General features: G+C 45.0%; 2 protein-coding genes and 1 long non-coding RNA gene across 3 annotated transcripts; 1 reads left to right on the plus strand and 2 right to left on the minus strand.

Moving 5' to 3' along the window:
• Window positions 1-10888: 10888 nt before the first annotated feature.
• On the plus strand, window positions 10889-13063 carry LOC125508918 (putative FBD-associated F-box protein At5g56390). Its single transcript, XM_048673727.1, has 3 exons — window positions 10889-12157; window positions 12261-12395; window positions 12509-13063. The coding sequence occupies exons 1-3, from the start codon at window positions 11036-11038 to the stop codon at window positions 12860-12862; spliced, it is 1611 nt and encodes a 536-aa protein (XP_048529684.1). The 5' UTR covers window positions 10889-11035; the 3' UTR covers window positions 12863-13063.
• Window positions 13064-32473: 19410 nt separating this feature from the next.
• Window positions 32474-37211, minus strand: LOC125555979. The gene is made up of 6 exons (XR_007304966.1): window positions 36894-37211; window positions 36610-36823; window positions 35327-35466; window positions 34544-34750; window positions 33198-34178; window positions 32474-33054 (listed from the first exon to the last, which is right to left on the minus strand). It is a non-coding gene; the product is annotated as an uncharacterized LOC125555979 (long non-coding RNA).
• A 20813-nt stretch (window positions 37212-58024) lies between these two features.
• On the minus strand, window positions 58025-63976 carry LOC125508920 (phosphatidylinositol/phosphatidylcholine transfer protein SFH9-like). The gene is made up of 11 exons (XM_048673728.1): window positions 63689-63976; window positions 63532-63560; window positions 61834-61917; window positions 61662-61715; window positions 61461-61538; window positions 61148-61201; window positions 60832-60891; window positions 60649-60744; window positions 59315-59416; window positions 59141-59221; window positions 58025-58866 (listed from the first exon to the last, which is right to left on the minus strand). Exons 1-11 carry the CDS (start codon window positions 63741-63743, stop codon window positions 58552-58554), a joined length of 1008 nt encoding a protein of 335 aa, XP_048529685.1. The 5' UTR covers window positions 63744-63976; the 3' UTR covers window positions 58025-58551.
• Between the last annotated feature and the right edge of the window lie 8113 nt (window positions 63977-72089).

Genomic DNA, 72089 nt, shown 5'->3' on the forward strand with positions numbered 1-72089 from the left:
TGGCGTTCGGGCGTCGGCGGTGGCGGCGCTCCGGTGAGTTTCGGGCTTGGATGAGGGCACGGGGAGATGCGGACGAGCGAGGGGAGTGTAGAGATGGTCTCGGGAGGCGGCAAGGGGGTCGAAGTAGCTCGGTGGGGCGGCAATGGCGCGGCGGGGGCGCTCGGCTCCGGCAAGCAATTGAGAAGGAGGCGGGGGGGTTCTCGGAAGGGGCTTTGGGGCGGAATCGGTCGAGGGAGAGGGGTATTTATAGAGGAAGGGGTGCTTGAAGGAGGGGCGGATCGAGGAGAGGATCCCGAGGAATCCGGGATTCGGCGGCGGCGGCGTGGTTCTGGCGTGGGGAGGAAGAAGATCGCTCGCGAGAGCGATCGGGCAGTGGGGGCCTGCGGTCATCGGCACAGGGGCGAGCGAGAGGGGAGCGGGCGACCGAGGTGAAGGGGCTCCGGGCGTCTGGCGCGGAGCTGGGCTGGCCGGCTCGGGCGTGCTGGTGGGCTGCGGCATTGCTGGGCCTGTTGGCCTAGCCGCACGCTGGGGCTTTTTTCCCCCTTTTTTGAATTAAAGCAGAGAGGAAAAAACTAAATATAGAAAAACCTATAGTATTTTTATATAGAACATATATATATATATCAATAAAATCAGAAAAATAAACCCTACAACGTGAACATTTTTCCAGAGGAAAAATCCAAACTAAAAGAAAACATTTTTTAAATTCAAAATAAACTCCAATTTGAATTCAAAAACTTTTGGCATTAATTTCTCCTGACTTTTTGGAGTGTCATGTTAGCTCCTCTCATACTTTTAAACAAGTATTTGTCAGGGGTATATGAAATAAATTTCGAATGCCAAGTTGAATCCAAAATAAAATTCAAATGAAATTCAAATGCCACTCAATTTCACACAATCATTCACACAAAAATCAAACAAACATTCATAAATATTTATTTAATATAACATTCCAAAATTTAGAATTTTGGGATGTTACACATCCCTAAGATTAGGCTCTTGGTTGTCCTTAAATATTATATTGGGGTGCCTTGGGCATCCCCAAGCTTAGGCTCTTACCACTCCTTGTTCCATAGTCCATCGAATCCTTACCCAAAACTTGAAAACTTCACAACACAAAACTTAACAGAAAACTCGTAAGCTCCGTTAGTATAAGAAAATAAATCACCACTTCAAGGTACTGTAATGAACTCATTCTTTATTTATATTGGTGTTAAACCTACTGTATTCCAACTTCTCTATGATTTATAAACTATTTTACTAGCCATAGATTCATCAAAATAAGCAAACAACACACGAAAAACAGAATCTGTCAAAAACAGAACAGTCTGTAGTAATCTGAATCAAACGTATACTTCTGGAACTCATAAAATTCTCAAATAAATTTTTGGACCTGAGGAATTTATCTATCAATCATCTTCAAAAATAATTGACTAAATAGCACTCTCCAAATAAAAATGGCAGCAATTCTCGTGAGCGCTAAAGTTTCTGTTTTTTACAGCATGATCAACAAGACTTTCCCCAAGTCTTCCCAAAGGTTCTACTTGGCACAAAAACAATAAAACCACATCTAAACAGAGGCTAGATGAATTATTTATTACTAAACAGGAGTAAAAATCAAGTAACAAAAGTAAAGTTGGGTTGCCTCCCAACAAGCGCTATCGTTTAACGCCCCTAGCTAGGCATGATGATTTCAACGATGCTCACATAAAAGATAAGAATTGAAACATAAAGAGAGCATCATGAAGAATATGACTAGCACATTTAAGTCTAACCCACTTCCTATGCATAGGGATTTTGTGAGCAAACAACTTATGGGAACAAGAATCAACTTGCATAGGAAGGTAATGCAAGCAAAACTTCAAAACTTTAAGCACATAGAGAGGAAACTTGATATTATTGCAATTCCTACAAGCATATGTTCCTCCCTCATAATAATTTTCAGTAGCATCATGAATGAATTCAACAATATAACCAGCACCTAAAGCATTCTTTTCATGATCTACAAGCATAGAAAATTTACTACTCTCCACATAAGCAAATTTTTTCTCATGAATAATAGTGGGAGCAAACTCAACAAAATAACTATCATGTGATTGAAAATTAAGATCAAGATGACAAGTTTCATGGTTATCATTATTATTTAAAGCATATGTGTCATCACAATAATCATCATAGATAGGAGGCATGCTTTCATCATAGTAAATTTGCTCATCAAAGCTTGGGGGACAAAAATATCATCTTCATCAAACATGGCTTCCCCAAGCTTGTGGCTTTGCATATCATTAGCATCATGGATATTCAAGGAATTCGTACTAACAACATTGCAATCATGCTCATCATTCACATATTTTACGCCAAGCATTCTATGTAATTCTTCTTCTAGTATTTGAGCACAATTTTCCTTTCCATCATACTCACGAAAGATATTAAAAAGATGAAGCGTATGAGGTAAACTCAATTCCATTTTTTGTAGTTTTCTTTTATAAACTAGACTAGTGCTAAAACAAGAAACAAAAAGATTCGATTGCAAGATCTAAAAATATACCTTCAAGAACTAACCTCCCCGGCAACGGCCCCAGAAAAGAGCTTGATGTCTACTACACAACCTTCTTCTTGTAGACGTTGTTGGGCCTCCAAGTGCAGAGGTTTGTAGGACAGTAGCAAATTTCCCTCAAGTGGATGACCTAAGGTTTATCAATCCGTAGGAGGCGCAGGATGAAGATGATCTCTCTCAAGCAACCCTGCAACCAAATAACAAAGAGTCTCTTGTGTCCCCAACACACCCAATACAATGGTAAATTGTATAGGTGCACTAGTTCGGTGAAGACATGGTGATACAAGTGGTATATGGATAGTAGATAAAGGTATTTGTAATCTGAAACTATAAAAACAGCAAGGTAACTATTGATAAAAGTGAGCGTAAACGGTATTGCAATGTGTTGAAACAAGGCCTAGGGTTCATACTTTCGCTAGTGTAAGTTCCCTCAGCAATACTAACATAATTGGATCACATAACTATCCCTCAACATGCAACAAAGAGTCACTCCAAGTCACTAATAGCGGAGAAACGATCGAAGAGATTATGGTTGGGTACGAACCACCTCAAAGTTATTATTTCCAATCAATCCGTTGGGCTATATAGGTGTCACAAACAGCCTAGAGTTCGTCTAGAATAACACTTAAGACAAATCAACCAACCCTAATGTCACCTAGATACTCCAATGTCACCTCAAGTATCCGTGGGGTATGATTATACGATATGCATCACCACAGATCTCAGATTTCATCTATTCAACCAACACAAAGGACCTCAAAGAGTGCCCCAAAGTTCTACCAGAGAATCACGACGAAAACGTGTGCCAACCCCTATGCATAGGTTCATGGGCGGAACCCGCAAGTTGATCACCAAAACATACATCAAGTGAATCACGTGATATCTCCATTGTCACTACCGATACGCATGGCAAGACATACATCAAGTGTTCTCAAATCTTTAAAGACTCAATCCGATAAGATTACTTCAAGGGGAAAACTCAATTCATTACAAGAGAGTAGAGGGGGGAAGAAACATCATAGGATCCAAATATAATAGCAAAGCTCGCGATACATCAAGATCGTATCATCCCAAGAACACGAGAGAGAGAGAGAGATCAAACACATAGCTACTGGTACATACCCTCAGCCCCGAGGGAGAACTACTCCCTCCTCATCATGGAGAGCACCGGGATGATGAAGATGGCCACCGGAGAAGGATTGCCCCCTCCGGCAGGGTGCCGGAACGGGTCTAGATTGGTTTTCGATGGCTACGGAGGCTTTTGGCGGCGGAACTCCCGATCTATTGTGCCCACGGATGTTTTTAGGGTATATGGAGATATATAGGCGAAAGAAGTATGTCAGGGGGGCACGAGGGGCTCATGAGGGTGGAGGGCGCGCCTAGGAGGGGGCGCCCCCCTGCCTCGTGACCTCCTCGCAGATCCCCCGACGTGCACTCCAAGTCTTCTGGGCTTCTTTTCCTTCCAAAAATGAGTTCCATGAAGTTTCAGGTCAATTGGACTCCGTTTGGTTTTCTTTTTCTTCGAAACCCTAAAACAGGGTAAAAACAGAAACTGGCACTGGGCTCTGGGTTAATAGGTTAGTCCCAAAAATGATATAAAAGTGTATAATAAAGCCCATAAACATTCAAAACAGTAAATAATATAGCATGGAGCAATCAAAAATTATAGATACGTTGGAGACGTATCATGGTAACGGTAGCAAAAGTAACGGTAGCAAAAGTAAATAAGCGAAGAACAATATATGGAAAGCTCGTAGGCAATGGATCGGTGATGGAGAATTATGCCGGATGCGATCGATCATGTAATAGTCGTAACCTAGGTTGACACAAAACTAGCTCCAGTTCGTCAATGTAATGTAGGCATGTATTCCGAATATAGTCATATGTGCCTATGGAAAAGAACTTGCATGACATCTTTTGTCCTACCCTCCCGTGGCAGCGGGGTCCTATTGGAAACTAAGGGATATTAAGGCCTCCTTTTAATAGAGTACCAAACCAAAGCATTAACACATAGTGAAAACATGAACTCCTCAAACTACGGTCATCACCGGTAGTGGTCCCGATTATTGTCACTTTGGGGTTAACGAATCATAACACATAATAGGTGACTATAGACTTGCAAGATAGGATCAAGAACTCTCATATATAATAGGTTCATATCTGAAATCATGGCACTCGGGCCCTAGTGACAAGCATTAAGCATAGCAAAGTCATAGCAACATCAATCTCAGAACATAGTGGAAACTAGGGATCAAACCCTAACAAAACTAACTCAATTACATGATAAATCTCATCCAACCCATCACCGTCCAGCAAGCCTACAATGGGATTACTCACACACGGCAGTGAGCATCATGAAATTGGTGATGGAGGAAGGTTGATGATGACGATGGCGATGGATTCCCCTCTCCGGAGCCCCGAACAGACTCCAGATCAGCCCTCCTGAGAGAGTTTAGGGCTTGGCGGCGGCTCCATATCGTAAAACGCGATGAATCCTTCTCTCTGATTTTGCTCTCCCCGAAAGTGAATATATGGAGTCAAGGTTGAGGTCGGTGGAGCGTCAGGGGGCCCATGAGGCAGGGGGCGCGCCCAGGGGGTAGGGCGCCCCCCCACCCTCGTGGACAGGGTGTGGGCCCCCTGACGTGGATCTTTCTTCCAGTATTTTTTATATATTCCAAAATAATTCTCTGTTGGTTTTCAGGTCATTCCGAGAACTTTTATTTCTGCACAAAAATAACACCATGGCAATTCTGCTGAAAACAGCGGTAGTTCGGGTTAGTTCCATTCAAATCATGCAAGTTAGAGTCCAAAATAAGGGCAAAAGTGTTTGGAAAAGTAGATACGACGGAGACGTATCACGACCAAGGGGAGGCTTGCCCCCCAAGCCAGGTGGGGGCGCCCCCTCTAGGGTTTCCCCCAACCCTAGGCGCATGGGCCCTGGGGGAGTTGGCGCCCAGCCCACCTAGGGGCTGGTTCCCCTCTATATTCAGTCCATAGGGCCCCCCAGGGCAGGTGGACCCTCCCGGTGGACCCCCGGAACCCCTTCGGTGGTCCTGGTACAATACCGGTAACCCCCCGAACACTTCCGGCGACCAAATAAGGACTTCCCATATATAAATCTTCATCTCCGGACCATTCTGAAACTCCTCATGACGTCCGGGATCTCATTCGGGACTCCGAACAACCTTCCGTAACCACATACTATTTCCCATAACAACTCTAGCGTCACTGAACCTTAAGTGTGTAGACCCTACGGGTTCAGAACCATGCATACATGACCGAGACATCTCTCCGGCCAATAACTAACAGCGGGATCTGGATACCCATGTTGGCTCCCACATGTTCCACGATGATCTCATCGGATGAACCACGATGTCGGGGATTCAATCAATCCCGTATACAATTCCCTTTGTCCATCGGTATTTTACTTGCCCGATATTCAATCGTCGGTATCTCTATACCTCGTTCAATCTCGTTACCAACAAGTCTCTTTACTCGTTCCGTAACGCATGATCCCGTGGCTAACTCCTTAGTCACATTGAGCTCGTTATGATGATGCATTACCGAGTGGGCCCAGAGATACCTCTCCGTCATATGGAGTGACAAATCCCAGTCTCGATTCATGCCAACCCAACAGATACTTTTGGAGATACCTGTAGCGCACCTTTATGGCCACCCAGTTACGTTGTGACGTTTGGTACACCCAAAGCATTCCTATGTTATCCGGGAGTTGCACAATCTCATGGTCTAAGGAAATGATACTTGACATTAGAAAAGCTTTAGCAAACGAACTACATGATCTTGTGCTACGCTTAGGATTGGGTCTTGTCCATTACATCATTCTCCTAATGATGTGATCCCATTATCAATGACATCCAATGTCCATGGTCAGGAAACCATGACCATCTATTGATCAACGAGCTAGTCAACTAGAGGCTTACTAGGGACATATTACGATCTATGTATTCACACATGTATTACAGTTTCCGGTTAATACAATTATAGCATGAACAATAGACAATTATAGCATGAACACGGAAATATAATAATAACCACTTTATTATTGCCTCCAGGGCATATTTCCAATAAAAGCTTACAATAATCATTATATGTTGAGTGTTAGTAGGACGATAGTATCGAGGATTTATTTGTGAAATTGTTTCATTAATATTCAGAATAGTTCAAGAGGCACCATAAGCGTTTCGGGGTCACCGAAAGGGTTCCAGTGTTTATCGAGCAATACCAGGTATTCTCGATAAATAGTATATAGGTGGAAAATATTTCTGGTGATGTTAAATTAATAGTAAAAGGCTCTAGTAATTGTTAGGAAGCTTTTATATTTAATTTAATACCAACCGGCCTTAAAAGGCCAAGTGGTGGAAGGGGAATTGGGCCATCATGGCCCATGTAGGGAAGGTGCCCCCTATTCCCATGTGGGGAGGCCGAATTGGAGTGGGAGGAGGACTCCCCCCTAGGGTGGATCACCAAGGACTCAAAAAAGGAGCAGCCTTCCCTACTTGTGTGGCGCCCCCTCCTCCCCTCCCAACCTATATATATATATACTAGAGGTTCTTGGCACTTTTGTACACACAAGTTTTGGAGCCTCCTCTACTTCTACAGTTCTAATTCTAGTTGATCGTAGTTGATCAATTAGATTTTGACCTAGATCCTCTAATCCTCATAATTAGAAGCCCAATGTGGTTCTAATCTCCTCCCTCTAATTCTCTGGTGACGATTAGCTCCGGACGGCGAAGCGCTGCCAGATCGTGAAGACCATACGCTTGCAACCAAGTAGAGAGGTCATGCTTTCGATCTTCCATTCGAGGGATCATTTGTGGGCGGTTTACGAGATCGTTCATCTATGGTTCGAGGGACTCCAAGTATGATCTACACCAACTCGTCTACTTCCGCTGCTACTCGGAGTCGGTAACGATCATGATCCAAATCGTTTATGTATCTTTATATTGTTCGTAAGTGATCGTAGGATGGTTTTTTTGTTTTCTACTACGTTTCCCAACAGGGACGACTGCTAACGCCTTGCTGTCGAGTTGGCCCAGTGTCTGAGTGTGAGGACTTAGCATGATCCCAGGCCACCCTCTTTATCTTCCATGGGATGAAGACGAAGCCCCTTGGCCCATGGTCTTCTGGGTCGTATCTTGTACGGGTCATGGTCTTCTGGTGGGCCATATGTATACTTGGGCCTACCTCGTATTTATAACCCCAACAATGGGGGTGGCTATTTATAGCTGGAGAAATACCGAGGGTGAAATGACCAACCGGGGCCCGAGGCCTAGCCAATGGCCAACCGAGACATTTTCATCACCGACGAAGTTCTTTGGAGAATCAAAATTGTAGCACGGTCTTATTTTCTTCTTTCGAAACTTGTTTCTATAAGAGCTTGCGCTAAACTTCTTCGCAAAGAGAGACATTTCATCATGGGAGGGACACTCATCTAAGTCAACTTCCTCTCCATCTTCAACATCTTCGTCATCACTTGATTCCTCAACTTGGACATGCTTGGCCTTTATAGCAAGGTTGGTCTTGGGACTTCGTCCTTGCATGGGAAGTTGTTTCTTCCCTCTGAGCACGTACTCATCATGTTGCAACATAGTGGCAACCACATCATTTGGAGTCATGGTTGGAAACCCATGCTCATCTCTTATGGACCAAACCATGTTTTCGTAGTGACGTGCAAGAGCGGCGAGCAAATTGTCCATAAGGAATTTGTTGGTTATGGAGAATCCATCGTTAGCCTTCTCACACTCAAAGCTCTCAATTTGGGACAAGAGTCCTCAGATGTTCATGTATCTCATAAGTTGACTGGCGGTGCAATACACCGGGGATGACCTCTCGAGGAGGAGCCCGATAGCCTGCCACGGGGCCCATATGACCCAGATGGAGCCCGACAACAGGAGGGAGCCCGGAAACCCAAATAGAGCTCGGGACCATCTTGGCGAGCAAGCCAAGATGATGAGAAGACCAATTTAGATGATTCCCTATGTAAACCTACCCCTTGTCATGTATATAAGGTGGGGGCTAGGTGTAGCCATTCCCATATACATTCGTAGTCCATACTCTCGGTAGCTTATACATCACCTTCATTGTAATCTCCTGGCACGAGAAACTCCCCCATGAATATAGATCAAAAGCAAGATGTACTGTGTTGCCTCTCCTAGAGGACCCGAACCCGGGTAACCCCCTTGTGTGAACTCCCTTATGGCACTTCCAGGCCGCGTTCGCCACTCTACCAAGAGTACCGACAGTTTTATGTACCATCAGTTGGCACCTCGGGAAGGGGCTGCGCCAGCCATAGACCGAATCCAGATCGGATCTCCCATCATTTTTGGCGGCCTCCCTCAGGGAGAGATCCTACATTGAAGCGACGCACCGGCTGAGAGCGCCGCCCGTGCTCGCTTTCCAGTCTCCATGCTTGTTTAATGACAGATAGATGTGACTCGACGGGACATGGCAACTTCACCAGCATCCAAAATGGTCACCCATCCATTTGCATGCCCGCATTAAACATGTGCTGCGGCAGAGAAACCAACTCAGACGGCCGCATTGACACACCCCGCCGCTTGGCCTGGCCGACGCCAATATTTATACATGGTCACGCCTGGCACCACCCGCACATCACCACGTCTGCTTCCTTTCCTCCTTTGTGCACCACCTTCACCATGACCTTGAGCTCTAGAGCAAGTGGGAGAGCCTCTCGATGGAGAAGAAGCATGAGCTAGCTGGCCTTGCGGCCGGCTGGCAGGTCTGTCTTGCGTGATGGATACAAGTCGGCTTTCTAGCGAACTCACCGGAGGTGAGCGATGATGACCCCATGATGGAGGAGGCGTCCGACAATGAGCCGACGCCCCCACCCACGCCGGTCCATGCCGGCTTCACCATGGCGTAAGAGCAGTCAGCGCCGCCAGTGTCGATGTTTTGGCAGGCGCAGGAGGACCAACACTACAACCTCCAGCTCTTCGACTCGCACCAGCTCGCAGAAGGACAAATTGTCGGTGAGCAGGCAAGCGACTATGCCATCACGGCCATGGTCCCGGAGGATCTGGGCTTCCTGGATGAGCAGCGGGAGATGTACCAGTCCATGCACAGTGCCCACGACATCCGCCGCGAGCGATGGCGGCTACACGTCTTGCATGCGGAGAGTGACGCCCTATTCGTGGAGATTGACACATAGGCATACAAAGAGGAGGTGTAGGCGACGAAAGACGTCGCTAGCTCGGTGTTGGCCGCGCTACCCCCACGGTTCCCGTAGCCCGCAACGATCAGAGGCCGACCCATCCACGCCCAGCACCATCTACATGACAGACTCTGACGCGAAAGAGTAGGGCATGGGATATGGGCATGCCTGGTGTCCCATGTGGCCTATGTCCCATGTCCTACTCTTATCCTCCCGTAGCGTCACTTCCTGGGGCTCACGACCGTTGAGCTTGTCGGACATGAGGAAGACACGCCACAACCGGCGAAGCTTTAGACTATGTTAAAAAAAGTGTCGTCCGCTTTTGTTTAGTTGAAATATGGTGAAAATGTAATGAATTTGGTTTGGTTTAAATGAAATCGCCGAATTTGCATGAAATTTTCCCGGTTTGTTCATATTCATTTTGAAATGTATATGGACGTTTGACGTGCAGGGTTGAATGTCCGACTCCCCTAACACTGTCCGCGGCTCCGTTTTAGGGATGTGTGTTGGAGATGCCCTAATATGTGACAAATAATCAAAGACAAAGGGGCTGTTTGGTTCTCAGTCTAAGGTTGCCACGCCTAACCTTAGTCATGCCATAACATCTTAGGCATGTGTTTGGTTCATTGCCACACTTGTGGCTTGCCACACTTTTCTAGTTATATGGCCCACAAGTCATAGACTCAATTTTTTGCCAAATCTTGCCACACTTATGGTGGCCATTTTGTTAGCCACACTTTGCCTAAGATTAGTTGTGGCAAAGTTAGTCATAAACCAAACAGGTCCAAAGTAACGTGAAGCAACGCCAATAATCAAATGCCAGAGTAATACTCCCTCTGTTTTTTATACTAACGATAATCCAACTTTATACTAATAATGACCCAACTTTAAGTTAGTATAAAAGTTGAGTCATCTATAACTTTGAGTTAGTATAAAGTTGAGTCATCTGTTTTAAAACGAAGGGAGTACTAAACAAATGCCCCTCATGCCCAGCTTGTTTACCATGTTGCACCAGCCAGCGATGCTACAGCTACGGACAGGAGTGTTGTCACCTGGTTGGGTGGAGAGGGGCCCCACCCCTGGATTTCAGGGTGTAGGAGTGAATTAGGAGATGCCAGATACGTTTGTAAGATTGTTTCCGTAAGCCCTGTCTGTAAGTCTATCATTTTCGAAAAAAAACCCTCCTCCGCTCAGCTCCGGCGAGTCCTGTCCTCTCTCCTGCTGCCCCTCCGCACCGCCCTGCCCCTTCCGCTTCCCGAGAAACCAAACCGCAGCCTCCTTCGACCATGCGAGATGGTCTCCGGCCGCGGCGCCAGTCGCCTCCGCCGGGCAAGGAGACGAGGGTGGCCGGTTTCGGTCCTAATACTTCCAAGAAGAGGAAGCTAGCGGGACACCAGCGCCGTGAAGAGGTGCCGCCGGCGGCAGTGGGCCTGGATATCCACGAAGAAGTGATAGCGCCGACGCCGGGGGCGCCAGATCCGAAATCGACGGGCAAACTGCCCGCCGGAGGGGAGGTAGACGGAGGAGCCGTGGACCGCATCAGCAACCTCCACGACGATAACCTCCGCCACATCGTCTCCCTCCTCCCCGTCAAGGACGGCGCCCGCACCCAGATCCTCGCGTCCCGGTGGCGCCACCTCTGGCGCTCCGCCCCTCTCAATCTCGACTACCGTGAGTTCCCCTCCGGCTGCTTGCCCCCTTACATCGATTCCCGCATTGCCGTCATCTCGCACATCCTTTCCTCCCACCCGGGGCCCGGCCGCCGCTTCTGCATCGAACCGTGCTACCTCCACGCCCCGGAGGCTACCGTCGACGCCTGGCTCCGGTCCGCCGCTCTGGACAAATTGCAGGAGCTTGAGACCGGCTCTACTATATGCATTGACCCGCCGCCAGCGTCCACATTCCGCTTCTCGGCCACCCTCTGTGTTGCCACCTTGGGAAAATGCAGCCTCCCTGACGACATCGTCCAAGGGCTTCACTTTCCCCTCCTTAAGCAGCTCGGGCTCGATAGTGTCCGCATCACAGAGTTCTCGCTGGACAGCTTGATTGCCGGATGCACACCTGCTCTGGAGTGCTTGCTGATCGACCGATGCTCTGGCTTCCGTAGCGTCCGGATCAACTCCCTTAGCCTTATAAGCATTGGTGTGCGTCCTGAATGCTATTGTGCCATCCCATTTCGGGAACTCATCATCGAGAATACGCCTTCTCTTGAGAGGTTGCTCCATCTTGATTTTTCCATTGGTATCCATGTATCAATAGTCTCCGCGCCGAAGTTGCAGACCCTAGGCTGCCTTTCTGATGTCACCTTGCCTACATTTGCGGAGAGCTTAAACGGCATTTCTGGTGGGTTTCGTAACTCAGATCAGGATCGTCTTCCCATGTTCGTGTTTGGCTCCACAGTTATTAAGGTACCTTCCTGAAGCTTCTCAATTGCAGTGCTGTGTGTACAAAAATTGCATATCACCTGAGTTGTCCATGCATGAGTAATTGTTTCTTTCATTCTTGATAAAGGGACCACGTGTTGATAAGCTGACAACGGCAGTGCGGACAGTAAAGACTTTAGCTGTACAGATGGGAACTCTTAGTCTGGATACAGTTATTGAGTTGATGAGATGCTTTCCATCCTTGGAGAAGATGTACATTCAGGTGAAGATTCTTCGTCGGTAACTCTTAGTTGTGTTCTCAACTGCTCTTTTGATCTACTTAGTACTTACTGATCTGAAGTGGTTGGTTTTTAATTTGTCGATGTTCTTTTTCAGCCACGTTCAGAAGGGGAAAACAATGTGTGGCGTCGTAAGCACCGCAATTTCATCAGAAGTTTTGATATCCCTATAAAGACAATAGCATTGGAATGTTATGAGGGCTCCAAGTCTGAAGTTGACTTTGTCACATTCTTTGTACTGAACGCGAGACTGTTGGAGTTGATGACATTTCACATTCAGTCCCATGTTAACACGGAGGTGTTCTTTGCAGAGCAGCGCAGGGAGCTTCAGCTGGAGAAAAAGGCTTCCAAAGGTGCCCAGTTTCATTTTACAGTCGGTAGATGTGTCCGCAGTGTTTGGACTATGCGTCATGTACGTGATTTGGGTTTAATTGATCCATTCGCATGTTGACACTGAAACCAGTTTTGGCCCATTTTGGAGCTATTCTTGCTTATCAGCCTTTCTGAAAAAAAATGAGAACGAATCAATAATGGTTGCTGCAGCCAAAGAAGAAAACTTATGTAGGTGCTCATTTTGATTCCAGTAGAACATCACTAAGACTGACAGATTGATAATATGATCTGTTGTAGTTTATCATGGTCATTTTGGCTACTTTTGCTTCAAAAAAGTAGCATTGGCTAGTTTTCTGATGGATATTTGCATGCATGGATGTGAAATTTAGAACATTGTATGGCAGCATATATGGATGTCCTATGTTGTTTCGTTGGGAATACTTGTCCATCATCGGTACTAGTATGATATACTCCCCCAAAATAAGTGACTCAACTTTGTACTAGCTTTAGTACAAAGTTAGTACAAACTTGAGTCACTTATTTTGGGACGGAGGGAGTATACTTGAGGAGAAGAGGCGTTTTAGATTGTAAAATCTTATTCCTGAGATTTGGATATTTGCATTGACTGCTTTGTTTGAGCATCATAACAGAAGAAACAAAATCTCACATGTAGCCTTTTTGTTTGTCCAAGAGTGTATCATATCCATGGCTGTGTTTTCATGTTGTGTTGTTTCTGGGAGGATGTTTGGCTGCATGATGTATTTAGCATCAAGTTCCACAGCTTGGATAACATCACACCCGTAATTTCCTGCATCAGTGGCCTTGCTGAACATGTTGGTAAACTGATCATCAAGCTGGTCGTTGGCCGTGGTCGAGAACCGCTGAGGCTTCCCATAGCAGTGGCCCTCGGTGTCCTCGTTTGCCATGGCAAGAATCTGCGGCAAAGAATCCAAGATCCAGTGAACAGCTTGACCAAGAAGGAATTCCCCTTGTGCAGGTTCAGGTCATGTTTCCGTAGTCTCTGGGATATCTCTTGTGGTACCGAAGTTTCTCTGTGTGCAGATTCTTTTTTTTTTTTACCCGAAACTGTGAGAATTTCTTCTCACGGTATATTGTTATAAAATTTCAAATAAAGTGATATGTACGGCCGAAGGTAAAAAGAATGAAAGAATAAAAGAATACAAAGAGCCAAGTTAACATCTACTCCCTCCGTTCCTAAATATTTGTCTTTCTAGAGATTTCAAATGGTTACCACATACGGATGTATATAGACATATTTTAGGGTGTAGATTCACTCATTTTGCTCTGTGTGTAGTCACTTGTTGAAACCCATAGAAAGACAAATATTTAGGAACGGAGGGATTAGTCAATCTGAATTATCTGAAGGACTGGACCGATTCAGAAAGTGAGGCATGTGATTTCTTCTTGGCCCTGTAGACAAGCCATTGCATTTCCTGTTTGAATTTCCTCCTGCACTCATATAGATTTGGAGTAATCCCTCTGAAGATTAAGTAATTCCTAGTTGTCCAAATGGCCCAGGAGTTAAGGATAATGATATTAATGAAACATGGCAGTTGTAGAGTGTCTTTGAGAGAACCAAGCTGTTCCTGAATGTTTGCAGTAACAGGAGACCAATTGTGGCACAGTTATCTACAGCAAAACTTAGCAAAGTCACAATGGAAGAAGAGATGGTATATGGTTTCCAAAACATACTGATCACACATGACACAAGTGTAATCCTCTATGAAGAAGCTCTTTCTCAGAAGCAACTCTCTAGTGTTTGGTCTGTCATTTATTTGAAGCCAAAAGGAAATCTTATGCTTCAATTGAGAGCAAGCTTTCCATAACCAAGAAATGGCAGGGATAATCTGAAATTCTCCTGAAGAATTCTGCAAGTATTTGCCACAGAATATGATCTAGCACCAGCAGGGTATTGCCATGTGTCAGGATGGTCTTGAACAGAGTAGTTTTGCAGCAAGCTAACATCTCCTAATATTGGTGAAAAGCTTCCACTGAAAGAGGAAGTTGGAATATGGAGGATGGGTCATCAGCTGTGAGAATTTCGTGTAAAGACATGTGAGGATTCAAGACAAAGGAAGCTAACCAAAATGGAGCGCATAGTGCCAATTGAGTCCACCTCCTAGCCGCCGGTGGCCACTCGGGCCCCGGCGTCCACACACGACCGCTCCTCCTGCTCCGATCCCAAGCTTTTCGATCCACTGTCTCACGCCATGGCCCTAGCGGATCTCAACTTCGACATTGGTCAAGATTTTGCCGCGGAAGTCTGGAAAAAATGGGGAATGCCAATCAACTACTACGAGGAAGGCAAATACATGGAAGAGTTACTCCTGGTTGCGGAGTTCACCCGGTCACAAATTTGACTCACAGAAGAATCAGTAAGCACTATTCTCTTATCTTGTTTTGGAGGTAGAGCATCACTTTTTAAGGTCCAACTTCTTCAGAATTGGTCGTTTAAATTCTCTGTCTCCTCCAAAGTAGTGGGGTTTTCGATCATCAAGGGAGGCAACATCTCTCTTCCGCTGCTGAACATCAGCTTCCTACTTTGGGGTAATGGTGGTCCTAATTCTAGTTGGGAATTGGATCAATACCTCAAAGAAAAGGAGGATGCATGGACGCACATCTTTCATCGTCACCCTAGGAAATCCTATATCCAAGCTTTGCAATCTCTAAGGATCTATCTAGATTCAATTTCCACTGATCATAGATCATCAAACACATATCCGATCACCCATAATCAGGCTAGATCATCGGGGCAAAATCACAACGCTAGAGTTAATGATATTACTCGGGCAGTTACTACCAACAGGGCGGGAGCATCGCAATTTTAAAACTCAGGCCCTTTGTTCTGTGTCTGTTGCCTTCTCACAGGCCACATTCGGCCCAGTTGCACTAATAGAATTAAGTGCAGGGCTTGCAAGCGATGGGGCCACGTAACACGTGACTGCTATTCTCATTCCAGGCCCAACCCAATCCCCGGGCAAAGCCCACCACCTAGCCAGACGCTTGCGGTTCCGAGGCAACCTGCCACTGTTCCCGCGATTGTGACTAATCGAGCGGTCATTTAACCCACCAACCAGGGAGCACCAGCTAATTCTCTCTGGCAGACGTCCCGGGGCGATTCCCATAATCTCAGCTCTTCCCAAAACTCCGTCTCCCTTCGTCTCCAATCCACCACAATCCAACCAAATCCATCCTCTTCTTTGCTGCCGGTGGCGACCGACCCTGCTTCGACCCCTTCAACAATGGCGGCTTTCCCATTTGACCCCACCCCTTTCTTGCCACCAAACCACCAAAGCATCCAGGTGGCCGGCGGACCGGCTCAGATTCGAGTCATCACCGGTAGCAACTCATGAAGAATGGGCGATTGCCACGATCGTTCCAATGCCGAATCTCCCAGTGGCTTTCAACACCGTCAGAGAGGTACTATCTGATTTCTTGGCTGATCATCAACTGGGATTCTCTGAGATTGAGCCGTGTCCGTTCGGCTAGGCATACGTTAAGTTCAGTAGTGTTTTTGATAGAGATGATATGGTCACCCGCAGCCCACATCTGTTCACAGATGTCCATGTCATATTTCAAAAACATGACAAAGGACTGAACTGGAGGAGCTTGGTACTCAACAGAGATGCTTGGATCTTGCTATACGATTACTCATTCGACAGAAGAAATATCCAAGAAGTAAGCAATGCAGTCAGTAAGTTTGGCAAATTTCTAATGTGGGACAGAGTGTGTAGTACCAGATCCAATCTAATGGTGAAGGTTAGAGTGGAGGAGCTCAGGACATTCCTAATAGCATTGTCATTGGAGAGGGATATGATTTTTAGACAGGCTCACTGACTTTGCCAGTGGTAATACTCCAGCATCAGATTCTGGGAGCTGAAGCAGCTGATGAAGATCCAGTGGAGCATCATGGCAACCCACTCCCCCAACAAGCAAACTTCCATCCTAATCAGCACAATCATTTTATTGGTCCACTTCAACAGCATGAAGTTGATGAACACTTTGCACCTGCTCCACCACAAAATCCTCAACTTAACCTGCAACTTGCTCTTAATGCTGCTGACCATGAACATGAGGACCCAGTAGATATGGAGATGGAAGAGGAACATGACCCCATGCCAGGTTGGGGGCATTGGGCTATGCCTCAAGGAGCCGATCATGAGCTACATGCAGGAGAATTTTTTGGCTCTGAATGACATTATGGAGCCAATGGAGGAGATCAATAATCCTGCTATGGAAGCAAACAGTAGTATTACACTCTCTAGTATCAACTCTGCTGCATCTACTAATGGCCCTATTGCTCCTAATATGCAGCAGCATGAGCTATCTGATTTGAATTTGGAGGCCATACCAAATGGTCCAGCCCAGGAACAGGCCCAACAACCCCCACCTGTTGCTCACAGAGATAATGTGATACTTCCTCATCTGCAGGCCCAACTTGGACCCGAGCCCAGCATGGTAGCAACGCCTCAACAGATTGCTCATCTTCAGAGAGATACTAAGGAAGACCCAATGTTCTTTGAACTCATGTCACATTCTACTCCCTGCATCAAGAAATCAGTACAAGACACTGATAAAGAAGTACATGAGGAGGGTATGAATATTACCGTGGAACAACTGAATGCTGTGACCCTATCTGTTGAGGCAGTTCCTAAAAGCTATGATCACACTGTTGCTGACACCTCTCAGGTTCAGGGAGACATAGCAACCATACTAGCCACATGTGAGACAGAGAATTATGATATGATAGCACCACTAGGCTTTCCCGAACCTTTATTTGCTAATCAGGCTCATAATACAAATGCAGACTTAACCTCAGGACTGGTATCTGCCAAACCAGTTCTAGAGGAGATCACAGTGGATAACATGTGCAATGAGGAGCAGCATATGGGTGCAGAAGGAGTTAAGATTTGGAAGAAGAACTTTGCTCCAACTGCAGATAGCAAGGATGCAATTCAGGTACCAGTGGATTGTGCCAATTTCCTATCTGTTGTTCTATTAACTCCTAGCAAATTTGACTGGGCTAAAAGATTCATTTCCTCTTCTGTGTGGAAAATTATTTGTCAAGGAGCTGCAACAAATACTATTCCTTTTGTTATCCCAAAAAACTGCCCAGTTGATAACTCCCTGGAGTGTTCCATGACACAGGACACTAAGGAGCTGAACAACTCACCATCTGCAGAAAACAGTACTACTGAAGTTATGTCTGCCTCATCTACTTCTGCTCTGCATAGAAACAACAAGAGGAAAGAAAATGTGCCACTGGTTGAAACAGAGGTAAGAAGAAGTTGTAGGCTCCAGAAAATTAATAAAGGGTTTAGGAAAGCTGTTTGTAAAGATAAAGACTGCCTGGCCTGTCATACTGCACCACCATTGATCCCTCCCAAAGTTGTTAAAAGTTTAAACACCTCTTTTTGCAAGGTCTCTGACAAGGATACAACTGAAGAACTCCTTAACAAGAAAGACAAGAAGACCAAGAGTGGCAGCACCACCATGGAAGGAGTCAAGAATGGAAGGGAGCATAACAAGAAGTGGATCTATCTTATCTCTTCACTAGATCTTTAGCATTTGAATAGTGATCATGACATATGTTATTTATGCTCCTGTTTCTGTAAGATATGAGACTATGATGTACCTAAGTTATGTTGTTAGTATGGCTGCTAAACTACTTAATGAGTTGATGTGCTACTTAAATCAGAAGTTGGCCGGGAAGTATTCTATGATTGCTGGGTCTGATACGGTTTTGAGCTCAGTTTGTTTGCAGTTCACTATCCAATTATGAATAGAGATTGGAACATTTTGAACTTTAATATTAGAGGCATCGATGATCCTAAGAAATGGACTGCTTTGGCTAATAAAATAGAAGAATCACAATGCTCCATTATTTGTATACAGGAAACTAAGAAATAATCTTTTGATAGTTCCTATCTAAAAACCTTCTGTTCCAAGAGGTTTGGAAAATTTGCATTCCTCCCATCTATAGGTGCTTCTGGAGGTCTTCTAATTGCTTGGAATGAACAAGTGTTCTCTGGTCAAATCCATCACTGAGGGAGTCTTGGACTAAGGGGTCCTCGGGCGTCCGGGCTGTTAGCCATGGGCCGGACTGATGGGCTGTGAAGATACGAAGACCGAAGACTGCACCCGTGTCCGGAGGGGACTCTCCTTGGCATGGAAGGCAAGCTTGGCGATCAAATAAGTAGATACCTTTCTTTGTAACCAACCTTGTGTAACCCTAGATCCTTCCGGTGTCTATATAAACCGGAGGACTTAGTCCGGAGAAAAAGACAATCATTACCATACTCATACAGGGTAGGCTTTTAGGGTTTAGCCATCTAGATCTCGTGGTAGATCAACTCTTGTAATACGCATATTCATCAAGATCAATCAAGCAGGAAGTAGGGTATAACCTCCATAGAGAGGGCCCGAACCTCGGTAAACATCGTGTCCCCTATCTCCTGTTACCATCGACCTTAGACGCACAGTTCGGGACCCCCTATCCGAGATTCGCCGGTTTTGACACCGACATTAGTACTTTCATTGAGAGTTCCACTGTGCCGTCCTCAAAAGGTTTGATGGCTCCTTCAATCATACACAACGACACTGTCCAAGGGGAGGTCTTCCTTCCCGGACAGATCTTCATGTTCGGCGGCTTCGCACCACGGGCCAACTCGCTTGGCCATCTGGAGCAGATCGACAGCTACGCTCCTGGCCGTCAGGTCAGATTCGGGAGTTTGAACTACGTCGCAGATATCCGCGGAGACTTGATCTTTGACGGATTCGATATCACGGCAATCGCTCCCCGTCACCTCGATGAACATGACTTAGATCTGTCATCGGGCCATACCCAGGAAATTACATCTGTAACCGCTCTGGCCTTAGATCCGGAGCAGGTCGCGCCATCCGAGGACACGAAGCTTAACCCCGCCATGGAAGCCACAGACTCCACGGCGTTGGAGCCGCACATAGACCTAACCTCTGGTAATGCCTGTGTCACCGGAACCTCAGTCTCGTTTCCTGTTAAAAGTTCCAAACTATGTGCGTCCGCGCATGTTGAGCATGATCGGTTATCGATCGCCGAATTCAGCGCCGCGGACATCTTCCGGCACTCACCCTTGGGCGATGTGTTGAATTCATTAAAAAATCTATCCTTAGCGGGGGATTCACAGTCGAACTATATCCGGTTCGAACTAGAAGCTGATGATAGGGAATTTTGCTTCCCACCCGCCACCCACTTCATAGCAACGGTCAAGGATTTAACCGACACGCTCGATTACGGCTTCGAAGACATCGACGGTATGAACGACAATGCTGATGAGGAGCAAAACCAAAATCCACCATTTACTGGACGCTGGACGACCACTTCTTCGTATGATGTGTACATGGTGGACACACCCAAAACAACCAACGACGATGACAAAGAAAATCCAGTCGAGAATAAACCTCCTGAGACACAGCAAAAGCGCCAGCGTCCTCGGCGCCGCTCTAAGTCACGTCGTTCAAAAAACAGCAATGCTGGCATCGGAGAAAATAATACCCCAGACGACGCCGAAAACAATGAAGACCTTGCTGAGGTAACATCCGAACAGGAGGAGCAAGAAAACGGGCAAGCCAGCCCCGACGAACAGGCCAAGCCCAATGACTCGGAGGGCGGTAGTTATCGTCCGCTCTCCGAGGATGAGGAAAGCCTCGGCAACAAAGATTTCATCGTGCCTGAGGAACCTCTCGAGCAGGAGCGCTTCAAGCGCTAGCTAATAGCCACCGCAAGGAGCCTGACAAAGAAGCAGCAGCAGCTTCAACCTGACCAAGATCTGCTCGTCGACAGGTGGACTGATATTCTGGCAGCCGAAGAATACGGCCTCAGACGCCCAACCAAGAGTTACCCGAAGCGAAGGTTGCTACCTTAGTTCAATGAAGAGGCGCAGGAGCCCATACCTCCCTCGCGTAATGCGGCCGACCGACCACTACGCGGCCGGGACAGTGCGGCGGACCGACCACCATGTGGTCGGGATAGAGCGGCAACTCAGGCCGAACAGCAGCCTGCCCCACCACCACGTAAAGATAGAGACAAAACAGTTCGGGGTCATACATACGACCTCCGGCAGACCCTGAATAGTAGAGCAGGATATACCCGATCGATTTACGGATCGCGAGGACGTTCCTCGAACGTGATGATGGCTACCTATTCGGACGTGACAAACCTAGTCACGCCCGAACCGACAACCGCAGACGGACTCCATCGGAGCTACGTCGCGATGCGGCCAGGTATAGAGGCGCCGCACACCCTCTTTGCTTCACTGATAAAGTAATGGATCATGAATTCCCTGAAGGGTTCAAACCCGTGAATATTGAATCATACGACGGGACAACTGATCCCGCGGTATGGATCGAGGACTTTATCCTCCACATCCACATCGCCCGCGGAGATGACCTCCATGCTATCAAATACCTCCCACTAAAGCTTAAAGGACCAGCTCGGCATTGGTTAAACAGCCTGCCTGAAAATTCTATCGGCAGCTGGGAGGACTTGGAAGAAGCCTTCCTCGATAACTTCCAAGGTACATATGTCTGGCCACCAGACGCCAATGACTTAAGCCACATAGTTCAACAACCTAGAGAGCCAGCCAGGAAATTCTGGACTAGGTTCCTAACAAACAAGAACCAGATCGTCGACTGTCCAGATGTCGAAGCCCTAGCGTCCTTTAAACACAGCATCCGCGACGAATGGCTCGCCCGCCACCTCGGCCAAGAAAAGCCAAAATCTATGGTAGCCCTTACGACACTCATGACCCGCTTTTGCGCGGGTGAGGATAGTTGGCTGGCTCGTAGCAAAAACACAGCCAGTGAGGCACCCCCCCGAGGTCAAAAACAGCAATGGCAAGCTCCGACGTAACAGACACAAACGCCGAAGCAATGGTGATAATACCGATGACCCTATAGTCAACGCCGGATTCAACGGCTCCAAGTCCAGCCAGCGAAAGAAACCATACAAAAGAAACAATCAGGGACCATCTAGCCTGGACCGCATACTCGATCGCCCGTGCCAGATACATGGCACCCCAGACAAACCAGCCAATCATACCAACAGAGATTGTTGGGTTTTTAAATAGGCCGACAAATTAAACACCGAGAACAGGGGAAAGGGATCACAAAGCGAGGACGATGACGAGGAACCCCGGCAACCGAACACAGGGGGACAAAAGAAGTTTTCCCCTCAAGTCAAAATAGTGAACATGATATATGCCACACACATCCCCAAAAGGGAGCGCAAGCGCGCACTAAGGGGCGTCTACGCGATAGAGCCAGTCGCCCCAAAATTCAACCCATGGTCGTCATTCCCGATCACCTTTAATCATCAGGATCATCCGACTAGTATCCGTCATGGCGGCTCAGCCGCACTAGTCCTCGACCCTATCATTGACGGATTTCACCTGACGCGCGTCCTTATGGACGGGGGTAGCAGCCTCAATCTGCTCTATCAGGACACAGTGCACAAAATGGGCATTAATCCATCACGGATCAAACCCACAAAGACTATCTTCAAAGGAGTCATACCAGGTGTAGAGGCCCGCTGTACGGGCTCAATCACGCTCGAGGTTGTCTTCGGATCTCCGGACAATTTCTGAAGCGAGAAGTTAATCTTCGACATAGTCCCCTTTCGCAGCGGCTATCACGCACTACTCAAACGGACCGCATTCGCCCGATTCAACGCAGTGCCACACTATGCTTATCTCAAGCTCAAGATGCCCGGTCCACGTGGCGTCATAACAGTCAATGGAAATACGGAACACTCCCTCCGTACAGAAGAGCACACAGCTGCCTTAGCAGCATAGGTACAGAGCGGCCTTCTCAAGCAGAACCTTCATTCGGCCGCCGAGCCCACGGACACTGTCAAGAGGGTCCGAACTACCCTGCAGCAGGACAGCTCAGCTCATGACGAGCTAGACTAGCAATTCGGCCTCCGTCTTAGTCCTGGTCAAGTAGTGGCATTCGCACCACGCGTACATAACTACGCACTCAAAATTCCATGGGCATCGACGGAGGCATAGCTAGTTTGTGATCCACAGTACGGCTCAACCGACACTGGATACACACATACTTTCACTTTTATTCGTTTCCTTTTCAGGTTTCAATCCCGCAAGCCCCATCTGATGGCCTGATCACTAGTCCTCTTGAAGGATAAACACACCAAGACGGCGAGAAACGCAGACGTATGGGGGATTTTCAAGGTGGTTTCGTTAACAATCACTCTACCTGTTTTCCAAGACCCACATGCAGCTCTCCTTTGGTTTTTGGCATGTTAAATAGCCGGTTGCTTATCGCACTACTTGTATCAATGCGCCTCGACGTATTAATCAAATGACAATGAAAACAGTTCGCGGCTGGAGCTTTAGGGCCCCAGCTTATCACCTTTGCACCCTTTTTGTTTTCTTTCTTTTTCTTTTCTCTTCTTCTCCCCTATGGGTAACCCTATCCGGTAGCACCCGTACACTTTGGTACGTTTGATGTTTGCTAGGGGCTTCATAGCACCCCACACTATGGCAACAAAAGTCCGAACACTTTTTATAGTATAGTTCGGCACCCTGAATTTAGCACTATATGCATTGGCTCCGAATCATGTCTTTGGTCAATAGTTGGGTTGCCCGGCTCCTGTGCTTGCTACCTTACGTTCCGCTATATCGGCTAAGGTAGTAAAGGGAGAACTACTGCGATTGTGCCTTGGTTTATCCAAAAGAGCACCTCAGTAGAGAAAGCCGAAAACTGACTGTCATGATGCGGCGAGAGCCGGTCAGCTCTTCGGAGGTTGCAAATCGTTGGAGATTTTTTCCGCATTACGCGAAGGATCGGTACTTCCTGATCAGACGCTTATAGCACTCTGGTTCGGATACTAGGGGTTGCACCCATGTTTTTATTGTCAAACTCCTATGGCTAAGTGAGGGCGTTAAAGCCGCATAGTCTGATTGCCTGGTTCATTGCGCTAAACAACTCCTTCAAGGACCATATAATTGGATCAACATTGTTTAGATTCCATCCCGAACACCTCCGTACTACCTACGTGGGGGCAGAAGCCGACTACTGACCAACCCTCAGATTTCATACAACACGGCCGCACAGGAGGTAAAATTTAAAACATAACAATCATTATATTACAAACCCACTTTGTTTTATCATACAAGGTAGAAGGAACTTGAATACATTCAGTCAAAGATAATGTACTGCGAACACTGTGTCGCTACAATACGAGACCCCTCCAGGACGTCACCACAATACCGCTCGGGTATACGGTGCTCCTTGCCCTCGGGCGCCCCCTCGGTCTCAAGCTTGACGGCGTCCATCTTCGCCCACCAGACCTTGACGCGGGCAAAGGCCATACACGCGCCCTCAATGCAGACGGACCGCGTCCAGCCTAGGACAGGCATCCACCAGCCGCTTCACGAGGCTGAAGTAACTGCCGGGTATAGCTTCGGCTGGCCACAGACGGATTATTAAATCCTTCATGGCTAGTTCGGCCACCCTGTGCAGCTCGACCAGCTGTTTTAGCTGATCGCTGATGGGAACCGGATGTTCTAGCGCAAGATATTGCGACAAGAACAGTTTCTCCGTGGAGCGCCCTTCTTCGGCTCGGAAGAACTCCGCGGCGTCGGACACACTACGTGGCAGATCAGCAAAAGCCCCTGGAGAACTCCGAATCCGGCATAGTAAAAGATACTTCCTCTTCACATACTTTCTTTGCATACTATATGCCTTACCCGCCGCGATCGTCCTGGCCTCCTGGATCTCCCGGAGGGCGCCCTAGGCCTCACTCCGGGCCGTCTCCGCACTCTGACGAGCCTTGGCGAGTTCGGTCTCTTGAGCCGACGCATCGCACTCCAAGGTCTCACACTTCGTCACCGCGTCTTGGAGCTCTTGTTGGACCTCGTTGACCCGGGCCTTGAGCTTCTCACGGGCGGCCTGCTCCTTGACGGCCTTCCCCTCGGCTTCGACCAGGGCCTTTCTCAGGGCCCCGACCTCGGTCGTCGCTTCTATACATATCATGACACTTCGGTCAATGCATATCATTTTACTTTTTTCGAATACATAATGGGTTATTACATACCTTGTTTTTCTTGGAGCTGCCTCCTCACCTGGCCGTTCCTCCTCGGCCTGCTCCAGTCTCCGCTTCAGTCCGGAGACCTCGGCGGTATGCGAGGTTACGGCCAACAGCGACGCCTGCGTATCCATTTCAGACAAATGTAGTTAGTTTTCTGCAATAAAGGATTGATCCTCTGTCCGGCTTTTTTCTTTCCGAACACCAGACAGTGTCTCAGGGGCTACTGTCTATATTGGGATTTTCTCTTTTTTGCGTTGCTTACCTCAAAACCTGTCAGCAGGCTGCTGCAGGCTTCGGTTAGTCCGCTCTTGGCGGACCGAACCCTTTCAATTACCGTTCCCATAAGAACACGGTGCTCATCCACAATGGAAGCGCCTCGCATCACTTCCAGCAGACTATCCGATGCCCCTAGTTGGACAGGGGTCACCGGCGGAATAGGCATACCCCCTTCTTTCGAAGGAGGTTGCGCACCGGATTCCGGAGCCGTATCGGTCTCCGGAATCGAATCCGGCTGAGGGCCGAACTGAATACGGCCCTCACCACCAGTCTCCATGGGGATTGGCTCCCCCTGGTGTCCGACGACGGAGGCCTTGCCTTCTGGCGCCTCCTGAGCCTCCCCCGGGCCTGGGAAAGTCCTTCGAGTCAGCACCTCTGCGTCGCCCTTGGCTTTGGGGGAGTAAGCGGTCGGCGGTGACTCGCTGGCCATTGCCCTTGAATCCAACGAACCTCGTGACGAGGATCGCTGGGAGCTGTCGTGGGCCGGACTGCAATGACATAATTAAACCATGTAAAATACCATAAGGTGGAAGGGCCGGATAATTGGATGTGTACGGGTTCTTAGCACTCACGATCTGGCCAGGGGCTTGTTCCGGGGGCGTCGCTCCGGACTGCTGTCGACGTCCCATGCGGAGCTGCCCACGAGTGGGCCTTTCCCCTTCTTGGGCGCCTCCGCCTCTAGAATTGTGGAGGCCGCCCTCTTTTTCCTCCCCCCATCAGAGGGAGAATCGCTTTCCTCCTCCTCCTCATCGTCGTCGTCTTCGGCGGTGGAGGAGCAGGTCTTGTCTTCGGACGTCGCGTCCGAAGCGCCCCTGCGGCGCGGGCCACTCCGAACCCCCTTGGCCTTCCCCTTGGCCTTCTTCTCCGGCGCCTTATAGGGCACCGACACCAGCATCTTCGCTAAACGTGGGATGACTGGTTCTTCACACAGCGGAGCCGGACACTGGATCCGCTTCGCCCTCTCCATACAGTCCTAAAGAAGCAATGATAATAAAAGCTTAGATATCATCCTTGAAACAAGCAAGTAGGGGATGCGTTAAAAATAACATACCTCATTGGCGAGGTGGTTAATGTCGTGCCCGCGGTCCAAATCTGTGGCCGGCGGTGGCTCGTTGCCTTTGAAGAGCAACTTCCAGGCGTCTTCATGAGTGGTTTCAAAGAGCCTCTTCAGGGTATGGTGCTTCTTCGGATTGAACTCCCATAGAGGGCGGCTTCGGCTTTTGCACAGGAGAATCCGGCGAACTAGCATCACCTGGATTACATCGACAAGTTTGACATCTTTGTCCACCATGCTTTGAATGCGCGTCTGCAGCGCTATCAGCTCATCTGGCGAACACCAGTTCGTGCTCTTCTCGACCCAGGAGGTGAGTCGCATGGGAGCGCCAGAGTTGAATTCGGCAACTGCGGCCCAGGTGGCGCCGCAGGGTTCTGTGATGTAGAACCACTGTTTCTGCCATTCCTTTACAGTCTCCACGAAAGTTCCTTTTGGCCAGGAGACATTGGTCAGCTTGCTCACCATGGCGCCTCCGCACTCCGCGTGCTGGCCATCCACCACCTTCGGCTTCATGTTGAAGACCTTGAGCCACAACCCGAAGTGGGGTTGGATGCGGAGGAAGGCCTCACACACGACGATGAACGCCGAGATGTTGAGGAAGGAGTTTGGGGATAGATCATGGAAGTCTAGCCCGTAAAAGAACATCAGCCCGCGGACGAAGGGGTGGAGTGGAAACCTTAGCCCGCGGAGGAAATGGGGGATGAATACCACCCTCTCACTGGGCTTCAGTGTTGGGACGACTTGCCCCTGGGCTGGAAGATGGTGGGCGATTTCCTTCGCCAGGTACCCGGCCGCCCGAAGCTCGACAATGTCCTTCTCCTTGACGGAGGAGGCCATCCACTTGCCTTGACCTCCGGATCCGGACATGGTTGAGTGCTTGCTCGAGTGGGAAAAATATGGGAACTTGGGCGCTGGAGCTCAAGAGTGGAAGGGCAGAGGAAGAGAGAAGGCGTGGGTGAAGAAAGGGGATTCTTATCTCCTTATAAAGGCAGTGAATATTGAACGCCTCCCCACTCACCTTAAAACTTGCCTATTCCCAAGGGTTGTGTGAACGGCACGGTTGGGTTACCCACACCCGTATTGATGAGAATCCCGCAATAAGGGGACACGATCTCTGCTTTGACAAGACATGCCAATGGCAACCACGTCTCGAAACGTGGAGCGACAGACAAAAAACGGTTCGAAATTATGACCGGGCGGACGTGATGTCATGTTGCCAAAAGTTGTCAGCGGATTGGACTCGTGGATTATTATATTCTCTGCGGTTGTGTGTGGTGTGTGTGTTACAGGTCCGGACACGACCATTACGTCTGAAGACCGTCTTAGAGTTCGGAAGGAGGAACCTGCCTTGCAATGTCGAAGACAGATCTACGCGTCGGATACCTTGTCATTGAAGCCAGGTTCAGGGGCTACAGAGAGAGTCCTGGACTAAGGGGTCCTCGGGCGTCCGGGCTGTTAGCCATGGGCCGGACTGATGGGTTGTGAAGATACGAAGACCGAAGACTGCACCCGTGTCCGGAGGGGACTCTCCTTGGCGTGGAAGGCAAGCTTGGCGATCAAATAAGTAGATTCCTTTCTTTGTAACCGACCTTGTGTAACCCTAGATCCTCCCGCTGTCTATATAAACCGGAGGACTTAGTCCGGAGAAAAAGACAATCATTACCATAGTCATACAGGCTAGGCTTTTAGGGTTTAGCCATCTCGATCTCATGGTAGATCAACTCTTGTAATACTCATATTCATCAAGATCAATCAAGCAGGAAGTAGGGTATTACCTCCATAGAGAGGGCCGAACCTGGGTAAACATCGTGTCCCCTGTCTCTTGTTACCATCGACCTTAGACGCACAGTTCGGGACCCCCTACCCGAGATTCGCCGGTTTTGACACCGACAATCACAACAATGAATTTTCCATACCAGTCATTTTCACATCCAATCATAATGGCGAACAATGGATTTTAACCAATGTGTATGGGCCATGCCAACCAGATGACAAGATTCTGTTTTTGAACTGGTTACAAAACTTCATTACACCAGACGACACACCCTGGTTACTGATGGGAGACTTTAATTTTATCAGATACCCTCATAATAGAAGCAGGGCTGGGGGTAGTATCAATGATATGCTAGCTTCCAATACATCAATCCACAGACGGGCTCTCATTGAAATCCCACTAAAAGGCAGGAAATATACTTGGAGTAACATGCAAGAGGCCCCTCTTTTGGAAAAACTTGACTGGTGTTTCACTTCAGAAGACTGGACCAACAAATACCTAGGTACTTTTGCCATCCCTCTAGCTAAAACTACCTCAGATCATGTACCTATTAAAATCCAGATAGGGTCATCTATCCCTAGAGCCAATATCTTCATATTTGAGAATTTCTGGGCAGAACATCATCAATTTAAAGTAGCAAGTTCCATATGGACACAAGAGGTGGATGCTAGTGACAGTGCCAAAATCATAGCAACTAAATTCAATAGACTGAGAAAAGGACTAAAGAATTGGGCAAAAATTTTGTCTAGTCTGAAAAAGATCATTGCATATACCAACTTCATGATCCTTTGCTATGATATCATTGAGGAGTTTAGGCATTTATCATTGGAGGAACACAATGCCAGGAACATTCTAAAAGTACACCTTGAAATCATTCTAGATAATCAAACGCAATACTGGAAACAAAGAGCCACTATAAGAAAGATCAAAGTGGGTGAAGCTAATACTAAGTACTTTCAGGCCAAAGCAACAATTAAGTTCAGGAATAACTCCATCTCCATGCTGAGAGACGAACAAGGACATGGACATCATGATCACCAGGCCAAAGCTGCTATTTTATACAGAGCATTTAAAGAGAGAATGGGTACATTTGCACCTACCACAAACCCACTGAACTTACATCAGTTGCTTCAACCAATGGATGATCTATCTGAACTTGAAGCACCATTCACCAAGGAGGAGATTGATAATGTAATCAAGAATATGCGTGCAGATAAATCACCAGGGCCAGATGGTTTCAATGAAGCATTTCTCAAGAACTGTTGGGATATCATAGCTCCTGACTTCTATAAGGTTATATAAGATTTCCATTCAGGACAAGTGAATATTCGGAGTATTAATTACTCCTATATCACACTCATTCCAAAGAAAGATTCTGCAGCCTCACCATCAGAATTCAGGCCCATTTCTCTGTTGAACTGTAGACTCAAGATTATTACAAAACTGCTTGCAAACAGACTGCAGAGGTATATCCTGAATATGATGCCCAAGAACCAATATGGATTTCTGAACAACAGATGTATCCAGGACTGCCTTGCATGGTCCTATGAGTATATCCACCAATGTCATCAAAGCAGAAGAGAAATTGTCTTGTTGAAACTAGACTTCAAAAAAGCTTTTGACATGCTTAACCATGACTATCATTGAGGTACTGCAGGCTAAGGGATTTGGAAGCAAATGGATACAGTGGATAAGAATGATCTATGGCACTGGTTTCTCTTCTATTCTGCTTAATGGGGTGCCATGAAAACAATTCCTCTGCAAAAAAGGGGTCAGATAGGGTGATCCCCTTTCACCATTGATATTTGTGATTGCTGCAGATCTTCTCCAATCTATCCTCAATGAAGCATACCATAATGCTCTGATTGAATCACCACTCATTCATGCCTCATGCCCAGACTACCCAATTATTCAATATGCCGATGATATAATCTTAGTGGCCAAGGCAGATGCTACACAATTGATGCACATCAAGAATCTCCTCTTGCACTATGCTGAATACACTGGTTTGAAAGTCAATTACTCAAAGTCAATCATGATCTCTATCAACACTCCTGCTCATAAAATGGCTGAACTATCCACTCTCATTGGATATAAGATTGGCCCTCTGCCACATACTTACCTTAGGCTACCACTCCACTTGAACAAACCAAGGATTGAGGACTACATCCCTATGTTGAAAAGAATTGAGAGTGGGCTATTGAGCTGCTCCACTATGTTATCTACTGGGGAAAAATTAACTCTGTTAAAATCAGTGTTCACCAGCCTACCCACATTTGTCATGTGCACCTTGGAGACACCAAAGACAGTGATCAAACAAATCAACACCTACCTCATGGATTGCTTCTGGAGAAAATATGGATCACAGGAAAGAGGAATGGTTCATATATCATGTGATGTAGTATGCAAGGCCAAAGAACAAGGAGGATTGGGAGTACTAGACTTAAAGATCCACAATCAAGCTCTGCTCATTAAAATTCTTACATAATTTTTTCAAGAGAGCTGATATCCCCTGGGTGAACATAATCTGGGAAACCGATTACCAGGACAAGTTGCCAAGTGATAACAAGATTGGCTCCTTCTGGTGGAGGGCAGTACTTAAACATCTTGATACTTTCAAGCATCATGCAGTGTGTAAAGCAGGTCAAGGAAACACAGTGTTATTCTGGACTGACAATTTTCAAGATCTTCCCCTTCAGTTGAAATATCCAGAGCTGCACTCTTATGCTATCAGGCAGAATATTTCATTGCAGTCAGTTCTGGAGACCACTGATATTGGCCTCTTATTCCATAGACCAATGTCACAAGAAGCATTTGTGCAATTTAATGCAATTTAAGACCTACTTAGCAACAGAGAGGTTTCAACAGGAAATGACATCTGGTCTTACACTTGGTCAACACCCAAATACTCTTTCATCAAGATGTACAAGGCCATTCGGGGAAACGACCAAGCTCATAACACATTCAAGCTATTGTGGAAAACTTCTTGTCGTCTAAGGCATAAGATCTTCTGGCTTCTTTTACATGACAAGGTCAGCACCAGGAATTTGCTACAAAGGAAAAGTATGTACTTAGAAGACTATAACCACGCCCTATGCCATGAACACACAGAAGAGACAAGCACGCTTCTCTTCTGGGACTGTCCATTTGCGCTCATGTGTTGGCACTCCATTGCTCCCAACAAGCATAGAGGCATGTCAACATATGATGAGATTCATCTATGCCTAACTGCACTTCCCCAAATTTTGCTATGGATATGATTGTCATGGGATGCTGGAGTCTATGGATGAGCAGAAATGATAAGATCTTTAGAAGAGCCACACCAACAATTGATACATGGAAATTCTATTTGAAGGAAGGCCTGAGAGGAGTCGAGCTAAGAGCTAAAGCAGACAAAGCAGTCAAGATTGACACCTGGATTCAGAATAACCTTTAAGTTTTCCTGATGTTTCACAAAACAGGCATTAGTTAATCTTCTTTTGATTTGGCTTTTTATGCCTTTTGTATTGTACATATTTAATTAATGAAAATATACTGTAGAACAATTGGCTTAAAAAAGACAAAGGAAGCTAACTGGGCCGTTGAGATTCCAGGGAAATTCAGGATGAGTGCAATTTGTAGGTATCCGGGAGTTTCAGGAAATCTCTCCACCAAAATGAGCAGTGGACACTCTGACCAGGAGGCAGACTAGTTTGGTAAGTTTCTAATTTATATGATAGTTTGTGGCTCAATGATATAAGTGCTAAAGATGCAAATGGCGAAGCTATTATATATAAATGGAAATATACCATAGAACAATTGTTCCATGGTTCAGGGTTCACAAAAAAAACAATCTATACTTTTTGACATGTGTAAACATCTTATTTGTGTCGATGGAGAGGGCGTACTGCACCCGCTCCATTGGCAGCCTCTTCTTCACGAACCTTTTGTCGTCTTCCACCATGCGCTGCGGCTCCTCCGTTTTCATCTCTCTGAGAACCCTCCCCCCCCCCAACCCCCCCCCCCCCCCCCCCACACACACACACACTCTTTTTTCGCAAAAAAAGAGAACCCCCCTTTTTTTCTATTAATGACTTGTCTGAGAACTTGTGTCCTCCTGGTCCCCCGTCCCTATTTATGGCCGCTACTGGGCTTGGTCTCGGAACCAGTCATAGAAACGCATAGCCCAAGCTCGTATCCGATGGTCCACATAGCCACGGCCCAGATGGTCATGTAGGCCTTTTATTTTTTAATTTTAAACCTATTTTTTTAAAATAGTTGTAAAGTAGGTAAATGATTCTTTTGTTTTTCACTTTTCCAAATTTGAGCTAGCTGGTTTCTATTTTGTCTCTGGTCAGTATCCGATAGCACAAACACAATACACATCGCGACAAACACGTGTGGTTGCCAATCCTGGAATTAGGTTTTTGACAAAGCTACTCAACAATAAAGGACAAAGTACCGATGATCAACCACAAATGGATGGCACTAGGGGTTGGGGCGCGCCCATGGCGCGCCTCCTGAGACGTGCTGCTGCGGTGCCAGATAGACAGCCGCCCTTTCCATTGTCTTTTTCTCTAATTGATTGATAGCACATATGCATGTACAACTGAGACATACTTGGATGAATGGCAGTAATGTAGACCAAATCCGTTGGAGTGGAAGTATATTAAACTTGGGGAGTAGCAGCAGGTTATATTTCCGGTTTGGTTTGAATATGCATTACATACGATGACTTGTCCACATGCTCCTATCCATCAAGTCGTTGTATTTCAGCCCTAAGACTTGCTGCTGCAGTTCATCTACGCATAGAACTTTGCGATGAATTCGTCCGCCTTCACGTCCACACTGGCATCCTCATCACCCTCCACCGCACCCACCGAGCCAACACTCGCCTTCATCATCGCCTGCTCGAGCAGTTGCTCATCTGTGCCATCATCGACCCACACGTGGGCGTCGCAGAAAAGTAGATGTCAACACCATAGAAGCCGGGGATGTCCAGGACAGAAGGCGCGATGTAGGGGATAAACTGGAGTTGAGGGGTTCGAAACCAGAACGTTGGCGTCTCATCAATTGTTCCCACTCGACATGGTACATTCTGGTTCATTGTACATTTTCCTAGAAATTTAAATAAGAGTATTAGAACAATTCAGGAAAAAAAGTTTATATTCTGCAAGATTATTTCATCCATTCTACAAGCATGTGCAACATAGTTTGCAGACATAAAATAAATTAAGTCTACAGAGATGATGAGTACAAACCTTCTTCTGGCTCGATCTGATGACCACGTCCATATTCTTTTCCATTCCCTAGTTGTGAAAATACTGCTCTGCTAAGGGAAGATATAGGTAAACAGTGAGATACAATTCATTTGTCTTATATTAACTCCACAGGAACACACTCTAGTGGTATTTTTATATAAAGGCATTTATGTTCCGAGGTTTAGCTTGGCTGCTACTCTGTATTTCGTTTTGCAGTACTTCTAAACACAATTTGTGTGATGCCTTCAACAAGCACCATCTTTTTCTTAAGATTTCTAACAAAAATTATGTATAAATATGAGAAGAAATCTCCAAGCCTAACACTGGCATGATAAGTGACAAATGCATCATATCTATCTATTCTGTATTTTTCCTCTCTTTTCTCTTTGGGGTATCAAGACAAGTAGAATCAAGGCGGCGGCCACATTGTCAGATGTTCGCAGGGAGATGGCCAAGGTGCTGCCTTTGGATCTTGTGTGAGCGTCACCAACAGACACAGCAGCGGTGCCGATTCTGGCGTCCGAGTCTCCAATGGTGAGCCCGACGAAGTGGAAGGGTCCAAAGAGGACTTACCTGGAGATATGCATACTCCGGCCCATCATCTAGATATGCATTACTTACAAGGAGAGTGTGATAAATGTTGACACCTGATGTTTAAGTTACAACTTCGTTCAAGCTCAAAAAGATTAATGTGCAGTAAAAAGAAAGGGAAAGTTTCAGAACTTTAGAGTCTCTATCCTTGGGATAATAGGTAGCTGGAGTGCGAGGTGATCACCACTGTCCAACTGGCTTGGTGACTGAATTCCTGATGAAACAAAGAGTTACAACAATAATGCATGAATTAACCATACCTAGAAATGCGATTTGCAAATGTTTGTCATTCAAAGTTGCTTTGGTGCCATTCGCATATGGCCCTTCCATCGTTTTAATTGCCCAATGGGGAATGCCATTTAAGATATGTCCTAATCAAACCCAATATACCTGCAGTTTTAGTCTTTTAGAGAAGAATGAAGCAGCCAAATATAAATGACCAAAAATCTCAAATTATCCATATGTCTGTTCTTGAAACACATAACCTGAACGAGAAATTTAAGTCCACCTCAAGCGGAGTAACATGCAGTGGAGTAACCATTATATATTCAGATGTATTGGACAACAACAAGCAAACTATTTTAAAATTAATCGAAAAGGTATTATCGGTAGATACATATACAATCTCCCAAGCATCATTTTTCCACATTAATCTCACCAAGCATCATTTTTTCACATTAATCTCACCAAGCGAAAGAGCAAATTGAAAGCATGAGTGGGGAGGCAAGGTAATAGAGAGACGAAGAGAGTAATACCTGTGTACAGGTAGCAGCACCATCATCACCAATATGTACGTTGTAGAGGAGGGCATGGCCTTAAACTGATTTTAGAAGAAAAAATCCTGCCTTGATGACATTCTCTGGAAATATACCCAGCCCCTGCAGCATGATCCTGGTCGCCCTGCTTGCTTGCATGGTACCTCCTGCACCTACCATATGTATGAAGATAATTCAACTATAAACCTGTCAAAACCCGATGTGGTTAGATATATGTAGATAAGACTGTTGGGTTGAAGTAAGAGTTGGCTACATAGCAAACTGGCCTGGTTAATTTGGCAAGGGATTCTCACTTATTATTATGAAATAAAAAAAATATTAGGAAATTAAGATCAACCTTCTGAACAGGAAGTCGCAATGTCGGCTGTTGGCTTAGGAGCTGGTGGTAAATATGGTACAATATAATTCAGAGAAGCTGTAGGCACATATTTCTTCTAGAAAATTTGACGATAAAGAAAAATTCTGAACATAAAACCTACAACTACCTACCCTAAATGCAAACTATCTGAAAGACATTAAATCCTTATTTCTGTCGCTCTGAAATTCCAGCTCCTTTGTGTTGGCTAGCCGATAGCTTTTGTTACATAAATTTCCAAAGGAATAAGCTAAGATTTCTCATCTATTTGCATTTGGTGTTTTCTCCTCCATAGGTCACAATATACAATGTTCAGTTTATACCCATGCATTAATGAAATATTTAAGGAAATGGTACATACTTCATCCCAGAATTTTCCTCGAGTAATATAGATGAAGTATATATACCTTTTATTACTATGTCGACTCCTATACGAATCAGAAACAACCACATTATTTCCTAATCTCTGTTGTACATGTCGCTTTCTTCCTGATATTGGCACTTCATCATCATTGCCTATATCAGGAATAGTTTGCCTTTTGACAACCTGCAATCCAAGAAAATAAAGTTGTATAATTGGTGCAGCATTCTAAAGCCTTAAAAGAAATTTAAAAAAAAACAAGCAATCAAGATATTAGTATCCATGCCAACATTCATAGCACAGAATGACCTGAAAAAAGGGGTCTGTTACCAACTTCAAAATAGTTACTGCTTCTAAAAAACTCCCCAAAACATAACCAGCCATGGAATGGTAAGCCAAAAATTGTAAAAGTGCAAACATGCATGAACAAGATGGAATTAACACGCATTCTTCTATCACCTTCAAATTAACATAATACAACCTTTGAACTTTGGACTTGCAATAATGATAATAGTCAATACAGCCAGCAGAGATCAACCAATCATAATTGGACAACAGGGCATGCCTTGAAGGCCTGGATGATAATTACAAGAAAACATCCCCTATACAGTGGTTTCCCCAATACACTTCCGCTTCCAATAATGAACGACACCCAAAGACTTCTCTTGGTACACCCATGAGGATTAAAAATAGACCATTACTTAAACAGATTCAAGATGATTCAGTGCCGAGAAAGAAGCGTATATACAACTTAATTAGCTAACTAATGGCAATACTGAATGGAAGCTCAAGTGTAAGCTTCCTTTGCTAAGTATAGAAATAATCAAATATGGTAGGGAAACAATCAGAACATCAATGGGCGACTCTCGCCGACCAACATAGGCAAAAGCTAGGCAGAAATCGTATCACATAATTGTTGGTAAAAGGAATGCCGGTAGAGTGTCAGGAGATGCTGCTCCAAGCATATGATATCCCATCACATGGATATCCTTTGCTATCGAGTATAGTGCAAAAAATCAATATTTAAAATGTTGTCTGCTTACAATTGCTTTGATGACAGACTATATATCAGAAACATGATTTGATGCACTACTCAGCATAGGTACTGGGGACATTTATCGGCTGCCACTATGCTATCTACACAAACAAAACACAAAGCAGAATCGAAGCAGAGGAGGAGGCAGCGGTATAGAGGAGATGCATCGACGTCAGCGACTCCGGTGATAAGCCAAATGTAGTTCACCGATGAACTTATGTTATGGCTCAATGTTCGGATGGGTGAAAAGATTAACAATTAGAATAGACTACTGAATGCAAGCGGTGGCCTACCTGAGTACATCCGAGCTCGCGCCACCCCAACGCCTGCAACACGTCCATGGCCACCCTCCACCAGAAAGCGACATCGCCTTCTGCAGGCCCCACCGGCGGGCTGTACGTCGACATGATTTTTCATTGGTTTCCTTTGGTAGCACTCTCGTATAGAACATGTTCCTTGTTTTCTCTTTTTACTTGCGTAGGAGACCAGGACTAATGGCGACTAATCCTGAGAATATTAGAGATGTTTTCTGTCATTTTTTCCACGTAAGAGACAAACAGAGAGAGATTAGTCATACCAGATGTATTTTCGTTTTGATCAGGTCATCGAATTGGCTGCAACCGATGTTCTTCTCGTGCCGCCGACGCCGCATCCACCGCTCCCCACGCCTCGATCCAACGGACCCCGCATCGGCCGTTCCCCTGCCTCGAGCCAGCGCCACCGTCGCCGGGAAGCTCGCCTCTGCACCTGGGGCGGATGAGATGCGGGGGAGGGGCGGGGGAAGGGGGAGGCGGCTGTGGTGGGAGGAGGACGAGGCGGCGGCTATGGTTCCTGAAGTGGGAGGAGGGGGAGGGGGGACGCGGGCTTGTTCAGTCGCTGGCTGTTTCGCTCGCTGTTTCCCATCGCTATTTTTCTATCGGGAGGTGTTACCTGGGCTGGTCTTTTTCTATCGGGGAGGTGTCGAGAGCCACTGTAGAAATCCGACGTGGCAGGCTCGAGAGAACGCCCATGTAGCGACTGTTAAAGGGTTGTATATGGCAAGTATCCATCTGATCTATGTAACATGGAAGCATGTTGATATGCAGGAGGCAACATATCTTGTGAGAGATGCTTTCCCTGGCATCAAATTGTCATCTCTGACGCATGTACATGTTGATGATAAATATTATTGCTTCTCTGGCAACAATTTCAAATCTAAACGAGAGGACATAGCACACGCTAGTGGAAACCAAGATTAAGAACACAAATAACCGAAGAAAATAAATCAAAGCATCAAGGGAAAGAAGAGGTTATGGCATTTCCATCAAGGTGAAGGGGCGAACGGACCACAAACCATTTTGCTGAATTTTTTTCCATCACTCATAGCGTCAGAGCCAGACCAGCCCAAAGGACTGCTCTACGGAAAATGGGCATTGCCGAGAGCGGAAAACGACCCACTAGCAAGCCAAGGCCATCATCCACCACTTCTCCGAATCAGCAAACATGGTTGTTATACCTGACACTCTTCTTCCATAATTCTAGACAAACAGTGACACCGTAAATAGCACAGATGAGTACTGTGCGCGGTCTGCTAGATGCTAGGAGTAGGACATGTAGCATCTGATTTATTTCCATTTCCAGTTTTGAAATAGAAACAACAATGGCTTGACATGTAGCATGCACTTTATTTTAGTCTCCAGAACTAAAGCACAATTAAAGCTGGGCTTCGAATTTAAATATGGTACTAGGAAATTTAGAGCAACAAATCCGTTCGAAGTTGCAATGGACGTGCTCACGGGCACGCACAACATGACACACAATTCAAACGAGCACGCACGAATCAAAACAAAAGCCCGCATCCTTGGAGCTTGGCTTGGACGACGCGATCCAACATTTCCCCCATCTCTTGGCTCATGTGGTTCACCTAGTCTCTGTAACATCCCAAATTTTTAATTTGGAATGTTATACATTAGATCATCTTTGCATATCATGTTTTTGCCTTTGGTTTGATCCTAGAAGTTCTACGCAACTCAAGGATCCTCGGAAAAAGTTGAGGACTTCGTTATTATCATATTTGAGTTTTCTCAAATTTTGAAAAATAGGATCATTTAATTTTATTTATTTTTATCTTCAATTATTTTTATTATAAAAATATGAGAGAGGAAATAAAATGACTTTCCCAGAATAAAGGAATATTGAAGATTTAATACTCCCTCCGTTTGTTTATATAAGTCGTTTCAGACAGCTGGGTTTGAACTGTTTAGTACACTGTCTGAATTTGCTAAAACGTCTTATATAAGTGAACACATGGAGTAAAAAAATCAAATAAGTTTTTATTTTAGAGTTTTTGTTATTTTATTTGAATTTAGGAAAAGTTGCATGTTTTCAAAACAACATTTTAGGGTCAAGAAAATGTTCATCTCGTTCTAAATATTTTATTTAGACGGTGAAATTTATTTTGGCAATTTTAGATTTTTATTTATTTTTCTAGAAATTTTTTAGTTTCGGCGGAATTGTTAAAAAAAACCACGCGCCCGACTGGGCCGAAGGCCCAGCCGAGCCGGCCCAGCCGCCACCGCCCCCCGCAACCGGATCGGGACCGGAGTCCCCATCGTCGCCGCCGCCGCCCGTGTCCGGGAGGGACACGCCTCCCGAGGCCGTCCCCTCCCCCAAGCCATGGCCGCCCCCCCTTTAAATAGGAGCCGCCGCCGCCCTCTCCTCACCCCGCCACCGCAGCCCGCCCCACCTCCCGAGGCCGCCGCAGCCGCCGCCCCGCCGCCTTGCGCCGCCCGCCGCCAGGAGCCGCCGCAGCCGTCGCCGCCACCCCGCGCCACCCGACGCCGCCTGGAGCCCTGCCGGAACCCGAGCCGAGGTAGCCGCCCGCCGCCCCGGTTTTCTAAGAAAAACCAATCCATTTTTTTTAGAAAACCCTAGTTTTATTTTTTTAGACTGGTTTATTTTTTTCTCTGGTTTATTTAATCCAGCGAGCGTTCACTCTTTCGTTTGTTCTAACGAACGCGTTCACTGTTTAGTTACAGATAACGAACGTCCGTTCGTTAATCTGTTCGTCATTTTTCTTTTTCTCGGATTTATCCGCGATTATTTCTGATCGCGATTTCTGATCCGATTTTTGTTGTAGTTTAACTTTTCGCTCATTTATCAGAATGAGGCGATTCAAGCGCCTAGAGTTTCGTCTCGAAACCCTCTTTCCGTTTAACCAACTCAAACAAGTTTTTGCTTCTGTAAAATTTGACCTAGGTCCAGATTAGCAAATGAAACTTCTTTCTTTCGCCGTTTGACTTTCGTTGCTTTGTCCGATTTGATTCTTTTTGTAAACCAGAGTTCTTAAGTTGAACTTTCTGGTTAGTTCTTTTATTTGAGTTTTACCCGTGCATTAGATGAGTACTTATTGTATGCTTGTTTGATTGCGATAGAGTACCCGGAGTGCGCCGCTTGCTACTTTGAATCTCTAGGTTTTACGGATCATCAGCAAGGCAAGTAGCACCTTGATCATACCTCTTACTACCCAGTTTTTATTGCATTAGATCAATCCTCAAACATTGCATGATTAGGATCTAACTAAATTGTGGGTTTGGGAAGTAGATGAGGTAGTACCTATTACCTGTTTTATTATCAAACCCTTGGGAGTTATCTCTACGTTTGCTTATTATGCCATGCTATGCTAGTAAACGTGGATTGGGTGAGTGTATCCATGACAGATGTGAGACTGTTATATTAATGGTTTATTTAAGGTGACAACTTGAACACACATCTGGGTGGATTGAGGCACCTGGATATTCCAGCGATTGCCTGTTTTTCTTTATGGACCGCCACCCAGGCTCAAAGGGATCATGAGATTATTCATACTAGAAACTTCCGTGTGAAGCCACAAACTACTACGGGCTCTAGCATAGTTGATTAAGTCGTGCGAACTCTTACAGTGGTAGACTAGCATATGTAGGGGAAAATAGGTGTACCAGTCTACCGGATCGTAAGGTGCTAGCGCTTCTGAAAGACTATGTCTCGGTCATCCATTTTTCAAACACCATGTAGTGCAAGAATCCCAACGAAGGAGATCAAGTCTTGTAGGGAAAAGTGCGCAAACCTCTGCAGAGTGTATAAACTGATCATGGTTAGCCGTGTCCCCAGTTATGGACGTCTTGAGTATCTAGTACTTGGATTATCATGTGAATCTCATCATGTTACCTTAATTAATATTGTTGGGTTTTAAAGATGATGCTAAATTGGGATTGAGAGGATGTCTATCTTCTCAATGTTTAACAACCACCATGATAGTTAAATAAAATTTATTCCTTTGCAGTAGGGAAAAATTGGCTTTATGCAAAAACTGTAACCATAGAGCTTTCCACCAGCCATATATGCATGTAGTATAGCATTATTCTTTCATTACTCTCTATGTGTTACATTGACAGCATATTCCATGTGCTGACCCGTTTTTGGGCTGCAACGTTCATGTTGTAGACTTTTCAGACGACGAGTAAGGTGCCTTTAGGTCGTGGTTCTATACTCAGTGATGCCGTTGGAGTTGATGGACTCGCTTATCTTCCAAACCTTCCGCTGTTATCGTTATTAGATGGCCTTAAGCCATATTTATTATAATAAGTTCTCTTTTGAGACATTCGATGTAATAAGTGTATGATTGCTACTCTATTATAAATCCTTCAAGTACTATGCGTGTCAGCATTACTGATCTAGGGATGACACTGATGCACATAGATCAGACTGGTTGAGGTCTGGTCGCTACAAGATGGTATCAGAGCACACATTGACTGTAGGACACGACCACTAAACTAAAGCCCTAGATCACTACTCACTCTTCTCATTTCTGACTCCTCATCTTTTCTACTCTTTTAGGATGGCGGATGCAAGGAATAAGTTTACACAACCGGATGAAGATACACCCTTTGGACGTCACTTGAAGGAATTCACTAGATACCTGAACATCGGAGTACCAAGCTTCACCGGAACCTACAACGCCACTTTACCGGAAGAGGAGCGCTGGATGATTCAAGTTCAAGTTCCAGGAAGGACGTTCATGCCAGTCACTGAGCCCATAGAGTTTTCCTTTGATGCACCAACCTGGAGTCTAGGAAAGAGCATGGCAGCTCACATCGCCATGGGACGTATTGGAGAAGTTTACCGCAATGATCTCAAGGATACTATCTACCAGATTTGTGGACGTCGAGATGAGCACTGGGAGATGATCAGCACCAAGAAGGATAGAACAATCACAGCTTTTATCCAGGAGTTAAACCAGCACATTCGACGTCAGGAGAACCAGATGTGTGCAGACATGATAGATCTGAAGAAGGCGAGGACAAGAATCATGGAACTGGAGGAAGAACTCAAGGCTACACGTGAAGATTATGAGGAGGCAATCGTCGTACTAATGGAGAAGAATGATGACCTGATCAAGAAGATCGGAATATTCACGGGAGACCCTACGCCAGTAGAAGAATACGAAGAACCCAAGGAGATTTGCCCGGAAGACTACATCATCATCGACGACACCGACTCGGACCCAGACGATAGCGATGATGACTATGTTGATGAAGCTGGAGCAGATATCATGGAGTCTGTAACCGAAGAATATTTCTAGTAGACCACCCCATCAGTAGTAGTATTCCACCATGTAAATAGAGTAGTCCGAGCACTTTTGCGATAGTTAGACCGATTATATGCCCTTGTTTGATTGAATGAAGTGAATTGTTTGCTTTTGCCTCATGTGCATATGGGTAGTGTTTTCTCTCTAGACCCCTCTCTATTCTTAAATCTCATCTTTTCTAAACCCATCAGATGCCTCCGAGACGTGACAATGGATTTGCATTTCCACCGGAGCTCACTCAGTTGATCCAGCAACAGAATACGTTGATGCAGTTGCTAGTCCAAAATCAGAACTAGGGGAACAACAACAACAACCCACCACCACCACCACATGTGGATCACTTAACCCGTTTTCTTAGGCTGAATCCACCGGTGTTCTCTAATAGCACCGAGTCTATAGTAGCAGATGATTGGCTCCACAAGATTGGAAGGGAGTTAACCACTACAGGATGTACTGATGCTGAGAAGGTGCGCTTTGCCGCACATTAGTTGGATCGACCAGCAGCGTCATGGTGGGAGAATTACACTGTCACCTACCCTATAGCCACGGTGACATGGGATCAGTTTCAGCAGGCTTTCCGTACTGCCCATGTTTCAGCAGGAGCTATGGCCATGAAGAAGCGTGAGTTTCGCAACTTGCGCCAAGGAAGACGGACAGTTGGCCAGTATGTGGATGACTTTAGTAAGCTAGCATGTTATGCCCCAGATGATGTTGCTACGGATGCAGCTAAGTAGTAGAAGTTTCTGAAAGGACTGAATGATGAGTTGAGCATGTAGTTGATGGTAGCAAGCTTCAACAACTACCAGGAGTTGGTAGATCGCGCTCTTATGATTGAAGGGAAGCAGCAACAGATTGAGAACCGCAAGAGGAAGTATGGACAAGTGAAGTACAATTCAGGAGCTCAGCAGAAGCCACGTTTTACCCCTAAACCAGGAGGACATTTTCAGCATACCCATGGAGGAGGTAGCTCGCACAATCATAATGGCCCCAAGAATGGTAATGGGAATGGAGGAAGCAACGGCCAGAACCGTACCAACCCGTCAACCCCAGCTAAGAGAGACCTGAGCCAAGTCACTTGCTTTAAGTGTCAGAAGACCGGACAGTATGCCAATGAATGTCCTGAAGCCCAGAATGGAAGTGGCAATGGAAGCTCTGGGAAGAAGCCGAACCCTTTCAACAGGGGACAGGTGAACCACGTAAACGTGGAGGAGGTTGAAGACCAGCCGGATGCAGTAATCGGTAAGTTTTTGGTTAAGTCTTTTACTGCAATCATTCTTTTTGATATTGGTGCATCGCATTCATACATATCAAGGGGGTTCGCGGATAAGTATAACCTGCCCACCAAGGTTCTTAGAACACCTATGCTAGTGAGCTCACCAAGAGCGGAGTATATGGCCAGCCGAGGATGTTTTCAAGTGCCATTGAGTATAGGTAGGCATGTGTTTCCCTCGAATTTGATCATTTTGGAATCGCAAGGTTTGGATGTAATTCTGGGTATGGATTGACTGTCGATGTATGGAGGAAACATCGATTGTGCCAGTAAGTCGATTTTGCTTACCACCCCAGAAGGAAGAAGGATCAAGTATGTATCCCGACATGTGCCTAAGAGGACTCAAGTAAATTCCTTATCAGGAGTTGTGCAGGAGGAAGTACCAGTGGTAAAGGATTTCCCTGATGTATTTCCAGAGGAGTTGCCAGGCATGCCACCGGATAGAGACATCGAGTTTTTGATTGAGCTTTTGCCAGGCACTGGGCCAATATCTAAGAGACCATACAGGATGCCCGCAAAGGATTTGGAGGAGATTAAGAAGCAGATTAAAGAGTTACTGGATAAAGGATATATTCGCCCAAGTTCTTCGCCTTGGGGATCGCCAGTACTTCTAGTGGAGAAAAAGGATGGATCGTTAAGGATAGTTGTTGATTATCGAGGATTGAATGAAGTAACAATCAAGAACAAGTACCCACTACCGATGATCAATGATCTGTTTGATCGATTGCAAGGAGCTAAGGTATTTTCCAAGATCGATCTGCGATTAGGATACCATCAGTTGAAGATTCGAGAACAGGATATACCTAAGACGGCTTTTACCACAAGGTATGGGCTGTATGAGTATACCGTTATGTCATTTGGTCTGACTAACGCACCTGCATATTTCATGAACATGATGAACAAGGTATTTATGGAGTTTTTGGATAAGTTCGTCGTAGTGTTCATTGATGATATTCTAGTTTACTCGAAGAATGAAGAGGAACATAAAGAACATTTGCGTTTGGTACTTGAGAAGCTCAGAGAACATCAGTTATATGCCAAGTTCGGCAAATGTGAGTTTTGGTTGAAGGAAGTTGAATTCCTTGGACACGTTATATCCGGAGAAGGAATAGCAGTAGATCCCACCAAAGTTGTCACTGTGACAAATTGGGAAGCACCAACAACAGTTGGAGAGATCCGGAGTTTTCTTGGACTTGCAGGATACTACCGGAGATTCATTGAGAATTTCTCAAAAATTGCGAAGCCTATGACGTAGTTGTTAAAGAAGGATACCAAGTTCAAACGGACTGAGGAATGTGAGGCCAGTTTCCAAGAGTTGAAGAAACGTTTGGTTACATCACCAGTGTTGATTTTGCCGGATCAGAATAAGGATTATGAGGTGTATTGCGACGCTTCGCGCCGAGGACTTGGAGCAGTGCTTATTCAGGAGGGAAGAGTTGTTTCATATGCCTCACGACAGCTTAAGCCTCATGAGTTGAATTATGCCACGCATGATTTGGAGTTAGCAGCCGTAGTGCATGCATTAAAGACTTGGAGACATTTTCTCATTGGAACCCATTGTGAAGTGTACACGGATCACAAGAGCTTGAAGTATATTTTACACAGAACGAGTTGAATCTCAGGCAAAGGAGATGGTTGGAGCTCATCAAGGATTATGATATGAGATTGCATTATCATCCCGGGAAGGCTAACGTAGTAGCTGACGCATTGAGCCGTAAAAGCCATGTCAACACACTAATGTCGGGAGAATTACCAAAGGAGTTAGCCGAGGACCTTCGTGAGCTATGTTTGGATATAGTTCCGAGAGGCTATGTAACAGCATTGGAGATTCAGTCTACTTTGATGGATAAGATCAGAGGACTGACAAGGAGATTGCTTCTATTAAAGAGAAAATGAGCAAAGAAAAAACTAAAGGATTTCATGAGGATGAGCACGATACCTTATGGTTTGAAGACCGTATTTATGTGCCCAATGACCCGGACATCAGGAAGTTGATTCTGCAAGAGGCCCATGACTCACCATATTCGATTCATCCAGGAAATACCAAGATGTATTTGGATTTGAAGGATACTTTCTGGTGGACCGGAATGAAGAAGGATATCGCGGAGTATGTAGCAGTTTGTGATGTATGTCAGAGAGTAAAGGCAGAGCATCAGAAGCCAGCAGGATTGTTACAGCCATTGCCAATACCCGAATGGAAGTGGGATAAGCTAGGCATGGATTTTATTACAGGATTTCCCAGAACGCGTTCAGGCTATGACTCGATTTGGGTTGTAGTCGATCGTTTGACAAAGGTAGCTCATTTCATCCCAGTAAAGACTACTTACACCAGTGCTAAGTTGGCAAAGATATACATGACCAGAATCATATGTCTGCATGGAGTTCTGAGGAGCATTGTATCAGATAAAGGAACCCAGTTTATCTCAAAGTTCTGGAATCAGTTGCACGAAACTTTGGGTACCAGGCTAGAGTTCAGTACAGCTTTTCATCCGCAGACAGATGGACACACCGAGAGAGTCAATCAGATTTTGGAGGATATGCTGAGAGCTTGTGCGCTAGATTATGGATCTAGTTGGGATGACAATTTGCGATATGCAGAGTTCTCTTACAACAACAATTATCAATCCAGTCTGAAGATGGCCCCTTTCGAAGCCTTGTACAGAAGGAGGTGAAGGACCCCATTGTCATGGGATGAAGTTGGAGACCGCCAGTTGTTTGCACCGGATTTGATTAAGGAGTCTGAACAGAAGGTGAAATTGATTCACGATAGGCTCAAGGTAGCCCAATCTAGGCAGAAGAGTTATGCAGATTCTAAACGCAAGGAGACAGTTTACGAAGTCAGGGACCGAGTTTATCTTCGAGTATCTCCACTTCGAGGAGTTAAGCGCTTTGGAGTTAAGGGAAAGTTAGCGCCACATTTTGTAGGACCATACAAGGTTTTGAAGCGTATGGGAGAAGTAGCCTACAAGTTGGAATTGCCCGAAGGATTGTCAGGAGTTCACGATGTGTTCCACGTTTCCCAGTTGAGGAAGTGCCACACAGAAATGGCGGATATACCGCTAAGAGATACAGTGCCGCTGGACGCGATTCAGTTGGATAATGATTTGACCTATGAGGAGAAACCAGTTAAGATTCTCGAATATGCCAGCCGAGTCACCCGCAGCAAGGTTATCAAGTTTTGCAAAGTTCAGTGGAGCCACCACACCGAGGATGAAGCCACCTAGGAGCGAGAGGAAGATCTGCTGAAGGACCACCCTCACCTATTTTCTAGCCAACCCGAATCTCGAGGACGAGATTCATCTTAAGGGGGGTAGGTTTGTAACATCCCAAATTTTCAATTTGGAATGTTATACATTAGATCATCTTTGCATATCATATTTTTGCCTTTGGTTTGATCCTACAAGTTCTACGCAACTTAAGGACCCTTGGAGAGAGTTGGGGACTTCGTTATTTTCATATTTGAGTTTTCTCAAACTTTGAAAAATAGGATCATTTGATTTTATTTATTTTTATCTTCAATTATTTCTATTATAAAAATATGAGAGAGGGAATAAAATGACTTTCCCAGTATAAAGGAATATTGAAGATTTAATAAAAAAATCAAATAAGTTTTTATTTTGGAGTTTTTGCTATTTTATTTGAATTTAGGAAAAATTGTATGGTTTCAAAACTGCATTTTAGGGCCAAGAAAATGTTCATCTCGTTCTAAATATTTTATTTAGATGGTGAAAATTTGTTTTGGCAATTTTAGATTTTTATTTATTTTTCTAGAATATTTTTTAGCTTCGACGGAATTGTTCTTTTTTTTAAAAACCCGCGCGCCCGACTGGGCCGAAGGCCCAGCCGCCACCGCCTCCCGCAACCGGATCGGGACCGGAGTCCCGATCGTTGTCGCCGCCGCCCGTGTCCAGGAGGGACACGCCTCCCGAGGCCGCCCCCCTTTTAATAGGAGCCGCCGCCGCCCTCTCCTCACCCCGCCTCCGCAGCCCGCCCCGCCTCCCTAGGCCGCCGCAGCCGCCGCAGCGCCGCTCGCTGCCGCAACCGCCGCCCCGCCGCCCGCCGCCACCCCACGCCGCCCGGAGCCCCGCCGGAACCTCGCCGGAGCCCGAGCCAAGGTAGCCGCCCGCCGCCCCGGTTTTATGAGAAAAACCAATCCGGTTTTTAGAAAACCCTAGTTTTATTTTTTTAGACCGTTTTTTTCTCCGATTTATTTAATCCAGCGAGCGTTCACTCTTTAGTTCGTTCTAACAAACGCGTTCACCATTTAGTTACAGATAACGAACGTCCGTTCGTTAATCTGTTCGTTGTTTTTCTTTTTCTCGGATTTATCCGTGATTATTTCTGATCGCGATTTCTGATCCGATTTTCGTTTTAGTTTAACTTTTCGCTCGTTTATCGGAATTAGACGATTCAAGCGCCTAGAGTTTCGTCTCGAAACCCTCTTTCCGTTTAACCAACTCAAACAAGTTTTTGCTTCTGTAAAATTCGACCTAGGTCAAGATTAGCAAACGAAGCTTCTTTCTTTCGCCGTTTGACTTTCGTTGCTTTGTTTAATTTGATTCTTTTTGTAAATCGGAGTTCTTAAGTTGAACTTTCTGGTTAGTTCTCTTATTTGAGTTTTACCCATGCATTAGATGAGTACTTATTGTATGCTTGTTTGATTGCGATAGAGTACCCAGAGTGCGCCGCTTGCTACTTCGAATCTCTAAGTTTCACGGATCATCAGCAAGGCAAGTAACACCTTGATCATACCTCTTACTACCCAGTTTTTATTGCATTAGATCAATCCTCAAACATTGCATGATTAGGATCTAACTAAATTGTGGGTTTGGGAAGTAGATGAGGTAGTACCTATTACCTGTTTTATTATCAAACCCTTGGGAGTTATCTCTACGTTTGCTTATTATGCCATGCTATGCTAGTAGACGTGGATTGGGTGAGTGTATCCATGACAGATGTGAGATTGTTATATTAATGGTTTATTTGAGGTGGCAACTTGAACACACATCTGGGTGGATTGAGACACCTGGGTATTGTAGCGATTGCCTGTTTTTCTTTATGGACCGCCACCTAGATTCAAAGGGATCATGAGATTATTCATACTAGAAACTTCCGTGTGCAGCCACAAGCTACTATGGGCTCTAGCATAGTTGATTAAGTCGTGCGAACTCTTACAGTGGTAGACTAGCAGATGTAGGGGAAAGTAGGTGTAACGGTCTACCCGATCGTAAGGTGCTAGCGCTTCTAAAAGACTATGTCTCGGTCATCCGTTTCTCAAACACCATGTAGTGCGGGAATCCCAACGGAGGAGATCGAGTCTTGTGGGGAAAAGTGCGCAAACCTCTGTAGAGTGTATAAACTAATCATGGTTAGCCGTGTCCCCGATTATGGACGTCTTGAATATCTAGTACTTGGATTATCATGTGAATCTCATCATGTTACCTTAATTAATATTGTTGGGTTTTAAAGATGATGCTAAATTGGGATTGAGAGGATGTCTATCTTCTCAATGTTTAACAACCACCATGATAGTTAAATAAAATTTATTCCTTTGCAGTAGGGAAAAATTGGCTTTATGCAAAAACTGTAACCATAGAGCTTTCCACCAGCCATATATGCATGTAGTATAGCATTATTCTTTCATTACTCTCTATGTGTTACATTGCCAGCATATTCCATATGCTGACCCGTTTTCGGGCTGCAACGTTCATGTTGTAGACTTTTCAGACGACGAGTAAGGTGCCTTTAGGTCGTGGTTCTATACTCAGTGATGCCGTTGGAGTTGATGGACTCACTTATCTTTCAAACCTTCCGCTGTTATCGTTATTAGATGGCCTTAAGCCATATTTATTGTAATAAGTTCTCTTTTGAGACATTTGATGTAATAAGTGTGTGATTGCTACTCTGTTATAAATCCTTCAAGTACTGTGTGTGTCAGCATTACTGATCCAAGGATGACACTAATGCACAGAGATCAGACTGGTTGAGGTCTGGTCGCTACAGTCTCCGACTTTTCCTTTCCTGAAAAACAAAGAATTGTCGAGGTACACATTGTTTCCGTGAGCAACGCCACGTGCCTTGTTAACCTTTACGCTAGTAAGCATCTCAAAGCTGCACAGCCTCATCACCTCTCGGGTAACACCAGAGATCTCCTCCTCTTCGGTCAGCGGGACCCCAAGGAATTTCGCTAGCTTCCTCACGACTTCCATCGGATCTGTCGTAATATCTTCATACTTCAAGAAAAGGACATTGCTAGGTCTGGCTAGGCTCTCCTTCCAGTACTCGAGGCAGTGATCCCAGAAGGGGCCATAGGGCCATCGCGGAACTCACTGAAAGCCTTGTCCATCGACAAAGTTGAAGCCATCATAAGCCTTATTTTTAAAGTGCAGCCTTGACACCAATGCATCCTTGGGATCCCGACACAGGTACACAATTCGACAACCCTCGTCCAATGGGGGGTGTAATGACACTAGAATGTATGTGGCGAGAAGCCTTGGAGAAGGGTGTCCCTCGATGGCAGTATGATCAATGCCGGCACCAAGAATCTCGATGAAAGGCATGACGTGTTGAGGATTGCGAGTGAGGAGGGGGTGGTTGGCAAAGCTGTAGTGGGAGCGGTTGGCGATGGTGAAGGCGAGAGCCTTGAGCCACGCAGTGCCACATTTGGACTTTGTGGCGAGGATGATGTCGTCGGGGCGGCTGTTGAAGGTACTCCTATCTTGAACCAACAGGATCCCTTTGAGTATGTGCGGCCTGAACCAGTACTTCTTGTATTGGATCGGTGGTTGCAACCACCCTTTGAATCGTGGGGAGTGAGAATATGAGATCATTGAGGGTTTGGGATGGAACATCTTCTTTGGTGGCGCTCTCTGGGTCACTACTCTTTGATGGAACATGCGCCATAGCTGATGATGGGCAAAGCTGTGAGTTCGTGGCTTCTTGATCGATGCACGTTTCTGATAGTACGTAATGACACGAGAGGGGTCGATCTACACCCTTCGTCCTAAAATAATAAGTCTCTCAACTTTATATTAACTTTATACAAAGTTGCATTAAGTTTGAGATACTTATTTTGGGACGAGTGAACTGCGGCAAGATTGTTAATGTTTCTCTACGTACAAAAATAGATGGATCTTATCGAGATGCTGTATTATATGGAGCAGGAGATTGGCGTGGTGTTAATATTTCAGAAAATTATTCTGGTAGATCTTTCGAATAACATCCACATGTATATACGTAGTACACCTAGTAAAAAAGAAGATTGATTATCCACCATCCACGATCCCTCTCCTGCTCGGTCTGACTTTCCGTCCAACTTGCCAAGAGTGTTTACAACCGGACCCATATCCGTCTGAATGCCCAGGTAGCAACGGCGGAGCCAGGAATTATGCACAAGGGGGGCCGAACATTGAGCAAACTCTGAAGTTCAACAAGATGTATGGATTTTTTTTTTGGGAAAATATATTTGAATGAGCTGCGCGTATGTATAGCGAAATATGCACTATTGTTACTGAGAAAGTATTGGTAACATAAATACGTCACATAGATACCATGGAAGCAAAATATGCAATTAGATGATGATGAACTAACAATCATCAATTGAACTGCATATACATTTCTTTCTATTTAATCCAGCAATAACTGATTTTTGTAGGTTTTAAGTTGAATAAAATGCCGGTGTGAACTTTTAAAATTATTTTAAAAACGAATTAACCAATAGTTATTTATAAATTACAACGCCAGATTTTTTTTAGAGGAAACTACAACACCACCACACCAGATTTTGCCTTGTCCTTGTGTATTTAGCCTCGTACTACATTTTTTTTGGCGATGGGAGAGAGAAGAGAAACTGCAGGAATAAAAAGGAGGCACAGGGAAGTGTAACTCGTGTCTGTGTTGCACTTTTCACCACATCATTCAGTGGGATCGTCTGTGAGCAACGCTATACTCTAGTTTGTCAAAATGCTGTTCGGGAGAGGGATGTACAAGCAGCCACATAGCTCTTTACATATACTCCATGCAGAGTATATCTTCAAAAATATTCTGCATGTTGGGGGGAGCCGTAGCCCCTGCTGGTCCCCCCCCCCCCCCCCCCCCCCCCCCCCCCCCCCCCCCCCCCCCCTTGCCAGGCAGCCAATCTGATGCCCCATATCCGGCCCAATCGTCCGGACTGACCGATAACCCCATATCGAGTTCATATGTGGGGCGGATATGGGACCCCCATACAGTCCAACACATCGGATGTGGCCCACTCTGGCCCACATGACTCCATATAAATTGGATCATATCTGCACTCCGGACAAAACCCTAGCCGTATTCCACTCCACCTCTCCAGTTCACTCCCCTCCGTCCACAAGCTCCCGTCCGGCAATCTTCCACCTACTCTTGCATGGCGGGCAGCGGATCCAAGTCCTACACCTCCTGATCCGTTGATCCGGAGCTCGTGACATGTGGCCCTGATGAGGAGATGGCCGTCTGCTTTACGCTCCGCTGCTCCCGGGAGGAGTCGCCCTACGACAGCGGTCAGACTCCATCCGACGGGAATTCATTGCGTCCACCCAGATGGAGCATGGATTCGGTGTGAGGCGTGTCGCCACTGACTCACCGAAGGCGGTCCGGTGTCTGGCGTTAGAACGCCATGGCGGATGCACAGCCGCTTTGTTGGCGCACCGAGGCAGAGGCGAATGATTGGGCCTCGTTTGACGCAAATATGGCACGGCGTGCCTGCCGTGCGAGGCAGCGGGCGCGGGACGCTGCGAAAGCCCTCGCGGTGGACGTTGGCGAGGCGGAGTCGCACTCTCCGGCATCGCGTATGGTGCCCGACAACCCCTGGCACCGCAACGCGTCGTGGTGGATATGGCCGGCTCCGACCACAACATATCCATCATCGACCTCACATCCATCAGCGATGTGCATGGCACGGACTCCATGAGGAAGAGCAGGCCATGGGAGACGACGGTGACTCGAGTCCCGTGAGCCGACCAGTGTCCCATGTTCTACTCTACCTCGCTGGCGACCGCATCTCCAGTTCGAGGGGCTCAGCCGTCCGTCAGACATGGACAGAGCGGAACAACAAGGGTAGATGCTCTAAGTAGTATTGCCTAAGACTAACTCTAGTAGATTCGCCGTATCATCGACCGTCATCCATCATATGAAGTGACGCTGGTTAGGCATGTGTGTAAATACAGTGTTGCCAAACGGCTGCCTTCTTCTTTTTCTGTCATTTCCTTCAAATCTATGGGGCAATTTAAGATGTATTTAATCTAACCAAAAACATGTATCAGCATGATAATTACCAACTACTCTCCCTATAAATTAATATAAAATGTTTTCAATCATTAAAGTAGTGAGTTAAAATGTCTTATATTCATTTACAGAGGAAATACTATATATTAGTTAACAACTATAGTGACCTAAAATGCATCACATTACATATATTTTGTAACTTAAAATGTTGTTAAGTGACATTCTCAGAATGTGCAATGTCGCTATTCGACATTGCTAGTACCGCCTAGTTCAGTTCGCCGCTGGCGCTGCCTGGTCGTCGTCCTCCCCTCTCTGTGTTTGTCTCTTAACGAAAGTGGTATATCTTCATGGTGCCATATACCCTGGTCTTCACCGGTTTTCACCGAATGCTAGTTTTCATATGATATCATATGATATCACGGGTTGTCTAACACCCATTTTCATAAGTACTTGCTTTAGAACACCCGATTATTCCAACATTTTCTTTCAGATGGTTATTGCTTTTTTTCATAGTACTTAATTTGTGGACTCCACTATAAATCCGATGTCAGGTTTTTTTACCATGGCAAATCATGTTCTTCAAGGAAGTTTAAAGGACAAACATGGCAAATTTGCCTGAGTTTATTATTTTATTTTATTTTGTTAGAAAATTGTCGTGCTTGTAAACTAAATTTGCCATCATCGCGCCAATATAAACTGTCATGAAAAGTGTCAGATTTGTCAGTGTTTCCGTAATTTGTTTTTTTAAATGAGAGGGGTTTCCCCCCGCCCCAACTTTTTATTGAAAGCCAAGGCAAACCAACACACACAGACTGTTAAGCAGCGCTCGGCAACAGCCAATGAGTAGCTGTCACAGACGAGAACATGAGCAGGGTTCAAACAACTATCCCTATTACAGTTGGTGTTTTCCAACACAAGTCTCACGAATGGATGCATAGCCAGTAAAAACACATATGCTAGCCCTAGACAACTAGTCATACGTGCCCCAACTATGGGTCCAGGGTGCTCTTTTTATCCCATTCAGCTCCAGGCGATTCTAAGCAATTCCCCTCTTTGATAGTCCAGCAGCTTTAAACACCGAAGGAGAAGCACACCCTGATTTTCTAAGCATAGGATTTTCCACTGCCTGGTCGTTGCCCCCAACAGATTCAAAACACAGCGTATACTTTGCCATCTTCGCCCCTGAAAAACAAAATCATTTCGCAAACGCCATAAGCTCCACAAGGCAGCAGTAGCAGATATATTCAAAGCTTCACATTGTTTTCGTTTCCTCCAGAAGGAGGATAACACAGTAAAAGAGTCAGGTACACTAATCTTAAAGCATTCAGCTAACAGTTCCCAAACCTGCCTGGCAACAATGCAGTTAAAAAACAGATGTTGGATAGTTTCTAATTCCTCACAGAAGACACAAGTCTTATCCTCTACATGTCTACGTTTGGCTAAGTTGTCTCTGGTCAGGCTCTTATTGTAATAGATCAACCAAAGGAAGACATGAATATTAGGGGGGACTTTAATTTTCCATATATCATCTCTCATCTCAGAAGTGATCCCTCCAAAGTTAATAAGTTTGTAAAAAGACTTGATGGAATATTTACCAGATGGTTCCAGCCGCCAAACAGGCTGATCTGGTGAATCAGATAAAACAACTTGTTTCACTAGATTAACAAGATCACTCCATCTGGATAGAGTTTCTCCATTCACACATCTCCTAAAGGTTAGTTGGAGTTCACCCCCAACCCACACTTGAGCCAGAGTAGCTTCTTGTTGTTGACAGATTTCAAACAAGTCCCAAAAGGCAGTTTTCAGGGAACAATCCCCAATCCACGTGTCATGCCAAAAGGCAATTGTCTTACCATCTCTAGGGATCCACCTATAGAAGTTTTTAGCTGCTGTCAAAGCCCAGGATAAGCTTTTCATGAATGGGGATCCCGTGGTAGTTCTAGTACTAAAGAGGTTTGGGTTATCAACATTATATTTGTAAGCCAGAATCTTTTTCCAGTCACTAGCTCTATCATCAAAAAATCTTTTTCCCCAGGAAGCCAGGAGGACCATATTGAAATCCCTAAGATTGGGTACCCCCAAACCACCATAATCCTTCCTCCTGGAGATCAGGCCCCAGCTAGCAAGATGATATTTATGAGTATCTCCCACATTCCCCCAGAAAAAATGGGACATCTGAGAAGTAATCATGTCAATGGCCCATTTAGGAAATTTAACAATAGACATCAGATAGGTAGGGATACTAGCAATGTAGGTAGTAAGCAAGATCAGTTTGCCTCTACAAGAGTATCATAGGCTTTCTCATAGTCTAGCTTAAGGATTAAACCACTGGAACCAGACCTATGAATCTCATGAATGACCTCATGAGCCATAGCCACACTTTCCAAAATGAACCTACCTTTAATAAAGGCAGTTTGGTTAGATGAAATAAGTTTGTCACACAAAGGGGAGACCCTAGTGGTCATGGCCTTGGAGAAAATTTTAACAGCACAATTGCTTAAACTAATAGGTCTAAAGTTTTTCATATCTCTAGCCATAGGAACTTTAGGAATGAGGGTAATGATGGCATAGTTCAGCTTATACATATCTAGAACACCAATCTCAAAATCTCTAACCATCCACATAAAATCCTCTTTAATTAAATCCCAGAAAGTTTGGTAGAATAAAAAAGAAAGGCCATCAGGGCCAGGAGCACCACTGGCAAAAGAACTCATTATAGCTTGTTTGATTTCATCTTCAGAAAAAGATCTCTCTAGGGTAGGGATGGCAATGGGTCGGGTTTGGGGCGGGTGGAGCTGGTCCAAATCCAACCCATGACCCATCTTCCTACCCTCAGCCCATCCACCAAATTATCCATGGGCACAACTTGTGCCCATGCCCAAACCCGCTGGATACCCACATACCCATGCAGCTCCATGGGCATAGAAAAGTCAGCATGAAGCCTTTCCAAAGATCAAATTAACTCGTCATCATTCACTCACAAATGACAACATAAGCTACATGCATAATTAGGCGACAAGTAATACGATGAGTCCTTAAGTGTGACATACCAGAGGTTGATTCTGCAGCATATGGCTCATGGCACAAGTTGCATATTTCTTGCCATTTCCCTTTGATTTGCTCTTTCTACTGTCACGGCATATGGCCCCACATGTCATACAAGTATCCATTGGATATCCATGGAGCACAAACTATAACCATGCCCAACCCGGCTGTTCGTGGGTATCCATATCCACGGACCCATGGGCAGAAATGTGCTCCATACCCTTGCCCAACCGGGTCGGGTATCCTTGGGTATCCAGATCCATGGATAAAATTGCCATCCCTACTCTAGGGCTTCTCTTTCCTCATCACAAACCATTTCATCCACCTCCCAGAAATCAGCATCTAAATGAATGTCAGGTCTAGGTTCAAAAGCAAACAACTCCTTATAAAAGGAAGTAGCCACATCAAGCATATCTTTGGTGGAAGTAACCACCCCCCTGGGCTGTTCAGTTCAGTAATATGGTTCTTTCTATGTCCATGGTTAGCAAGAGCCTGAAAATAGGCATTGTTCCTATCCCCCTCTAAGATTTTCCCGTCCCTCGATCTCTGCCATAAGGCAGTCTCTTCTTTTTTCCAAATATCATCAAGCTCTTGTTTGACATTTTTCATCCTCTCGGAATCATCCGCAGAAAGCTGTTGAGATTCAGAGAGGACATCAAGGGCATCAAACTCCATAAGGAGTGCCTTTTTCTTTTTTTTTAAAGCAGCTTCTCTGTTAATGTTCCAACCCTTGATTTTTTCCTAAGCACTTTAGCTTTAATCATCCAATTGTCAGCAGAAGACTTAGAGGAGGCCACGGAATTCCAAGCTTCTGTAACCACCTGGTGGAACCCAGGTTGGGCTAACCACCATTTCTCAAACCTGAATGGTTTGGGGTTAGTTGGAGCCCTAGCACCAGTATCAAGTACTAAAGGTGTGTGATCACTCCCAACCCCGGGAAGAGCAGTCAAGGTAGAAAAGGGAAAATGAGCATCCCAGTCCACAGAAGTGAACACTCTATCAAGGACAGCAAAAATTGGAGAGCTCTGATTATTAGACCAGGTGAAGACTCTATTAGAAATAGAAATTTCCATCAGGGCCCATCTATTGACCCAGTCATTAAAGAGGAAGGTAGTTTGTTGATTAACATGCCCACTGCTTTTCTCAGTTTCATTTCTAACTAAATTGAAATCCCCACACACCATAATAGGATAAGAAGCAACATTCAAAGTATCATGCAACTCGGCTATAAAATCCATCTTAAATTCTAAGTAAGCAGAACCATAAACCAACACCATCTGCCAAATAAATCCATCAGTCTTATTTTTGATAGTAGCTACAATAGAAAATCTTTGGTTAATAAAACCAATAATCTCAAAAACATTTTCTTTAAAGCCCAAAAGGATCCCACCAGTAGTATTATCAGCAGGTAAAAAGTGCCAAGCATAGTCATTAAATTTGTCAATAGTTTTGAGGAAACCCTCAGCAATAACTTCTCTTTTAGTTTCTTGGAACCCAATAAAGTCAGGGTTAGTTTTGGCAATAGTATCACATAGGCACTGAATTTCCCCAGGTTGTCCAAGGCCCCTAATATTCCAAATTAGACCTATCATAACTAAGCAATTTTAAAAGGGTGAGATAAGCCACAAGTCTTGGTCTTAGTCAGTACGGTGGGTGTTCTTCTGCAAGCATTAGCAGTGCCCACTGGCTTACAGAAAGAAGCACTCACAGGTGTGCTAACTAAATCATTAACCTCAAGATCAAGATTCTCAGGAAGAACATTTTCGTAAGGGTCTGTCTAGGACACATCTAGATGTGATATAGTTATGCCACATCTAAGCTGATTTTCACTCTGTTTGTGGTCTATTTTTTTTGTCCTAGTTTTTTTTTATTTCTTGTTGATGCATTATATACTTGTGGGAGGTTAGATGTGACATCCTTAAAAAACATCTAGATGTGAATTAGACAAACTGTTTCCGTAATTTGTTTGTACAAGCTGATAGTAGGAATATTAATTTTGTTTCCATAATAAGCATATGTATATATACGTACACCCGGTAAAACAAGAACATGCAGTCACGTACATACTGCATATGGCTCAATCATCCATCCATCCACAGTGAACACCTATCTCTCTCTTTCTGTTAGAACAGAAAATTCCATAGAAAAATATCACTCCTGTGCAGCCTGACGTTTCCACGGCGCTACGACCGGCCTGGCGGGGCGGCGGCTAGGGTGGCGGAGACAGTCGCAGAGCCGCCGGAAGAAGTCGACGACCGGCTGGATCCGCGACAGCAGCACGAAGACCGGCCCGAGCACGCCGCCGGTAACCGTCATGATCGCCATCGGCTCCATCGCCCCCCGCTTCTGGTGAAAGAAAGCTCGCCGCAAGATGCAGAGATTTGGTCTCTGTTGCTAGCTAGGTGAGATGAGGTGAGGTGAATGGAAGGTGACACATCTTATATGCTGCCTTGCTGCGGTAACCGCGGGCAACCAAAACGCAAGTCTATTTATGGAGGCAGGGAGCAGTTATCAGTGCTTGGCCAAGGTCTGACTCAGTGCATGCAAGTTGAAACAGACAGCAGATTCTTTTTCAGGTAAACACCAAATACATAATGGTAATACCAGTTGCAACATCAGAGGGCGATTACATATACATACATATACTATATACTGATGATTGATACGATACATAGAGATGGTGCTACTCATGTCTGGGAGCATGGTAATTTCCCTGCCATGAGAAGCATGGATGGAAACAGTAAAACGCAAATGGTACATCCATTAGCCAGGTTAATCAAACTAATTACTACCATCCTCGACAACACGATACAGACTCACTCGGTTATTAGAATCCGTTGTTTTACTACTACTATTACTACTACTGCTGCTTCCTCTACCGATATGATCCTAGTCGAGCTTTTCAGCCAGCGGTTACAATGCAAGCAAGAACTGCTATAAACCCCAGAATAATTTCCTGGCGTCAAATAAGATAAAATAAGCGATTACCTGCTCCGCGCATCTCGAGGCACTCCGATCATCATGGGTCACATCCATGGCGATCTTGGATATGAGCAGGAAATAATACCATCATGGTCCTTCGATGGTGATCCTGCTGAAGGAGCGGGAAATGCCGTCGCCTCCCTTGAGGCTGTGGAGCTCCGACTGGATCGTCTCCATGATCTTGGCCTCTTCCAGGTCCGGCGTCGGCACCCTCACATGCATCGACCCTTGCTTCGCGGGGCCGACGCTGTCCTGGTTCCTCAGAGCTTGCTGCTTCACATAGTTGTACAGCTCCTGGTGGAATGGATGGTCGTACGAGTAGCAGTCGACTTCGTCCGACGACGAGCCTGAACCGGACCCTTCCCTCTTGCAGAAGTGCGGGAGTGACGCGTAGTCCATAACCTGCGCGATTGCCAGCAAATACAGTGGGTTTTAATCAGAAACTCGCCAGTGTATCATGTATCATGGCTGGATGGGGCTCATCAGCAGCTACAAAGTCAGATCAGCTGGACCACCCAAAAATCAGGAAGCCAGTTGTTAGCACTACTTTCCGGTCAGTTTATTCGATTTTGCACCGATAGGAAGTGTGTTCTATTCTATCAGAGAATATAAGATGGGCGTGTGTAATGTTGTGCCCACTACCATAAAGAATATAAGATTAATTAAGAATATATACCTTCAGTAATTCATCTCTTCCAGGGCCATACAAGACTTTGATCTTCTTTTTAGTTCGCTCTTGTAAAAGAGGCTTCACAACCTGGCCATCAGTGAGCAGAAACTCCAATCAGTTTACTGGAAAGATGTAGCTGTGGCAACAGCCAAAAAATAAATCAAGTATACGTGCACTGACCTTCCAACATGCCGAAAAAACATATGGAGCGTTCACGATGTAATACGTCTCGGTTTTCTCAGGATAATTAAGGTCATCAACAGCTGTTATCGTGCTCAACATCTGTATCATGCACAAAATATTGATAAAGCACATTAAAAATATTTATTTTCCTCGAAAACTAAATGCACTTGGCAGGCAAAAATTCAATGCGTAAACACAAACAAGCGCAGCCCATGGGTTGCTAGATCAAATACAGCAGTGTAACTGGCAACCAGCAAAGATGCAGATCTCAGTCTGATATCAGGTAATTTCCATCCTAGATTCATGTTATTGAGGTTCTGGCATGCACATATGGCACCTTCAGCACATGAATCTTGATCAGTACTAAGGTTGGACTGGATCTCAAATTCTGTAAAACACATCTCTTAGACAAATAAAATCTGGCATAGCTAGGCCAAATGTTCTGTGTTTTAAAATGCTCTTAACTTATAAGGCTGTGTATCTTTGTGGTCCAAATATATTCATTGACATTACGTAATAAATACTATATGTCGTCGTGTTCGAGAAAGAAAAACGATGTCATTCCATGACACCACACCTGACAAACAGTAATTAGGTAGTCCAACACTATCACTGGCCCCATTAAGCAACATGCACATAACTTTCTGACCAGCTGACACCTCACTCAGAATAGACAACTCCGATGTCAAGGATCGGGACAGGATGACCGAAAGAAACCAAATCATATCAGAAATGATAATAGAAGGAGAAGCAAACGAGGGAACAAAAGTATGAGATATTTTATCAGGCCCACAGATGACTTGATGGAGGGAACAAATGTATATGAGAGATTGTATCAGGTCCAAGACAACTGTGAGCAGTGCTTCAGTCTTCATGACTCCATATCTTTTAGTTAAACAATTGGACCACTAGTTCTAATAACGGAGGAATATATTAATAATGTTACTTCCTGTTATCTCAGTAATTATGCAGTTTGGCAGAACTAGAAAAGTACTGTCAACTGTGCCAAGAATTCGGTCTTCGACTAACAGAAACAAGAGGCCTAATGTATTCCTTCAAAGTTCATACCACTCATTGCGAATTGTCATTACAAATGAACTCGATTCTAAACATGATATTGTATTCTTGATTCTATTTCCCCTTCAACTCCTATTATTTCAGACAGCTTGATGACATGTAGATGAATTCTAGGACTGTTGCCAAATGTTTACGCTCAGATATGTTATAAAAAAAAACACAGATGCAAGAAACTTATGGAGACTTCAGTTCAGATCCTTCAGAAGTTATACAAAAATTCTGATCAAAATTTAAGAATGCAAGAAATAGCCTACCTTTATTTGGTTCAAAGCAGAAAGCTTCAGGCCAGTCATATCCATAACTTTCAAGCAGGTGTTAATCTGTTTTCCGGACATCTCAGATGCACCTGGCTAATGAAGAGAAACAAATATACTTAGTACTATATGTTTATGTAAATCTGTTCAATGAATATGAATAATGAATAAAAAAGCACTCACCAGGACAACACGATCTCGATACTCATTCATCTGTATGTGAGACTGCAAATAGTAGTTCACCTGCAGCAAAATGAGATATTTTAGAAGAAAAAAGGTCAAAAAATAGTATTGTGTGTCCCTATTAGTTAATTGGTCTAATTAGTAGCTAACTGACAGTCCTGTGTCTCAAGAAAAAAAATCATTTATCTGATCATTAATCTTGGTAGTACTTGATTACTGCAACTCAGTCTCAGAACTAGTGGTATAATCCCTTGCAATATTTTGGATTTAAACCCAAAGACTGTGAATTCCAAGACAGTTAACACTTAACACCTACCGATGCTCTGTCAAAGGTACTGAGCCCAACACCGAATGCATAGACAGGTTGACCCTGCAAAAGGCAACCATAAGAAATTAGAGCAAGGGCATCACCTAGTACAGACGATGCAAACTTCTTGAAAATGGAAAGAATGGTTTATGAACATCTTCAGACTAGTTGCCCGACTAAAGGAAGGCATATTATTACCAGTATTAATTAAATATAATCAGAGATGTAATGTTTGCTCGTAACCAGCTAGTCAGCAGGAACTGATCAAATGGCACCATCAAAAGCATGGAAATAAAGACAAAACTGGGCCTGATTATTGTACCTGCTTGGAATATCCTGTTAATCCAACAAGTAGTGTATCACGAATAGATCTATACAAATCAGCGGGCAATATTGGTTTCTGCATCGAAATAAAATGGTGGTTGCTGGTCAGAGGAATAACATATGCTAAAACAATAGTAGTACTACAGTGCTGTACAACTATAAAAAAAACAAGACTTTGTTGACGGTAAAAGGCAATTACGGCTAGAACGCTGTCAATCTCATTCTGAAGCCTCCAATTCAAGCAATCCATTAGCTGCACCAAACGATCAAATGCTTTATATTGCAGATAACAAGTTGCTTCATCAACAGTACATCATATAAGCTTCTGTAATAAGCTTTTTTTAAGGAATCTGTAATAAGCTTTTATTTACCATTTTATATGCTTTAGGAACGTTCCATTCTCTGGCCTTGAGAAAACGCAGCAGAGTCCCTCGTGGATATCCTTGGTGCACATTCTGTACACATAACAGTAATTAAGCACTATTTGTTACCCACTAGCAAGAAGTTTAATCTCAAACAACAGTGTCAGAAACTAACTGGTCGGCAACGCAACACTATACGGTATAAAAATCATGAAAAAGGCGGTGCTGATATCGTGATTCCACCGCGCAGAAGAGATAAAGAAGATAAGAAACTGTTGTTTCTCAGTGGAGCTATCGAATTGCGATCCATCATCAGTGCTTGCGCGGTGCGCATCCAAACGGTTCCACCCGAGAGGTCCACGACGGCGATGATACTCGTCAGGACAAGGACTCGTCATGGACCGAGTAAAGGTCCAAATCGCAAATTGAGACCCCTCTCTCTCTCCCCTAGAACAGTCAAGACGACATAAAAACAAGGTGTGTCAAGATCAGACGACGGCAACTTCTCCGGCCATAACTCGCGCTCGCCGAGCTCCACACGCTGCCTGGATAGGTGGCCCAAGTTCAGCTTAGTTTAGTCCTCGCGTGTGGAGTGGTAAACGGCGCAGACTGCAGAGTCCAGCTCTCCTACCGGTGTGATCATGGGCTCATGGCGTGCTTGACCTTACAAGGTCTTTGTCACTCTAGAAGCGTGCTTGGAAGCAACACTCCAGCAAGCCGTCAGACACGACTTGAAGTATTGAAGGAGTACGAAGGAAAACAGCGTTGGAGCTACAAATAACGAACATGGGAGGCGCCGCGCCGACAAAACAGTTGTGGCTGATGTACCAAAGCTCCTTTTTTTTTCTTTCTTTCTTTCTTTCTTCTTCTTCCCAACCACGGCACGAGTGCCGAAATTGCAATTAGGACCTGACCAAAATACTAGTGCTTTTTTAGATCAAGGAAAGTGCTGGCGCCTCCAACATCTAATGAGGAAAAAAGAATATCTCTATGCGAATAAAAAATAAAATAAGAAGTGATCGCGTATAGCCGAAAGCATAGTTTAGCTACGGATCTCTATCATGGTGACGAACGGCACACAAACGTCAGCTGTATGAGTGGGGGGAAAGGAAAGGGTCATTCCTAAGAACACCCCAAGTGATAATAACAAGAGAATTTCAAGCAAGAGATGCCAGAACCACAATTAAGCTCAAAATCACATAGTATAAGCTGTTAAAGATCCAAAACGTTTCATCGTCTACTAACAAGTAGTAGGACAGCTTTCAAAAAAAAAAAAAACAAGTAGTAGGACATGATTTTTTTTTTTTACGAACGGGAGCAAGGAATGAGCTAGGAGAAAGTCACATGGCAAAGAAAATCTCGGATTTGATCAAAATTTGAGCCAAGAACAAGGCAAATCGAAACCTCAGCTGAGCTCGGGCGAAGAAGAGAACCTGCAAGATCCAAACATTATCAAGCTACAAAGTCAGCGAAGTAGGGCGAATCTGCCTAACCACGAACTGAGCAAAATAAAAAGCTTGAGCAAGCAAACCCCCAAAATCCACCAGAAATGGAAAGCAGCACGCGACAACAGAGGCAAAATCTAGACGCAATTCAGCTGCGGCCGACGATGACAACACCAAAACAAGAAATCATGCACAGGAATGCACAGGACAGCAGCGAGAGAACAGAGATCCAGCAAGGGCGGAAGGCGGAGCAGATCGGTACCTGGAATGTGGTCTTGAGCGGCTCCTCAACTGCAGGAAGCAAGGAAGAAAGCAAGGGCGCATCTCAGCGAAACAGGAATGAACGGGGGAGAAGAAAGGTGTGCTTTCATTCCCTTCTCTGAAACGAACAATGGAAAGAAGAGCAAGAGCTGACTCACGCTGCTCCATGAGCACGGAGAACTGCTTGATGGCCTCCTCCGAGGCGGCCGCCATTGCCGGCGACGGTCGTCGCGAGGGGAGGAGGAGGGGGAGACTTGCGGGGCTCTGGAGCTGGAGGCGAGGTCAAACCTCAAACGGGGAGAAAGCAGAGAGATAGAGAGTCTTGTTTGCCTTTTGAGCTCCCCCTGCCAGCAGCCCTCGCTGGTCCGAGGTGACGCTGCTGCGCTCTGCTCCCGCACGCTGCGTATGTGCGTATGTGTGGGGTGGGAGGGGGAGGGGAGGAGGAGGAAGGCGCTGCTTAAGAAGAAGGAAAGGGACAGCAAAAGCCCGTTTTATTTTCGTCTTCTCGTTTGTTTATTTGGGGTTTAACTTGGTTTAGGTTTGGTTTGGTGCTTTTGTGTAAAAGCTGCTGGTAACCACTGTTACTGCCACGGGGTCTCGTTACTTAGGCTGGCGCTTTTCTGCTAGTACCGATGCAGTGCTGTCTAACCTTGCGAGGCAGAGTATAAACACGTGGAACTCACTGTTCCACTGTTAGGCCGAAAGCTGCACACTCCTTCGTCACAAGATTTTTGGGACCAAGGTACTCCCTCCTTTCCTAAATATAAGGCACGTGTTGACTTTTTGAACTTCGTCACACAATTTTAATTATAATTTTCATTTAGTGTATGCCTATGGAACTAAAATAATTTTATAAAGACAAATACAATGATGCTATTGATGCATGTATATATTAATAATCAAAGTTATGCATCAAAGACCGTACAAAATCAAACGCGCCTTATATTTTGAGAAGGAGGAAGAAATACTTTGCATTATGTTTTGAGATAGATCTGACCATATGGGCCGACACAGCCCGGCCCACCTACAAAATGGCTTGGCACAACATGGTCTATGTTGGCCCTTTTATAAAAGGGTCGCACGGTGCCGGCCCGAATGCTTGGGCTCAGAAGGGATCAGCATGGCACGCGACTTAAAAAGTCAGCCCGACATGACACCATTGTGGGCTGGCCCGCGTTAGAAGTTGTAAACAATACACGCTAAAAGGACCAAAAATGCTCTAACAAGACCAAAATATTACTAAAAGGGCCTAAATATTTAGATTAAAAAGGTCAAAACAACCCTAAGAAGTCATGACAATACTAAAATGATAAGGCTTGGCTTTGGGGATCAACATTGATCCATGGCGGCCGAAGGCCGGCCCTTATTCGCATCACGTGCCGGGCCAAAAAACCCTGCCCGCGGGTTGGCCTTACAAGTGCGACCCATATCGCTAGGTTTGTTTCGAGATATATTCACCTTCGTTGCAAAAAATGAAATTTTGGACATACACTTTGTTCATGTATTTGGAATACTAGTAAGGTGGTACTTGCATGGAAAAATTAAAATTCAAAGAAACTATGTAATAATGATCATAGGAACACTCACTATAGAACTATCGACAAATTGTAGGAAGTTTCATATCCCCCTTCAAAATATTGAGGACGCTCCAAAACTTTCGGTACTTGGCTGAAAGATATTTTCTACACACCCACCTTCTTCGTACCCCGCTTCCTTTGTCAACGACTCACCATCAAAATGTTTGTCTATCGTCCCTTCCCTATCATCGAGCTCAATTGATGTTGTGAGACACCGCCAAGCTCAACCTTCGCCTACCAACCACGTATGTGGCCAGGGACATTGGGTGAGTGATGACCCACAAGTATAGGGAATCAATCATAGTCTTTTCGATAAGTAAGAGTATCGAACCCAACGAGGAGCAGAATGAAATGACAAACGGTTTTCAGCAAGATATTTTCTGCAAGCACTGAAATTATGGATAATGGATAGTTTGATAGCAAGGTAATTTGTAACAAGCAACAAATACCAATAGTAACAAAGGTACAGCAAGGTAGCTGTGACGCCCTCGATTCAACCGTACACTAATCATACACGCAAATGTGTACGCTCAAGATTAAGAACTCACGGGAAGATATCACAATATAACTCTAGACACAAATTAAAATAATACAAGCTTTATATTACAAGCCAGGGGCCTTGAGGGCTCGAATACATAAGCTCGAATACACAAGAGTCAGCGGAAGCAACAATATCTGAGTACAGACATAAGTTAGACAAGTTTGCCTTAAGAAGGCTAGCACAAAAGTAACAACGACCGAAAAAGGCAAGGCCTCCTGCCTGGGAGCCTCCTAACTACTCCTGGTCATCGGCGGTCTCCACGTAGAAAAAGGCACCCTTGGTGTAGTAGTAATCGTCGGTGGTGTCGTCTGGCTCCTGAGCTCCACCATCTGGTTGCGACATCCGGAAATAAAGGAAAAGGAGGAAAAGAGGGAGCAAAGCAACCGTGAGTACTCATCCAAAGTACTCACAAGCAAGGATCTACACTACATATGCATCAGTATCAATGAAATGGGTTGTATATGTGGACCGAACTACAGAATGCCAGAAGAGAAGGGGAAAGCCTAGCCTATCGAAGACTAGCATCTTCTAGCATCTTCTAGCATCAAAAGAGATAAGAGTAGAATAAAGTAAAGTAGTAGTAGTGTTATCAACCTCGCCCAGAGATCCTTTTTCGACTCCCTACGAGAAAGCAATCCCAAAGCCATACTGTCCAGTTATCACCTCAAGTATCCAGTTCTAGTTGTATCGATCGGGATACAACTCCAAGTGTCCGTTACCGTAGGACAGGCTATCGATAGATGTTTTCTTCCCTGCAGGGGTGCACCAACTTACCCACCACGCTCGATTAACTCCGGCCGGACACACTTTCCTGGGTCATGCCCGGCCTCAGCCAAACAATACGCTGCAACCCGACCTAGGCTTAATAGAGAGGTCAGCACGCCGGACTAAACCTATGCCCCCAGGGGTCTTGGGCCATCGCCCCGGGAACTCCTGCACGTTGCGAGGGCGGGCGGTGAGCAGACCTAGCTACCTCCTTAAAAAGGCAGGTGCTTACGCAGTCCAACCCGGCGCGCCGCTCAGTCGCTGACGTCTATTAAGCTTCGGCTGATGCATACGATGCAGAACACCCATACAATGCCCATGTGATGGTTAGTGCTATCAGGCCAGAGGCCCCTCAAATCAAATATCCAAATCGTAGTGGATTAGGAACGCGCGGTAACAAGCAGAGACTCACGAAAGATGTGACCTCGTCGCCCCGTCTCGAGGACTTTTTTTGACACCTAAAACAGTAGGAGAGGTTCCTACTGTATATATTGGATTAAAGTATATATTTGATTGCGCAAGGGCTAGGAATGCCCGGCCACGCCTCGTAATTATCTCGTGGGCACCCTCCAGGTCAACCCGTCTCCATGTCACGCACGGGTACCCCTAAGGGTCGACCCGCCTTTCCAAGTAACAGTTGTAAAGTCCAAGTATCCGTGTGTCCAAACATCAAGGGGAAAACCCGAGGAATCACCCCCGGTGAATTCCACTCGATGTAATCATCAAGGTGAACGTAGGAGGACCCACCCTCGAGGTTAACACTTGAGGGGTTGCACGACAAAGCCGTATCGGAAGTGGTTAAGGATGAAATCACCCTCGATGACCACGACCGGATAGCTACACTACAGAGATCTCATCAGGAGTGATGTATGAGGTTCCACCCTCGGCATTCGATGGTAACTCTGCAGAGTCGAGCAACAAAAGGGGCGTGTTGTGATGTGAGGTGTCGGGCTCTGGTCATCAATCACACTGATCGAGTCGTCGATGATGAAGCAGGGGCAACAAGGAACCAGGTGGGGGTCACTGATGGATCACTAACCAACCTATACTAAGCAGTTTAGGATAAGCAGGTAGGTAACAATAAGCAGGTTACAAAAGCAGGCTATGCATCAGAATAGGAGCAATCAATTATAGTAGCAAAATCTAATGCAAGCATGAGAGAATGGAATGGGCAATATCGAGATGATCAAAAGGGAGGGTCTTTCCTAGAAGCTCTGCTGAAAAGGAAGAAGTGTCGTCAGTGACCAGGTCAAACCTAACCAGTGGGTCCCACATGTCATACACAAAGGGCTAACAGTGGATTATTTTAATTAAACATGGTTAATTAGCAGCTGGGCCCCACATGTCAGTGACTAATTAGCTTAACTAATTATTTTTATTTAAAAAACGTTTATTTAACAAAATATGCGGTGGGGCCCGCATGTCAATGACACTGTGTGCCCAGTCAGCACAGTTGACCACGGTCAACGTGGTCAACTGGGGCCAGGGGGCCCATGGGCAGTGACCCAGAGGCGGGCCCTAGGTGTGCCACGTCGGTGGCGTCGAGGTTTCGCTGCCGGCGACCAAAACAGCGGCGGGGCTCGCCGGACTTCGCCAGAAATCACGCAAGGAGGGGGTCCTTAGTCACGGGACTTGGCGCGTTCGAACGAGCAGAGAGTGTCGCGTCCATCTAGGCTAGCGAGAGGCGCCGGGAACGACTAGAGCGGCGTCGGCAACGAGCTAAAGCGGCGTCTGATACGTCTCCGTCGTATCTACTTTTCCAAACACTTTTGCCCTTATTTTGGACTCTAACTTGCATGATTTGAATGGAACTAACCTGGACTGACGCTGTTTTCAGCAGAATTGCCATGGTGTTATTTATGTGCAGAAACAAAAGTTCTCAAAATGACCTGAAACTTCACGGGACATCATTTCGGAAATAATAAAAAATCCTTGCAAAAGATGAAGACCAGGGGCCCACACCCTAGCCACGAGGGTGGGGGGCGCGCCTGCCCCCCTAGGGCGCGCCCCCTACCTCGTGGGCCCCCTGGAGCTCCTCCGATCTCGACTCCAACTCTATATATTTGCTTTGGGGGAGAAAAAATCAAGGAGAAGGATTCATCGCGTTTTATGATACGGAGCCGCCGCCAAGCCCTAAAACCTCTCGGGAGGGCTGATCTGGAGTCCGTTCGGGGCTCCGGAGAGGGGAATCCGTCGCCATCGTCATCATCAACCATCCTCCATCACCAATTTCATGATGCTCACCGTCGTGCGTGAGTAATTCCATCGCAGGCTTGCTGGACGGTGATGGGTTGGATGAGATTTATCATGTAATCGAGTTAGTTTTGTTAGGGTTTGATCCCTAGTATCCACTATGTTCTGAGATTGATGTTGCTACGACTTTGCTATGCTTAATGCTTGTCACTAGGGCCCGAGTGCCATGATTTCAGATGTGAACCTATTATGTTTTCATCAATATATGAGAGTTCTTGATCCTATCTTGCAAGTCTATAGTCACCTATTATGTGTTATGATCCGTTAACCCCGAAGTGACAATAATCGGGATACTTACCGGTGATGACCGTAGTTTGAGGAGTTCATGTATTCACTATGTGTTAATGCTTTGGTCCGGTACTCTATTAAAAGGAGGCCTTAATATCCCTTAGTTTCCGCTAGGACCCCGCTGCCACGGGAGGGTAGGACAAAAGATGTCATGCAAGTTCTTTTCCATAAGCACGTATGACTATATTCGGAATACATGCCTACATTACATTGATGAATTGGAGCTAGTTCTGTGTCACCCTAGGTTATGACTGTTACATGATGAACCGCATCCGGCATAATTCTCTATCACCGATCCATTGCCTACGAGCTTTCCATATATTGTTCTTCGCTTATTTACTTCTCCGTTGCTATTGCTATCGTCACTACAAAATACCAAAAACATTACTTTTGCTATCACTACCTTTTGCTACAGTTACCACTACTATCATATTACTTTGCTACTAAACACTATGCTGCAGATATTAAGCTTCCAGGTGTGGTTGAATTGACAACTCAGCTGCTAATACTTGAGAATATTCTTTGGCTCCCCTTGTGTCGAATCAATAAATTTGGGTTGAATACTCTACCCTCGAAAACTGTTGCGATCCCCTATACTTGTGGGTTATCAAGACTATTTTCTGGCGCCGTTGCCAGGGAGCATAGCTCTATTCTTTGAGTCACTTGGGATTTATATCTGCTTATCATTATGAAGAACTTGAGAGATCCAAAAACCAAGATTTATCCCTCCACTACGAGGGGAGGTAAGGAACTGCCATCTAGCTCTGCACTTGATTCACCTTCTGTTTTGAGTAAGCTTCCGACACCTAAATCTGCTTCTGCTATTTGTTCTGATATGTCGTATGTTATTGATGATGCCACTTCTGCTATGCATGATACTTATGATGAAACTACTTCTATGCTTGATACTACTGTGCCACTTGGTGAATTTCTTGATGAACAACTTGCTAGGGTTAGAGAGAATGAAAATATTGAATCTGATAATATTGATGAAAGTGATGATGAAGACTCTCCCTCTAATGAATATGAATCACTTATTATTCCTGAGGGTTATGTTTTTGAAAAAGAAGCCGCTCTAGCTATTTTAGCTTGCAAAGATAGATATGAACTCAAGAGGTTATTAGCTAAATGGAAGCAGCAACCTCTTAATGCTAGAATGAAACCTGACCCTACTTTTGCTACTTCACCTATCTGTGTTACTGATAAGGATTATGAATTCTCTGTTGATCCTGATATAATTACTTTGGTTGAATCTGATCCTTTTCATGGCTATGAATCTGAAACTGTTGTGGCACATCTTACTAAATTAAATGATATAGCCACCCTGTTCACTAATGATGAGAGAACTCGTTATTTTTATATCCTTAAAATATTTCCATTCTCATTAAAGGGTGATGCTAAGATATGGTTTAGTTCTCTAGATCCTGGTTGTGTGCGTAGTCCCCAGGATATGATTTATTACTTCTCTGCTAAATATTTCCCTGCTCATAAGAAACAAGCTGCCTTAAGGGATATATATAATTTTGTGCAAATTGAAGGAGAGAGTCTCCCACAAGCTTGGGGGAGGCTTCTCAAGTTACTTAATGCTTTGCCTGATCATCCTCTTAAGAAAAATGAAATACTTGATATCTTTTATAATGGACTAACCGATGCTTCCAGAGATTACCTGGATAGTTGTGCTGGTTCTGTTTTCAGGGAAAGAACACCGGATGAAGCTGAAATTCTATTGAATAATATGTTGACAAATGAAAATAATTGGGCACTTCCTGAGCCTATTCCTAAACCAACTCCGAAGAAAAGAGGTGTTCTATTTCTCAGTCCTGAAGATATGCAAGAGGCAAAGAAATCTATGAAAGAAAAAGGTACTAAAGCTGAAGATGTTAAGAATTTACCTCCTATTGAAGAAATACCTGGTCTTAATTTACCGCCTGTTAAAGAAACATATGATCTTAATCCTTCACCTATTGAAGAAACTCATGGTCTTGATAACCCGACACAGGTAGTAAAGGTAAATTCTCTCTATAGATATGATAAAGCTGAAATCCCATTTACTAATATTGCTAGCCCATGCTTAGATGAGTTTGATAAATTTATGGTTAAGCAAGAAGATTTTAATGCTTATTTTGGTAGACAATTGAAATACAATTCAAACATGCTTGAACACTTGGGTGATTATATGGCTAATGTAAAAGGTGAACTTAAACTTATTAGTAAACATGCTTCTATGGTTACCACTCAAGTAGAACAAGTACTTAAGGCTCAAAATGATTTGCTCAATGAATTGAATAGTAAGAATAATGATTATGCTGTTAGAGTGGCTACTAGAACTGGTAGAATGACTCAGGAACCTCTGTATCCTCAAGGCCACCCTAAGAGAATTGAGCAAGATTCTTAGAGAAATAATATAGATGCACCTAGTCCTTCTAAAAGGAAGAAAAAGAAAAATGATAGGAGTTTGCATGCTTCTAGTGAACCTATTGCTGAAACACCTGAGAATCCAAATGATATTTCTATTTCTGATGCTGAAACACAATCTGGTAATGAACCTGAAACTAGTGATAATGTTAATGATATTGTTCATGATGATGCTCAACCTAGTAATGATAATGATATAGAAATTGAACCTGTTGTTGATCTTGATAACCCACAATCAAGGAATCAACGTTATGATAAGAAAGACTTTGTTGCTAGGAAACACGGAAAAGAAAGAGAACCATGGGTTCAGAAACCCATGCCTTTTCCTCCCAAACCATCCAAGAAAAAGGATGATGAGGATTTTGAGCGCTTTGCTAAAATGATCAGACCTATCTTTTTGCGTATGCGATTAACTGATATGCTTAAAATGAATCCTTATGCTAAGTACATGAAAGAAATTGTTACAAATAAGAGAAAGATACCGGAAGCTGAAATTTCCACCATGCTTGCTAATTATACTTTTAAGGGTGGAATACCAAAGAAACTTGGAGATCCAGGAGTACCCACTATACCATGCTCCATTAAAAGAAATTATGTTAAAACTGCTTTATGTGATCTTGGAGCCGGTGTTAGTGTTATGCCTCTCTCTTTATATTGTAGACTTGATTTGAATAAGTTGACACCTACTGAAATATCTTTGCAAATGGCTGATAAATCAAC

The sequence above is a fragment of the Triticum urartu genome, chromosome 5 (genome assembly GCF_003073215.2).
Source record: "Triticum urartu cultivar G1812 chromosome 5, Tu2.1, whole genome shotgun sequence".
NCBI lineage: Eukaryota > Viridiplantae > Streptophyta > Magnoliopsida > Poales > Poaceae > Triticum > Triticum urartu.

Bases quoted from the DNA above. Each gene is read 5' to 3' on its own strand.
- LOC125508918 (XM_048673727.1), top strand. From the start codon at position 11,036: ATGCGAGATGGTCTCCGGCCGCGGCGCCAGTCGCCTCCGCCGGGCAAG. The intron at 12,158-12,260 runs GTACCTTCCTGA...TTCTTGATAAAG, and splicing joins TTGGCTCCACAGTTATTAAG to GGACCACGTGTTGATAAGCT. The intron at 12,396-12,508 runs GTGAAGATTCTT...GTTCTTTTTCAG, and splicing joins TGGAGAAGATGTACATTCAG to CCACGTTCAGAAGGGGAAAA.
- LOC125508920 (XM_048673728.1), bottom strand. From the start codon at position 63,743: ATGGCGGCCGCCTCGGAGGAGGCCATCAAGCAGTTCTCCGTGCTCATG. The intron at 61,539-61,661 runs GTAATTGCCTTT...ATTTCGATGCAG, and splicing joins AGATTGACAGCGTTCTAGCC to AAACCAATATTGCCCGCTGA. The intron at 60,892-61,147 runs GTAGGTGTTAAG...ATTTTGCTGCAG, and splicing joins GTACCTTTGACAGAGCATCG to GTGAACTACTATTTGCAGTC.